The sequence below is a fragment of the Astatotilapia calliptera genome, chromosome 3 (assembly GCF_900246225.1).
Source record: "Astatotilapia calliptera chromosome 3, fAstCal1.2, whole genome shotgun sequence".
Classification (NCBI taxonomy): Eukaryota; Metazoa; Chordata; class Actinopteri; order Cichliformes; family Cichlidae; genus Astatotilapia; species Astatotilapia calliptera.
Window position 1 is genome coordinate 24,695,407 of NC_039304.1, and position 61,317 is coordinate 24,756,723.

Here is a 61,317-nt window from a genome sequence, read left to right on the forward strand (position 1 = left end):
TTAATAAAATTAAAAAGGTCATAAAAATTATTAAAGAGTTAAAGCAATATGAGGATAATGTTTCAACTGTTCAGGCTCAGTTAGAGAATTTGTCTGTGTTGCTTAAAGAGGCGACTCATCTGCATGAAACCTTGCTTCCTTTGCTTCCTCAAGCAGAGCAAGAAAAACAAACTGCTTGGTTCATAAGTGTGCGAGCACATAATACTGAGTTTATGGAGGAGATAAAGAAATGGCTTCATGATGCAAAGGGAAACCCTCAGAGCAAAAATCAGGTGTCTGAGCTTGATTTGCCAGATTTAAATCCACCTGGTGTTGATTCCTCTGATCCATTACCTGCTGGAAATGGTTCTGGTGTTTCTAGGCAGACCGGGAATGTTGGTAAAGGTGCTGCGATAGATGATGTTAATCCAAGTGATAGCATCTCTAATGTTGGAAACAAAAGTAGGAAAAGCAGATCATCACTCAGTGGCTCAATGGTTTCATCTGCCTTGTCAGCACGCATAAAGGCAGAGGCTGACATGGCTGCCCTTCTTGTTCGACAGAGGTTGTTGAAAGAAAAGCATGCTTTGGAAGAACAAGAAATACAGCTTAAGAAAAGAAAGGAGCTGCTTGACTTGGAAACTGAAATAGCAGCCTCAGCAGCAAAGGTGAATGTTTTAAAAACTTCTGAAATGTCCCGAGTCTCAAGTGCTGCTAATGTTAAATCCGATGGAATGAATTCGTATTTAGAACGAGAGCAGGGGCGTTTAGCCGTTTTAAATTCTAATGCTCCGACGTTCAAACCTGTGTTACCAGAACAACCATATCAGGGTGTGGATGCTAGTGATCATCAAGCACAGGTATTGGATGTAAGGCCCAAGTTTAAAAATACTTTTCAACCCAAGGTCGTTTCGTTGGAAAGGGCAGAGACTAAGTTGCATCAAGTATTTCCAGGTGCAGTTTCAACTACTCAGATGATTTCACAGTCCCACGCACAATCAAAACCTCTCACACATACAGGGCAAGGTGGTGAGGGTCATGATCATTTAGTCACAGTTTTGAAGAAACAAAATGAAATTACAACTTTATTAGCTGAGCAGCAGTCTCTGTTTTTGTTACCAAGACGTGACATTCAGTTATTTGATGGCGATCCTTTGCAATATCAAACATTTATGAGAGCTTTTGAGCACATGGTGGAGAGTCAAGCTCACAGTGCTAAGGATTGTTTATATTTTCTCGAGCAATACACTAGAGGCCATCCAAGAGAAATGGTCAGAAGCTGTCATTATATGCCTGCTGAGTATGGATATGCTAAAGCTAAATCTTTGCTCCAAGAGAACTTTGGCAATTCGCTGAAAATTGCTGCTGCCTACGTCGAAAGGGTCAGTAAATGGCCGTCTATAAAATCTGATGATGTGAAGGCTTTGCAGGAATATGGGTTTTTGTTAAGGCAATGTTGCAATGCAATGGGGGACGTTGAGTCCTTGCATGAGTTGGATGTCTCTGCTAATATGCAAGCAGTTATAAAAAAGTTGCCTTACAAGCTCAGGGATAAGTGGAGGAATGTTGTCTGCGATCTACAGGAGAGATTTCGGCGTAAAGTGTCTTTTTGCGATGTCGTTGAGTTTGTTGAAAGGCAAGTTAAGATTGCAAGTGATCCATTGTTTGGAGATATACAGGATCCTCCGACAGCCACTAGAAAAGATGCGAGGAATAGTAAGCCTCAGTTTTACCCCAAGGCTAAGCGGAGTAGTTTTGCTACTACAGTGGCCAAGGTGGAAGGGAAGATTGAGCCAGCACTGAGGCGAGAAAATGGTTCAGTTGTGACGAAGGCTTGCTTGTTTTGTGGAGCAGGGCATATGTTGGATTTGTGTCCTTCATTTGAAAGAAAGTTACACTGTGAAAGATTATCTTTTTTGAAAGAGAATGGTGTGTGTTATGGTTGTCTGCGCATTGGGCACAGAAGCAGAGACTGTAGGAAACGTCTCTTGTGTAAAGTTTGTAATCAGAAACACCCCACACTCTTACATATTCACTCCAAGCGGAGGGAAAGTGTCGCAGTGCAAACTATAGGAGGGAGAGAACCATCAGATGAAGGTCCTTCTTGTGCTGTGCAAAGCAGTGGTGTTACTGGGGCCGGTGAGCAAAATAGTGCTCTGTCCGTAATACCAGTTAGAGTGAAGTCTAAGAAAGGTACTCAGTCATTGGTAACCTATGCTTTTCTGGATCCTGGGAGTTCAGCTTCATTTTGTACGGAAGCACTCATGAATAGGCTAAATCTTTCAGGAAGGAAAACTGGCATTCTTTTGCGGACAATGGGTCAGGAGAAAATGGTCAGTAGCTATGTGGTTTCAGATTTGGAAGTAGCTGGTTTGGGTTTAGATAATTACTGTGATTTGCCTGACTTATTTACTCAAAAAAGCATGCCTGTTCATCAACGTAATATTCCCCGACAGGAAGATCTCGAAAGATGGCCACATTTGCGCCATATTAACATACTGGAGATAAATTCCGGGGTAGACCTGTTGATCGGGACCAATGTGCCCAAGGCTTTGGAGCCATGGGATGTTATTAGAAGTCAAGATGGAGGTCCCTATGCAGTAAAAACTATGCTGGGTTGGACGGTGAATGGTCCTCTCAGAGAGGATTGTAATACTGACATTTTTGATGTGAGTGTTAATAGGATTTCCGTAGCAAGATTGGATGAACTGTGGGAACGTCAAATGAAGACTGACTTTCCAGAATGTATTCAAGATGAGCAGTTGGCTTTGTCTAGAGAAGACCAGCAGTTTATGGAGTCAGTGATGGATTCTGCTAAGTTGGTTGATGGTCATTACACCATTGGTTTGCCTTTTAGATGCAATCAGGTAAACATGCCAAATAATAGGAAGGCTGTAGAACAGCGAGCTCTGAGCCTTAAACGAAAGTTTATTAGGAATGGTTCATTTCATGACGAATACACCAGTTTTATGACTGAAGTCATTTCTAAAGGGTATGCAGAGAAGGTGCCTGTTGAAGAGCTCGATCGCTGTGATGGAGGATTATGGTATATTCCACATCATGGGGTGTATCACCCACAGAAGAAGAAGTTACGAGTTGTCTTTGATTGTGGTGCTTCGTTTCAGGGAGTGTCTCTGAATGGACAACTTCTGGAAGGCCCAGTTCTCACTAGCTTGCTAGTCGGGGTCATAACCAGATTCCGAAAAGAACATGTGGTGCTCATGGCAGATATTGAATCCATGTTTTATCAGGTCAGAGTACAAAGAGATGACTTAGATCTGTTAAGGTTTCTGTGGTGGCCGGACGGAGATCATAGTCAGGATCTGGTGGAATATAGAATGAAAGTACACCTCTTCGGAGCTACTTCATCCCCAAGTTGTGCGAATTTTGCCTTGAGGAAATGTGCAGAGGACAACAGAGATCATTTCAGACTAGAGGTTGTCAACAATGTTTTACATAGCTTCTATGTGGATGATTGCCTTATCTCTGTTGGTTCTGAAGAGGAGGCAGTGAGGCTCTATCAGGAACTTGTTGCTCTTTGTGCTAAAGGAGGCTTTAAGCTCACAAAGTGGGTTAGCAACAGAAGAGCAGTGCTTGCTGCTATACCTCAACAGGAGCGATCCAAGGAGATGAAGGATCTGGATTTGGATAGTGATGTGTTACCGGTAGAGAGAGTACTGGGTGTACAGTGGTGTATCCAATCGGATACATTCAAGTTTAAGATCACACTGAAAAACAAACCTCCAACAAGGAGAGGGATATTGTCCCTTGTGAGCTCAATCTACGATCCATTAGGGTTTTTGGCACCTGTGGTGCTGCCTGCTAAGTTGATCCTTCAGAAACTATGCAGAAGTCATTGGGGTTGGGATGATGTGTTGCCAGTTACTGTTGAACAAGAATGGACAGTTTGGCTAAATGATCTTTGCCTTCTTGCAGATTTTAAGGTCGACCGGTGCCTTAAACCTTCTGATTTTGGAGACGTTGCTTCTGCTCAGTTACATCACTTTGCAGATGCAAGCGAGGAGGGTTATGGCACAGTCACTTATCTGCTGTTGCGCAGTACCCAGAATCAAGTGCATTGTGCGTTTATAATGGGTAAAGCAAGAGTGGCTCCATTAAAACAAACTTCCATTCCTCGCATGGAATTGACAGCTGCCTTAGTTGCGAGTAGAATGGATAAGATGTGGAAAAAAGAGCTGCAAATGCATTTGCAGGAGTCGGTATTCTGGACTGATAGTACCTCGGTGTTAAGGTATATCAGCAATGAAACCTCAAGGTTTAAAGTGTTTGTAGCAAACCGGGTGACCGAGATACTTAAAGTGTCCAAACCTTCCCAGTGGAAATATGTTAATACATCATGTAATCCTGCTGATCTAGCCTCCAGGGGGGTTAAGGTGCAAACCTTTTTGAGGGATGATTCTTGGTTGTCAGGGCCAAACTTCCTTGTTGAACCAGAAAATAATTGGCCAGTGAATCTTGATTTTGGAAAGAGCTCCATAAATGATCCAGAGATTAAAACGACTGTTGTAGTCAATGCTGTTGGTACAAACGAATGCAAAGATGGGGTGATGAAGTTCATTACTTATTTTTCTTCGTGGACTCGTCTAAAAAGGATGGTTGCATGGGTTCTTAGATTCAAAGATTTGTTGCAGGAACTTAGTAAAAAGAGGAAACAGCTGGAAGAAAGCTTTGCATCAAGCGTGACTCAAGAAAATCTTGAGGAAAGGCTTAAAAGAGTTGCAAACTGTCAAGGACCATGCTGCTAAAGGATTTCTCTCGGTAGAAGAGCTTAACAAGGCAGAGAATGCAGTTCTTTGCTTTTGTCAAAGAAGGAGATATTCAGATGAAATCAGTAGGTTGCAGAGGGGTGACAGGGTGAAGAAGAGTAGTGAGCTCTATAGGCTTAATCCTAAATTTGAGAATGGTGTGTTGAGAGTTGGAGGTAGGCTTAGTAGGGCAGCTATGCCTGAAGATGCAAGGCATCCAACAATTATAGCCAGGGATCTGCATATTACTAACCTAATACTTCAACATGTACATCAGAAAATAGGGCATGGTGGACGTAACCACATGCTGTCCGAATTGCGGCAAAGGTATTGGGTTCCAGGTGCAAGCATTGCCATAAGGAGGATTTTGGCTAAATGCATAGTGTGTCGCAGACTTCATGCAGCATCAGGATATCAGATGATGGCAGACCTTCCACAAGATCGCATCTCACCCGATGAACCTCCATTTTCTCGGGTTGGAGTGGATTGTTTCGGACCTTTTCAAGTTAAGCGTGGAAGGTGTGAAGTAAAGAGATATGGAATTATCTTTACATGCCTGGCTGTGAGAGCTGTGCATTTGGAGGTATTGTCATCTTTAAGCACAGATTCTTTTATTAATGCGCTTCGTCGATTTATATCAAGGCGAGGTCAGGTATTGGAGATACGATCGGATAATGGTACCAACTTTGTGGGTGGTGAACGCGAGTTGAGAGAGGCAGTGGAAGGATGGAATCAGGCACAGATTCAGGAGATGCTGCTGCAAAAGGGCATTAAATGGATTTTTAATCCTCCTGCTGGTTCCCATCATGGCGGTGTTTGGGAACGTCTCATAAGGTCTGTTAGGAAGGTGTTAAATTCCATTTTGAAAGTGCAGAATTTGGACGAAGAAGGCCTTTGTACAGTTCTTTGTGAGGCAGAGGCTATTGTGAACAGTAGACCAATAACTAAAGCCTCTACTGATCCTAATGATTTGGAGGCCTTGACTCCTAACCATCTGTTGTTGCTTAAGACCAAGCCATTGATACCACCAGGAGTGTTTCAGAAGGGGGACGTGTATGGACGACGTCGATGGAGGCAAGTACAGTACATGTCTGACCTGTTCTGGAAGCGCTGGGTCAAGGAGTACCTGCCCCAGCTTCAAGAGCGTCAGAAGTGGCAGAGAATCGGACGGAACTTCATTCCTGGGGATGTGGTTATCGTTGTCGATGATTCTGCGCCTCGTAACTCTTGGGTGACTGGAAGGATTGTGGAAGCGATTTCTGACAGTAAAGGACTTGTACGTCGGGTTCGTGTTAAGACAAAGACTGGTTGTTTGGACAGGCCGATCACTAAAGTGTGTCTTCTACAGGAAGCAGAAGAGTCATGAAAATTGACATTTTTTAAATATCTATTTGCATTAAGGTATATTTATTTATTTGGAATTGAAATTGTATTTTTGAATGTTTGATAAAAGATTGATTATGTTTATTAGTGTCTCCTACGTGGTAAGTATGCTGTAATTATTGCTCTAAAATAATTAGGGGCCGGTATGTAGGAGCCATATGAGTTGTTTCCGTCTGACTAAATGGGTTGGTTTAAGTGGACTCACTGTATTGGTGCATGGGTGTGGGGCGTGTCTCATGGGTGTGGTATAAGGTGAAGGTGGTTGCACTCACTTGTACACAGCACCTGATGTGATGAGCAGAAGGTAGGGTGAGCACGAGGCAAAACTTTCTGTTGACCGCAACATACCGCAACATACCGCAACATACCGCAACATAACGCAACATACCGCAACAGAGCACAACTTGAGCGTAACTTGAATGATTTTGTTGTATTTTAACTGGAACTTGATGGTGTTTGTATATCGGAGTACTAATTAATGCCATAAACCAGGTTGTAATTGGACATAATGGTTAGTACAGTTATCGACGAGTTGTAGTTATTTGTTTGTGCAATCTGTGCGTTTGTTTGATAGTTAATCCTATGTGCCGATGTGTATATATTGGACGGTTGCATGTGTAAATAAAGAAGCAAATGTTACAGAAGTGTTTTGTGCGTTAATTGTTGCGCGTCATCAGGTGTCCTCATGTTTAGCCTGCCGCGGCCATTGGTTGGAGTAGCCGCAACATATACAACAGGGACGATACATGAATGTTGTATCGAAGGCTAATTTGAGCACCTTGTTGCATTTAATGACTCCACAACAACAACAACAACAATAACAATTCACAAAGCTAACAGGTGAGGAAGCATGAAGCACTCCGGGTAAGTATCCTGAGTGTTTGAAACCAGTGAGCCCCACCCGACCAGCTGGTTTAAAAATAAAAATTCCAATATGCGCTCATCAACCAGGATCTATTACAGCAGTGCGACTACATATATTTATTTACAAAAATTTACAGTCAAACCTGGAACATTTGCGACGATTATAAACATCCTTATTTTTTATCACTGATCGACCTATCGGTCTTTTTCTGTATGGTATCGACGCATACGCTATTGTGCTAATGCATCACACGAACCTAGGGTCCGGATCTCCCTCCTTTCACAACCAGTTCATTCAATAAACCTTCGCAGTTCAAGTGCATCGTCTGATCGATGTCATCACACCTCAGTTTGAATCAGTGAGCAGATAGCTCAGTCATCCAGAACAGTCAAGCAGAACCTAAGCACAAAGAATAGAGCAGGTTACACAACAAAGGGAAGTGACGCATAAAAGTGGCTCAGGACTTTTCTATTTGATTTATTTATATAACGGGGACGATACATGTCGTCTGCTTATCCCAGCTGACTTAATGATGGACCCTGCAGTACTGACCTATTCAGTGGATGAATAATAGCAACTCTTTTTACGAGGATGAAAGTCGAGGGAGCACTTAACACTTCAGGTGAGTAGATCATCCTAGATGTCTGTTAACCTGTGAGACCCTGCCGACTGGCTGAACTCCTGGTCACATCATTTTTAACACAAGTACAACATTATTTCATTTCTGACAGAGGAAATTTGTTTGGGTGTTCAGGAACAACAAGGCTCAAGCCTGCCATGAACTGGAAGTTTGTGAGTTTTACATCAAGATCGGCATCTTCATGCTCCCCTGAAGTTTTCAGCTGATCACGTGAACGAGCCAAATAGAAAAAATGTGCAGAGACGAGACAAAGACTGAGCTATTTGGCCACAGTGATAACAGGTGTGTTTGGGAGAGTGAAGGTGAGGCTTCAAGACTTCAGAACGCGGTATCAGCTGTCAAGTATGGTGTGTTGCAATAGTAATTTTACAATGTATGTTGAAGGGATATTACTGCCCTCTGTTGGTGTGTCTGTGCATTACAGCAGTAAAAGGTGTTCGTTAAAAATATCAGGTTATGGGCCCAGAGGTCACTAACACGTTTTTTGGGAGTCATAAACAGAGTTATGGGATTCACAATGGAAGATAGACTGTTTAATGACAAGCTGAGTGGACCGGAGAATTGGGCAACGTGGAAATTTCAACTGGAGCACGTGTTGAAGGCAAAAGGACTGTGGGGTATGGTACAGGAGACGGAGCAGCTAATGCCCAAGCACGAGCTGAATTTGAACGTAAGAAAGAAAAGGCATTTTCAGTGCTGGTACTGAATGTAAGTGCACCCCAATTGTACTTGATAACAAACTGTAAGACCCCCAAAGAAGCATGGGAGATGCTAAAAGCACAGTTTGCAAGAGATACTGTTGCTAACAAGCTATTTCAAGGCTAGGTGTATAAGGACAAAGAGGACTCATATGAGGGAACCTTTGTTGTAAATGAGTCATGTAAAAGTGATGCACAACAAGAAGAATAGTTAATTGATTCAGGAGCGTCAAAACACATGACATGGAATAAAAAAGCACTACAAAACTACCAAGAGTTTTCAGAACCACAAACGGTGAAACTCGGTGATGGCAGAGTGGTTGAGGCTTTAGGTCATAACAATGAAAAAGTTCCAGCAAGTATGTGGCATCTGTCTTCCTTCTCTCACCCCAACCGGTCGCAGCAGATGGCCGCCCCTCCCTGAGCCTGGTTCTGCTGGAGGTTTCTTCCTGTTAAAAGGGAGTTTTTCCTTCCCACTGTCGCCAAAGTGCTTGCTCATAGGGGGTCATATGATTGTTGGGTTTTTCTCTGTATCTATGAAGCGCCTTGAGACGACTTTTGTTGTGATTTGGCGCTATATAAATAAAATTGAATTGAATTGAATCAGCATCTAGGTCACACTACAAATCTGAAAAAAGTCAAAAACTTGGTAAAAGGAGTTACCTTTACAAAAGAAGAGGAGGACACTTTTTGTGAAGCTTGTGTTGAGGGCAAATTATCAAGAAAACCTTACAAATCAGTGGGAGAAATACGATCAAAACGCAAGTTGCAATTAGTGTATAGTGACGTTTGTGATCCTTTTCAAACTGAGTCACTAGGAGGAAAAAAGTACTTTGTAACTTTCATTGATGACTACTCCAGATGTACTAAAGTCTATTTTATAAGGGAAAAAACGGAAGTCCTGAGCAAGTTCAAAGAGTTTGAAAGACGGGTGAAAGACAAACAAGTACTGAGGAGGCTGTCGCCAGTGAGGCTGCAAAAGGAGATCAGCGGATCAGAAGACCTCCAAAGAGATGTGGATTTGAGGAGTTTGCTGACATAGTTACAGTTGATCATTATGCAAACATCTGTTGTGTCACAGAACCAAATACACTGAAAGAGGCTATGTCAAGTCCAAATGCAAAGGAGTGGAAAGAAGCAGCTGATTTGGAATTTGAATCACTGCTGGAAAATGGCACATGGGATTTAGTGGATCTACCAAAGGATCGCAAAGCAGTTGGATCAAAATGGGTCTTTAAAGTTAAGCATCACAGTGATGGACAAGCGGAAAGATACAAGTGCAGACTTGTTGCCAAAGGCTATTCACAGATTTATGGTGCAGACTATGATGAAACATTCTCTCCAGTTGTACGATTTGGTTCAATTTGTACATTGTTGTCATTTGCTGTGCAAAACAATCTAAATGTGCATCAAATGGATGTTGTGACTGCATTCTTGAATGGACACCTGGAAGAGGAAATCTACATGGAGCAGCCAGAGGGTTACATCAAACCTGGGCAGGAACATCTAGTGTGCAAACTAAACAAGTCAATATATGGACTGAAGCAGTCTCCACGTTGCTGGAACAAAGCTTTTACAGAGTTCATGAAAAGCATTGGTTTTACACAGAGTATTTCAGATCAGTGTGTGTTTGTTAGAACAGGTCAGGAGTTGGAAATATTGGCTGTGTATGTTGATGATCTGATTTTGATTACAGAATCAGCAGAGAGCATGAAGAACTTAAAGAACACTCTGAAGAAACACTACAAAATGAAGGACATGAGTGAGCTATCCTACATTCTGGGCATCTCAGTGATCCAAGACAAGGACAAAAACCATGTTATGCTTCATCAGAGACAGTATATTGAAAACATACTACAAAAGTATGGAATGGACAGTGCCAATCCAGTAGCACCTCGGGCTGACACAAATGTCAAATTAAGAAAGAGTGATGATGTCAGTCAACCTGTAAACCCAAGCATGCATCAGTCAATGGTTGGACGTTTATTGTATGCTGCCATGGCCACACGACCAGATATTGCACAAGCAGTGAGTGTGGTGTCAAGGTTCAATGCAAACCCAAACACTACACACCTGACAGCTGTGAAAACAATCCTGAGATATTTGAAAGGAACTGTAAACCTGGGACTCAAATATCAAAGGACAGAAACAGGAACCTTGGTTGGGTATTCAGATGCTGATTGGGCAGGTGATCAGGACGATCGACGTTCTACAACTGGAAACATCTTTCTACTTGCAGGAGGTGCAGTCAGTTGGCTTAGCAAGAAACAAGCAACAGTTGCACTTTCAACTGCAGAGGCTGAGTATATTACTTTGAGCCAAGCTGCACAAGAAGGAGTTTGGTTAAGACAACTACTAACTGAGCTTGGAATGGAGACCACAGCAACAGTGATCCTGGAGGACAATGAAGGGGCAATTGCAATCACAAAAAATCCAGTCGATCATGCAAGAACAAAGCACATAGACATTCGTTACCACTACATTCGTGAATGTGTGCAAAATGGACAAATCCAGCTGAAGTGTTGCTGTACAGAAAACATGAAGGCTGACATCTTAACCAAACCACTGCCTAGACAAAAGTTTGAGTATCTCAGAGAGAAAATTGGACTGTGTTCAGTTTAAAAGGGTTATCATATGCTTAACATGCCTATACTATGCTTATATTAAGATGTCGAGCATTTAACTGTAATGAAGAATAATAGTTTTGTCTAAGATGGACACAGTACATTTTTTTTGTGAGTTCAAAACAAAACAAATGTTCTTTTCTAGTAACACTGTGATATATGGGGGGCATATTTTTTTGAAGGAAATAACCAATGGCAGTCAAGTAAGTGAACTCCATGGTAAAATTAAGTGGGAGTGTTGTAATAGTAATTTCACAATGTATGTTCAAGGGATATTACTGCCCTCTGTTGGTGTGTCTGTGCATTACAGCAATAAAATGTGTTCGTTAAAAACATCATAGTGCTGGTAGCATCAGGGTCTGTTTTGCTGGCAGTTCAAAGAAATAATGAAAAGACTAAAATTGTCATGACAGTTATGCCCATGATGAGTGGATGTAAAGTCCTGACTCCACAGCTTCAGGTCAGACGTCTGTCTCGCCCTGGTTGTTGCTCTCCTTTTCATTAAAGATGTTTCTGTCTTTGTATAGGTTTGTTGTCCTGCTGCTCCCTCATGGTGCTGATTTTCTTTGAGCAGTTTGACTGATTTTGACATTAATTTAACAGGAATATTCATGAACCTAAGTGCTGTACTTTATTGAAGATATTTTATTTTACAAGAAGCTTCTTGAAGTTTTTATAAAGAACAAAGTAAACAGAGTAAAGACTAAAAAACAGAGCAGGACAAGTGCTCACTGTAAATGAATATATTTATTGTTCAAACTCTACAAACATGCAGGAAATATCATGTGGGCAATAAACAAATTGTTTAAGGACACTAACGGTTCACTCTGAACTCTAAGAATCAGTTTAAAAGTAGTTATTTGGCTCCAGCTTCACCAGAAACTCTATTGGCTGATTGTCTGAGTTTCAGACTCTTCTATTTCTAAAAGATGCTGAGTTAGCCACACATCAAAATCACACAGATTTACTGCGTGGTAGAATTATTAAAAGTGAACTTGATGCAAAAGAATGTATGTGTAACTTCATTATATGGAAAAAGTAAAGTCACAGTTATTAAATAAAAAACAGAATCCCTTAAAGTTCTAGACATAGAAAGAAGTCCAGCTTGAACCTCTGAGGGTGTTTGAAGTTGAACTGTAGTGTTTTCATCGTGCAAGCAAATTCATCACATTTTGTCACTGTGGCCTGTAAACAACCCTAAAGCAAACAAATGAAGGACCCTTAAACTGTAAATCTTTACTGGCTGGTGGTTTATGGTTTCAGCAGCAGCCCTTCATACACTGCAACCAACTGACCCACAAACCACAGCAGCGCACAGGGTGTCCTCATGAAATAAACCAGTGAACTAAATTAAACTTGTTAGCATTAAATCATAATAAAAACCTTACCCTACAGCCAATAATCTAAAATGAACATTTATATCTACATTCAGTCTCCTGCTCAGTCACACTTGGTGGCACCTGGAACCTTTAAAAGGTCTTTTGGAGGCCTGAAGACTCTTTTGTCCTCAACACAATGATAATAAATTCAACTACTCGACCCAGACTGTTGCATTCATTAACCATAAGTTCCAGCTTCTTACAGATCAATGAAGAAATCATAAAAATTGATTATTAGCTGTTGCTATAACCAAGCTATACCTTCTTTCTCAGGGCAGACCTTCAACTGTACCAAGTGAAGAGCTGCCAAGAAGAAGAAGACACAAATAAATAAGTCAAAAGTCAGAAAGAAATCTCTGTATGTGTGTATTTTATCTTTACACTGTAAGTTAGCAGTGTGCAGATATCTGCTGTTTATTTTGCCATGAAGACTTTCATTACACAGTGAAATAAAGGTTTGGACTTTGGTACTAAAAGTAATGCACTACAAAAAGCTATTTCTATTCATTTTTATAGGCAGTATAACATCAGAAGGCTTGGCAGGGCAATTTTTAGAGATGTGCTTTTCTCCTGATTATAAATGATTGGTCATTTAGTGGACTGTTTCGGACACTGTCTCCTCTGCTCTCTTCATGCATGTACACCCTTGGTCTTCTCTCTCCAGCCCCAAAAGAACTTGAGAGTAAAAACAATCACAGATGTCACAGCTGCTGTTATGATGATTGTGATCCATATCCAGTGGTAGGACTCCTGCAGACGGCAAGAAAACATGAAACTCTGTGTTAGTCAGTGCAGTTTGTTTAAACTTTAAATGCCTTTCAGTTTACAGCAAATCAAAGATCACACAGTTTACAGCAAAACATCAAGATGAAATGTTCATGTGCAATCTGTGATCTGACTAGAAAAAAAGGGGTTAATCCCAGTTTAAGCCACAAAATCACCTGTAGGTGCCTGTTATCTTGTTAAATTCCTGAATGACATAGTTAAAACCTGAACTGTGAGTCTTTGCTGCCAGGACAGAGATCAGTGTTGTTGTAATCGAATCGATGCTGTCACAGCAGAGTCACCCTGACACAATAACATTAGTGGTAAAGTTATTCACACTCAGAAAGTCATCAAGGCATCAAATGCAGATGTTGTATTTAAAGCGTTTCTGCTGTAAATCAATCGGTTTGCAAGACAGAGCAGGGTGTGGTGCACTTACCGGTGGTTTGCGCACTCGCAGGCGGACAGCAGAGCGGTGTTTCTCGGCCTTCTCTATGTCGCAGTAATAAACTCCTCCGTCTTGTTGCTGAGCTCCCTTTATGGTGAGGGACAGGTCTGCCCGTCGGTCCCAGTCAGATGGTATCGATACCCGGCTTCTGTTAAAGTCATCCCCGTATGTGATTTCCCCTGTCCGACCATTCAGCTCCAGCAGTACTTCCCCGTTTCTCCTCCAGCGCGCAGACTTCACCGACTGGCCCGCTGTGACGGAGCGACACGGGAGGATGGCATCCCCACCCTCGGATACAGCAACTTCAGAGGGCACAAATACCTCCAGCTTGTAAGCTTCCAAGTGTTTCCTGTTGCAGGTAAACTCATAATGTCCGTTGTCATTGAAGTTAGCATTTGTTAAGATTAACCAATCGCGTCCTACGACCACGCGGTCAGTGTAATCTCGTCCTGGCTTCCAGTAACCATTTAGAGATGCGATGAGCTGAGTGCTGGCATCATCCAGCCGCTGATACAGTGTGCCCTCTCCCTTCCTGCACTCCTCTGAGAGTGGAAACTCCACATCTGCCCCCACAGTAGTTTGGATCAGTGCTCCCAACCCCTCACAGATAAAAAGAAGAAAGAACACAAACACTGATGAAAGGCTCATCCTGACGATCTGACAGTGAAGTGTTTCCGTTATCAATCTTCTGCGTTATCGCGAAGCTCCGTTAGGTTTAGAAACTGAGAGAAAGGCTTGCTACATGCGCATGAACTGATGTGATGTCAGGGTCCGCCCAACCGGCATACACCAGCATTGTAAATGGCGCTAGCCTAAATAGATTTCTGCCCCGTGTAACTGAAGCTGGCAATAAGACGTAACTACATGTACAAGGTGCTGAAATCCAACAAACATGTTCTGATCATCACTTTCTGTTTGGTGGTGCTGTAGCCACAGAACACTCCAGTGTCCATAACATTATTATATTGTTCATAATATTTTATTATCATTAATTTACGTGGGAAAAATCAAAGTGAGCCAAGTTGTGAAATGTGTTGGGCAGAAGCTACATGACAGGAGGCTGTGTGAGAGTGCTGAGCAGTTTAAACAAGTGCTGTGTGGACCTGAGAGGTTTACTGTGAGGTCAAAGGTCAGCTCAGTTTAATTCTGTTTTTTTATACAGCCTACAGTGATGCAGAGAAAACCTCCAACAATCAGGTTTCCCCCCTATGAGCAGGCTCTTTGGCAGCAATGGGAAGGAAGAACCCCCAGCAAGAACCCCAGGCCCGTGGTGGGGAGGCCATCTGCTGTGTCTGACTGGGGTGAGTCAGGACAAAGGCACACTGTTGAAGAGAGACAGATATTAATAGTAACTAATAATTAAATAGAGAGATTTGTACAAACACAAATAAAGGTAAAAAAAAAAAAAAAAAAAAAGCCCCAAAGGGGACTGAAGAAGAAACACTCAATGCATCATGGGAATTCCCCAACAGCCTTGGCCTATTACAGTGTAACTAAGGGAGGACTCGGGGTCATCTGATCCAGCCCTGATTATATGCTTTGTCAAAAAGAAAAGTTTTAAGCCTAATCTTAAAGGTAGAGATGCCATGGTCCTAATCCACACTCCAGGTCATGGAAGAGTTCCTGCCTTACATGGAGAAGTTTAAGCTCACGAGTGAGAGGAGAAGGGAGCGTGAGATCGACAGATGGATTAGTGCCGCAACCACAGTGATGTGGACGCTGTACCTTCGATTTACCGGTCAATACGTGGAAGAAAATGGATGGATGGAAGACTGTTTACTACTACACAGGACATAAAATTATTAATTAGGTTACAAAGTAATTTGTTTCAGCTATATATGAAATAAATAAAAAAGGAAAGAAAAACATTTTCTGTACTTTTTGTGATTATTGTTTATTTTTTGCTATTAAAGATAACTTTTTGTCATACTTAGTACAACATAATTGGAATATTATTCTTTTTTTTTTTTACATGTAAATGTTGATGTGATTTCATTTTTCGTACTTAACTTTGGACGGAGCCTCTATGATAGAGGCTTCTGCAGCTCTTAATCAGTGTCTCCTCATTAATAGCTGCTAGTCTGTGTGATGTCTGTGTGCAGCTGTTTTATGAAAGCCATTCAAACTTTTAGAAATCTCTAAGAATGATGAAGAAGAAACACTTCCCCACCCAGGGAGGTGGAGGTGGCTGGAGGTGCAAGGTTTTTGGACACCTGCTCAGGGCGGGCTCAAGATGCATCAGTGAAAACGCCTCCATTGTTTTCAATCACGCATTTTGCAGTGATAGTAGTGATTTGTGTTAAGATGTGGCACCCAGAAGATGCATCTCAAAGTTAAAGTTCTGTTTCTCTTTAGCGTAACTGCTGAAGAGGAAGAAAATACCACTCTTCTGTTCCGAGACTGCTGATGCAGATATCTGTGACAGAGCTTTTGCTTGAACGTGGCACAGGATACAAAGAAAGATGGGGGAGATTATTTTTGTTACATACAGAGTGAAACATCTACAGCTGTAAGCTCCATTATAGTTAACCATCATTTTGTTACGGGGCAGAAACGTTTTTCTAATGTTTCCTTACAATATTTATTTTACAATATCAAGCTGTTATCATTTCAGACCACACGGGGGAGCCCTTTATATATTTTTTGGACTATAAACAGTTTAGTCTAGCTGTGAACATGTGGGGAGAGAAAACATAATCCTTTATTTCTGTAGAGGTTTCTAGTCATCCAGGTCATCTTAGTCTATGGAAAGAAAATCTGGACTTCTTTAAGTTTCTTGAAGACGTTTCACCTCACATCTGAGAAGCTTCATCAGTTCTAAGAGGAACTGGTGGAGAGTCCCAGATTTAAGCCCCATGGAAGTGTCCCTAAGAGGGTCATGGACCCCTATTGATCCTCTGCCTAAGCAAAGGTGTAAAAACGGCTGTGAGTCACAATCAGCCAAGGTTTAGGATGAACCCTTTGTAAGACTGGCATCCCCTGGGTATAGACGATGGTATGTAGGGCGGTCAATGACTTTGTCCTTTTCAAGTTTTTGTAGGCAACTTATACGTTATTTGTGCTTGCTTTTGGGGTCTCGTTTTAAGGCTTCATAGGTATTGAAGTCACTGCAGAGTGTAGTAATGTTTGTGTAATAAGCTGCTGTGTTTAGAACAACAGTGCACCTCCTCTTATCGGCTGGACAGCCTTCTTTTCTTGTATTGTGAGGTTGGACAGAGGAACTTTTTGCACTGTAGAGGGTGGCTAAAACTTTCCTCCTTATTTGCTCTGATCCTGTTTGTGTTCATTTATTAATCATTATGGTTGTTTCTGTGTCTGTTTTGAAGTCCACTATGGGTAACTGTTGAGGAGAAATGGCAAAATTGAGTTCTGTCACTAGGACTTCAGTGAGATTCCGGTGTGAAAAGTTCTTCACTCATTTTTCTTGACTGTCTTTGGTTGTGAAGTCCTCCTGTTCTTGTCAATATTGTGTATGTGTTGACTGGGAAGTATAAGTTTTCATTAGCAAAGTAGGGAATTTCTAGAGTTGTCTTTCTTTTCCTTTAGAGTGTTGGGTCCGCTGAGCCACGGCCACAAACTTAAAAAATGAAAACTCTTAAATAGGGTAGGGTAGAAGTTTTTTGAGTTCTAACTAATCTTGTGCATCTATAGTGAAATGGACCTGTCTTATCCTTTCACTTGGAAGTTGATTTTGTGCACGCCATAGAATCGATAAAACTCTGCTCTGAGTTTGTTTCAAACTCTCTGAAACAAGTCTGCTCTGTCTGCATCTTAGATTGAAACTGACATGCTGAAGAGTTGTCCCTGTGGAGCTGTACATCAGAAAACTCCACTTAGTCACATGAATATTCTGGATGAGTTTCAAAAGATTTACTCCTTTTCTCATTTTTAACAGAACCAAAGGTCCAACCACCAATTTTGTTCTGCTTATCCGTGGCTTGATAACAGAGGCAGTAGCCGAGGCAAAGACGCCCAGACCTTTTTCTTTCCACTGAGGCATTCCTAGGCCAGCTCAGAGATGTCATTTCTCCAGCACGTCCTGGAGTCAGGTCTTGGGAGTGCGCAATACAGAGAGCACCTGGTGGGCTGGCCTGTAATGACAAGATACGTGACAGGATATGTTACACTATTTATACGTGATTCAGCAAGGTCTACAGAATATTGCTGGTCACATGTTCCCAGAGACTTAATACTTTAGCCATTAGCTGCACTAGGTTTTAACCAGCAGCATTTCTTTACCTTCCATTTGTCGAATGATGCATTTGGCAAAGTGCACCACTATTTGGAAAGCTCGTCTTTCCTCCTTGGTGCTGTTCCAATACTAGGTGCAGATATTTCCCATCAGGATGCTCTGGATGGTGCATGAGTAGAAGTTCTTGAGCAACTTCTGAGGTAGGTGGAAGTCTGAGTTGTCTGAGGAAGAAGAAACGCTAGCAGGCTTTTTTCACCAGCGTGTTAGTGTGACGTACTAGTTTCTTTCTAACAATTCTCTCCCTTTGTAAAGGTACATCTTGAACAAACAGCATAAACTGATCTGAAGAACTATTCATGATAAGGGACACTAGAAGGATATCTAGCAAACATGCATCAAAACATCTGTATAACTTCCCTTTTCTGTTTACTTTCATAAAACCATTGCTGAAGAGTGAACACTTAATTTCTCTTGTTATACACACACCACCCTATCAGATGCTGTTACACAAGACTGCAATTTATTGCGTACTGGAGATGATCCTCCAGCTATTGGGGAACTAGACCCAGAGGGGGTAAGCTTGCCCTCAAAGATATTCAGCTGCTCAGATGAGCCAAGGCTACTGGAAGTGTTTCTCTCACTACATTTTCTTTAACATCTCTTTTAAATGCATAATTTCTTGTTCAGACATTTAAAAAAACATTTTTAAAAAATTCATATGACGGTCCAACAAAACTCACTTGGATGGAGAGCACACCTTATAATGGACTTGAGGACGTAGAAACACTGCGAACAGTGAAATCTTAAAATGTGTTTAAATATCAGCTTTTATTGCTGATATTGTTAATAATAATAATAATAATAATAATAATAATAATAATAATCTACACCTCTTCATAGTCAGGATTTTTTTTGAACCCCTATATCTGAAAGTATTTCTATTTTTGTTTATGACAAACAAACACACGATGGAGCATAAGAGTTCACTTAATTACATCAGTTGGATTCTAATAGACTAAATCACTGGGATTTTTACTTCCCAGAATAATTAGTTAGACAGTGAAAAAAACCTTTTCATGTATTTTCAAACGGGAATGTGAAAGTGTCTGTCTTTAAACTTTAGCTCTGTCTCTATGCTGGGGGTCTGTGTCTGTCTTGGGCAGTGGCGGTTTTTGATACGAGCGACAAGGGCGTGGTGGGGGGCGACATCACGGGCATCGGCAAAAAAAAAAAAAAAAAAAAAAAAATTGCTCGTACTCATGCTACCCCGACATCAGCCAGCGCATATTGGGAATGGCATGGGCACCGAACGGTTTTCTATCGCCCATTTGCTGGGAGTAAGGGCGCCCTCCGTTTGCGAGGTGCCTGCTGCTTGCGGCACAGGGAGGAGAGGGCGGAGCGGCGGGGGATTCTCTGGGTGGCTTGAGCAGCATCTAATAACCAACTCACAAAATAAAAAACACACCAACAAACACGAAAACACCAGACATCATGATACAGACTTATAATTTGCACCGATGTTTTTTCAAATTCTATAAGCGAAAAGTGAGCGCGAGAGCCCTCGGTGCGCCTGCTCGCTGCTGAAGTCAAAGTAAAACTTTGTCATCTCCGCTACATACAGTCCAGTATAGAGAGACTAGAGGACGAGGCTCCAGTTACAGCAGAGCAAGAAAACAAACAATAAATATAAGAAGAGTAAAATAAATATACACTTTAGGACTCGGGTTAAAGGGATCAATAACAATTTAAAATTTATAATTTACAGTTTGATGATTTAAAGTCTCACACACAACCTGTCGAAAGGGGAGGAAGACCTGCTGCTTCCAAATAGAGCACATTTCATTCATAATGTTGTAAATCCAAGCTCATTGTGTATTCCTGATTTGAATCCTGGGTTGTGCGAAATCCCAGAAACAAAGTGAATCTGTGAACTAAGGTGTAGGTCGGAGGGTATGATGGTGCCAGAGTGTTCGCCCGGGGCGCCAAACAGGCTAGGACCGCCACTGGTCTTGGGACATGTAGTGGTGTGAGATACTGCAAGTTTTGGTATCGATTGGCCATCAAGTAAATACAGGGCCAGTATTACGAATACCAGTATTGATGCACTTAATCTATAAAGGCAGCTTATATACGAGAGTGGAGTCTTATGGTGAATGTGATGGATTATCATCAATTTGCCAAATAAAAATACATTTTAATCAGACTGAGATCAGATCACTGAGATTTTCAAGTATTTTGAAAGAGTGTTTTTGTTTGTTGTAAAATGTAAAAGTGCATATTTTTAAAGCATATTTGGTCAACATCTGTTTAAATGTCCTAAATAAATAAAATAGACAATCCAAAAAACTAACTATATTATATTCAATAAGTGTCATTGGCAATGGTCAATAACACTTTAAGTTATGCTTAAGAACTGGGATGAGTCATGACTAAAACATGACTTTCTCCACTAAATTGGCCAACTAAATGAGCTGGGACAAAACTCTGCTGTGTTCCCACACAAATCAGTGTAGTCAGTGATTTCATTTACTCACTGTGGCTGCTCTGTGCCACTGAGTCACTAAGTAAACTAAATATAGCAGAGCAGAGTGAAGTGTGCCTCCATGGGAGGAGCGGTGTTTGCACAATCACATCTACTTTCTGACGACTTCGAGCAAGGGAGTGAACTTAGAAGAGAAAACAACAAAGTACAGTGCAGATCTGTTTTCACTAATTAAAATAAATAGTGGTTTGAGCAAAACAATTCCATAAAAATGTGACACCAAAGCTGTTACACCCCAGCCCAGGGAAAACTGGCGTGCAACATAAGAAAAATAAAAAGGAGAAATGCCCCCACACACAAGGAAGACGAACCAACAAAAAACAGCTACCATGGATTTCACAACAGCCGGTCAATTTATCAAGTCCCAAAAGGTAGCAGGCATCAGGGTGAGCATGGCCAAAACAACAAACAAAAACTCGAGAAATGAAATGCAGCTGGCTTACCTTCACAGAAAACCCCAAACGAAAATTATAGGCATCTTACCTGCCTCCCTAACCAAAAACTGGAGAAAAGGTTCCCAAAGAAAAATGGCTTCTCACCCCTACAGCTACCGAGTAAGGAAAAAGTATCGACAACTATTTCCATCTATATACAACAAACCATTTACAACACAGGGGGAGAGCACGACCATGACAAACTGAAACACAGGGCTTAAATACGTAGAGGGAGCAATCAGGGAATGGACAACAGGAGGGAAACACAGCTGGGGCAAATCAGAACTGACGAGACAAGGAAGCGTAAATCGAACACACTGAGATAAGACAGACCTTCAAAGTAAAACAGGAAACACATAACAGTCACGCCTAAAACAAAACACTGACAACATCGAATCATAACATTTCCCCCCCACCCAAAAATCAAACATTTAACCCCAAATGAAATGTTTGATTCATGACCTACAGAGGACATCAGCCATGATGTTCTCTAAGCCCTTTTTGTACCGGCTGTCAATGTTGAAGTCCTGGAGGAGTAAGGACCAGCGCATAAGGTAAAACAGGAAACACATAACAGTCACGCCTAAAACAAAACACTAACAACATCGAATCGTAACAAAGCCTTTTCATCTTAGTTAGCTGGCAGAGAGTTCAATGGTATGCAACAGATGTACTACTGACTTGCTCTCACAGTCTTTGAACTTTGTTGTGAGAAACTGTGTTTCTTGGCTTCCTGATTCAGGTTTATGCAGCACAGATGCTTCGTGTGATTTTGCTGAATGAACACTTTAGTCATGGTTTGTAGTGTTTGGCTTTCCATCTCCAATGTGACTCATTACGGTGTGATATTTTTGGTTGCCAAGCTGTGTATGGAGGTGATTTTATAGCTTTGAAATTAGATGGGAATGTATTGTGTTTTCTTAAGAGCAGAAAACCAAGGGGAAAGTTTAAAATGTGGTGAAGCAGTTAGGCAGGGAGGTTTCTAGTCAGGGTCAAGGTCCCAATGTACCCTCTGCAGTGGTTGCATCACTCAATTTCATGCTATCATCAAGCACATGCAGTCATTTATACCCACCATTAAGGCACAAGAAGCCGCTACAGTAATTTCCTAAATGACAGCTGTCACCACTCAGACAATGTTACATCAGACATGCTGATACGGAGGAGAAGTCAAAATCACAAATCAAGACTTGTCAAGACAAGTTGCAAAAATCAAGAGGTGCATGACTGGCTCACATGACACAAGTGACGTGGCTAGCATAGTGAAGGGCCTGGGACAGGACCTTTCTGTGAGGAGTGTCACGGTTCTCTCCATTTCTCCCCTTTTCTGCATTGGTACTGTCTGGCTTCTCCAGCTTCCTCCCAAACTCTAAAGACATGCAGTTAGTGGGGTTAAGTTAACTGGTGGTTGTAAATTGCCCATAGGTGTGAATGGTGGTCTGAGGTACCCTAAAGATGATCCAAAAGTCACACAGACGCGATGGGAGTTTAGCAACAATTATATTTACTCGAGACGTTCGTGAGTGTGTTCTGCTCTATTTATATAAATAAATTGCAGCTTAGATGTGTTTTTTCAAAGGTGATCTAAGCCTGAGAGCTGTTTCCACACCATGTGCCCGGAGAGGGAAGAAGGCCTGAAGTTTAGGAGCCATATGGGAATTGATACTTTTCTCTGTCTTACTTACTCCTGTCTATTTCCACATGTATGCGGACCTGGGCCGCTGGCTGATCTTACTCTTGGTCAGTCTGAGGGGTTTTTTTCTTCTTTTGACTTTCTAGAGTAAAAAGGCTGTGAAGGTTAACTGTTTCAGGCAAAAGTGTTGGTGAGGAAATGGCTTCATTCAATAGGAGCATGCTGTCAGTAACTCAGTATTTCAGGCTTGTTGTTATGTATCAAGTCTAAGAAAAGGTGCTGAGGGTGTCATTTGGGGTGTTGTGGAATTTTCTAAATAAAGTCTGCAACACAAAAAAGGCTGTGGTCAAGCTACTTCTTACTACGTGCAGGACAACACACATACACATCAAAACATAACAGGTTCACAGCAATGAGCGTTCTAACCATGGGGCGTCGCAGCGCCCCTTTCATACCATCGCACAAACTCTGTGTATCTTTTAGATGCAACAGTCTTTTGTCCAACCCGGGCTATTGCTGAACAAAGAAGACTCCCATTATCTTTTCCCAGGCCAGCACCTGGCACTGACCCTGAGCTTCATCTGTCTGAGCAAAACAGTTAGCAGATAGCATAGTGAACATCATTAGGCAGCTAAGCAGTTTTCACAAGGTCATGCTGACACATACTTACTTCATCTTACGCATGCAAAGGTTATACAGAAATCATACAGTGAAATTCTAACCGCCTAAATCTAAATGTGAGGGTTAACTTTAATTTTCCCATTACAGGGTGTTGAGATTTTAAATGGACTAACAATGAGGTGGAGTTGTTTCTGCGAGTAACACAAAAGTACAAAGTTGCAAAAGCGAGTGAGAGTTAAAGAATTTGAGGAAAGTTATCTGGAGCCTGTACAGACTGATGTTAATAGAGCTTTCAAAATTCAGAGGAAACTGCTGTATAATGCCCTTTTATCTTTAGTTAATTGGTCACATGACTAGGGAGTGTCTGCCTCCATGCACGCTGTGCTCACTCTACCAGTTCTACCTCTCTCTCTCTCTCTCTCTCTCTCTCTATCCTGTGTGTGTGTTAGTGTGACCTACTGACCTATGACCTACTTAAATGAATAAAAAGTATAATGCTTTGCTAACGCTTATGCGGCGAAATCCCTAAGGTTATAATAATGTATTCCCACAATGGGCATTTACAGGAGATTGTGGTGGAGCAGGATTCCAGCACAGACGAAGGAAACAAGTCTGCTGATGGTGGACTCTCTGTATCACCTGACCAAGCCTTTTGCTTAAACATAACACGGGCTGAGAAGCAAGATGGACGAGATTGTTTTTGTTACATCCAGCATTTGTGAGGCTAAAGATCAACAAGACAAGGTCTAGTTCATCCACTCCACTGCCTGTGTCGGTAAGCATCCCTCCCTTTTGCATATGGCATTGAAATGTGAACACTACCCACCGTTCACCACAGCGAACATTTGTCGTAATTCCCCATACACTTGGCACACACACCAGCACAGCATTTCAGGAGCGAACTCACTCTGATATGCGCGTGATATGATTGTTTATATGTAAGGGGAGCATTTACAGTTAAACATGTTCTGGAAATCCAATTCAGGTTCAACACTTAGGTCACATAGAAACATCTCATTGTATCTTTATGTTGAGCTTTGAACTGTATCATCTTTGGATTTCTGTTCAAAAAAATGCAGGACTGTAACTGAAACTTCCACTCACTAACATGTCTGATTTCCATTTGCTTTCCCTCTGCAGCCATCAGAGTCCTCTCACTAGACATGGATCACAGTTAGGGATGGGTATTGATAAGATTTTTCACGATTCCAATTCCATTTTCGGTTCTGTTTAACAATTCGATTCTTTATCGATTCTCTTATCGATTCTTTTTAAAAAGGAGAACACTAAGGTCGATTAGCTTAGAAACTTTGTTTTAGATCTTCTCTTTGAACAAGATAGAAATTTAGGAGTAACATGGCCTTACAAACCCAACAGTGAGATCTTAGAGATCACAAGGGCCTACGGGCTCTTCAATGGGGTGCACAGGGTATCCCGAAAAAAAATCTAAAATGTTTAAAATTAATAAATAAATTGTTTCTTCTAGTAGCAATAACAAAGTATAACATAAATTATTCTGTTAGCAATTACACAAGAATATCCAGTATGTCCACTGCACAATTAAACACACATTCACTTACCAGAAAATCGCGAGTGGCATCTATTGTGGCAAATAGGTGCAAGGCAAAGCTGGTGTTTGTTGAGCAAATGCTTTTACATATTTCGTAGCTGTTATCCTCCCTTAAATGACAATATCTACTTTGCAAGTTATTGACAAATCTGTCCTGTTGTCATCCTTCTTCGATAAAGTATAACCAACTATTGAGCCGTTTGAGCCACCATATGTTTCCTGCTCAAGTAAATGGACGCTCCGCAACGGTTGGTGACGTCATTCGGGGCGGACTGAAAATCGATATGGGAATCGTTTGATTCTCTGACCACCTACATGTGAGTTCCTGCATTTCGTGTTATGTCTCTGCTCTGTCTTTCCCTGCCTGTTCACATAAATGCATAAAAGGATGAGGACATCAGAGTAGCCATGCAAACAAATAAATAAATGCCCCCAAATAAAAATAACTTTCCTTTAATTAAAGAAGTCGCAGTTGAACTACCACTGCTGTATGCCTCTGTTGTCCACATTAAAGCCTGCACATTACTGCATCTTTTTACCATAATTTCAGTGTTAATTCCCTGAATTTCATAGCAAATCCAGGTTCTACTTCACTTGAGTGACCCCATATTTTGGGATTTGCTCTGATTAACAAGGTTATTTTAATGAACGAAAGCTGCTTTGAGCTGTTTCTTTATCAGTGAGGGCCGGTGATGGGAAACATCGGCGTTACTAATGGCGTTACTTTTTTCAGTAACGAGTAATCTAACTAATTACTATTCCTATCGTTACAACGCCGTTACCGTTACTAACAGGAAAATGCGGTCCGTTACTATTTTTCAACAAACAGACGGTTGAAACTGTGTTCAGCTTATCGCATCTTATATCAGTTGCACGGAAGTAACAGGCTACGTAAGTAATCTGGACGCAACAGCTTTAAGCAGCTGCGCGCTCCCGCGGACGATAATCACGATCACTGTCTAGCACAACACCTGGAGCTCGGGGCAAAACAATCGCATGAGTGCTGCTGTTTGACTGAGGAAGAATAAAGTAGTCGTGGTAAGCCAATCACATGACCACTTAAAGACAAAGCAACAAGGTGATAGATACCAGTTTTTAAATTGTGTCGGCAGGCCAAACAAGGCAAAGTAAATATTTTTTAAAGGTGAAATGTGGGGAAAATCCAAAGTAGTTAAAAATGGCCAATTATACCCTGGACCCCAGAGGGTTAAATGTTTTTTAGTAGTAACGCAATAGTTACTTTTCAAGTAATTAATTACTTTTAGAATATTGTAACTCAGTTACTAACTCAGTTACCTTTTTGAAGAAGTAACTAGTAACTATAACACTGGTGAGGGCACAGTTCCATTTTCTTTTGTGTGTGTAAAATTTGGAAAACTCCAACTGTAAGATATAAGCATTTTAGTTACAATAGCATTCATCTTTATTTGAACCCAACAAAAATGCTTTGGGGGCAATTATGAGACAATTTGCTATTGTGTCAGCAATTTGACATTTAAATTACTTACTTACAAATAACTATTTAAATATTTTAGACAGTATCAAGGTTCTTATTTATAACGGTACGAAAATGCTGCTTCTCCTTGACTCATTTGATGTTTAACTTATAAATTTCTGGACTCTTCAACAAAACAAAAGCTCTGATGCCATCACAGTGGGCTTTGAAAACTGCTTTTCGAAGCTGCTGATAGCCAGCATTTTTTCCTTGTGTCCTCTCACCAGCAACTTGTGGGTTCTTGTGTTATTGCTGTGTCTGAATGCCAGAAGGTGGGTCCTGTTTACATGATTTTGTGTAAGTCAAATGCTTTTGCGTGTATTTGTTCCCTCGTGACTATGCTAATGCTATCTTACGCTAACACGCTATGTAAGCTACTAAGCTAGTTAATGCTAATTATAAACCTTGTGTAATTGTTAAAGTTGTTATACACGTGAGTGTTGAATACAGTTTCCATCTGGAATCTCTGTGCTAGAATTATGTTTGGACGTGTTGAATGTTTGACGCACACAGTACTGATAGTTGCTTCATGTGCCATTACTACAGACCACAGCTGAATATATCTGCTAAACTTGGAAGCTCCGTGTTCTCCAACCATACCTTGCCACGCTAAAGCAGCTAAACTTCTGGAGACAACATTCTATCCATTTTATAAATTGTCTAATTAATTAGCAAATAATTAGAAGTAGTTAAAAACAAAGGCATACTAGGTGTGAATGTGTGAATGAAAGTGAGTGCGAATGGTTGTCTGTCCCTGTGTGTTAGCCCTGCGACAGACTGGCGACCTGTCCAGGGTGTACCCCGCCTCTCGCCCTATGACAGCTGGGATAGGCTCCAGCGCCCCCCGCGACCCTGAAAAGGATAAGCGGAAGCGAATGGATGGATGGATGGATGGATGGATGGATGGATGGCACAAAATGACTTACCGGAGGAGCAACAGCGCTTGACAATAAAGTATACGAGTGCACAGGTGATTGTGACTAAAAGGATCGTCACTGCAACGCTGATTACGATGTTTAGAGTGCAGGATCTCAGGTATTCATCTGAAATGATTAAAAAAAGAGATTTAATGAGAAAATCAAGATCATTTTACACAAAGAGACACTGGCATTATTTATTTTTTGAAGGTGCTTTTTGATGCACTTTTATTCTGCAAAATGTAACATTTAGAATAATTACAAAAGAATAATGAAATCTAAGTTTTATGCAGTCCAGCTGATTCAGGTGTTAAGCTTACCCGGTATGTAAAACTCTGAGTCCCTAATCTGGTTTATCTCAGGCTGCTGGACTCTGCAGATGACCCTGTGATTAAAAAGACACACCTTTAGGTTTCATTCACAGTTTTGTCCTGGAAAAAGAAAACTGATGTGCACTTTTTGTCATAGCTTATGCATGACTGCACTAATGCAGTGACTTGATATCACATTCCCATTTGGATGAAGTAAATGACACAGATAAAATGAGATCTGAGGTCTTGAACTTTAGGCATTAAAATGATATTAAACCTGTTGGTAGCAGTATGCAAAGTCACTCTTCTTGTAACTGTCAGACACCCTGGGGAGTTTCCATCTCTCTTTGGGTCTTCAGCACTGATCTCATTTCCCTGATTGTCAAGAAATGTAATCCTAGGCTCAGGGAACCAGCACTTGGCCTCACACTGCAGAGTCAGTCCTCCTCCAACACCAGGAACAACATAGAGTTTCGGCTCAGAAACGGCACCTGTAAAAACAAGAATTATTCAGGGTGTGGCCTTTGAACCTTCCAGCAAACATTATTACAAAAATTTTCACTGTGGAAAATACTTTAATGTCAAATATTATCTGAGGTTTGTGGATCAAAGAAATCATTAAAGAATCTGCATGTTCTCCTAAGAACATTTGGCAAAGACGATTGGGAAAAATCTGCAGATAATTGGTTACCTTTGCTTAGAATAAAGAATAGAAAGGAGAAAACCTCAGACTATTTCATTAAATAATAAATCATTTAATCTGACATTCACAGTAAAATCTGTGCACTCCTCACACCCTCCTCGGAGTCTTTAGGGAAACCTAAACCAAAATGTGAGGCTTGTGCTGACCTCCAAAGTGGAGGAAAGGATAAATACAGTACTGCACTTTGAGTTAACATACCTACAAACAGCTCCAGCCTTGTGATGACTTTCTTTTTCCTGTTCCTCCGAATTGCACACTGGTAGTTTCCACTGTCATTTAGCTGCACATTGGATATCACCATTGACAGGTTTCCGTCGTGAAGTTTGTGCATGATGAGGTTTGTTCTGTACTGAAAGACTGGATTCTTCATCTCGAAGGTCTCACATCCATCCCGGTACAGGAAGGCAGTGTTTGGAAACAGACCCTCTTTAGTCCACTCCACTGTTGGCACCTCACTGTTGATGGTGGTGATGCAGGGCAGGAGGATAGTTTCACCGACAAAGGCAACGATCTTTGGTCCAGTATCCACTAACATTATTCCTGTGAATAAAAAAAAAAAAACAGAATATGTGTGGCAACTAATTACTGTGTTTTTCCTACAGTCAAAGAACTGGATCTACTAATATAGTTTACACGTGCAGCAACAGTATTTCTCAATGCTATAGAACTCAAAACACCCAAGTTAACAACATTAAAACAAGTTAAAACATTTGTGTACAGCTTGATAGACAAACCAGCTTTAGCCTCTGTAGATGGTACATCTCTACATGACAACAGCAGGAGTGATTTTTTTTTTTTAAATGTATTTATTATTATCACTCATTGAAATTTTGTTGAGGTTTAACTTTTGCAGTTGAGCCTACTTCGATGGGTCTGCCAACACTGGCAGCTATTTCCAATAGGCTAGGACTCAGTTGAAGTAATTGTATAAAGAAGATCTCTTGGCTTCTTTTAGGGCATTTATCCCTCAAATACCTATTGTGTAATACAGTTTATTGATGCAGTTTGCTAAACAGAATGCTAGCATTTAGCATTTATTTAGCAATCAAATTTGGTCAAATCTGGCTCCAAAAATACAACATTGTTTACAGGCGTAAACATTAAAGCTTTGAAAGCCCAAAAGCAAACAGTGGGATGATTTTTCTCCCAGAATAATGGATGCCATTATTATATCAAAACATGAAACTGCTTGGTACCTGTACACTTCTCCTCCATTCCTCAGTCAAACTGTCTAAAATAATCTGGTCTTCTGTACCTGCACAGGTATATCAGCTCGAATAACCACCTTTCATTCTTCATATTCTCCCCCCCCTCTTCTTTTAACTAAGATGTTGGACTCTTACAGTGAAAACATAATAGGCCTATATAGATAGGATGAAATGTGTGTGTGCACAACATTTTCCTGTGCACTCACACTTGTTAGAAAGTAATGTGTGGCATCTTTAAGTGGGCAGAAGAGATGCACCGTGTTGTAAAATGCATCAGTTGCTGTTTTTGTGTTATTTTGACCTGCAGAGGTTAAAGGTGTTGAAGAAAGTCAGAAAAAAGTCTTGGCATGTGTTCAGTACAGACAGATTTAAAAGTCATGCTTGTAAAGTTAAAATGTCATCTACTTCCACTTTTTTTGTCATAGCTTATGCAATAAAGGAAATCCTGTGTAGTCATGTGAGACTGAGATCTTAAACTTGGTGCAGAGCATGACTCTAATGCATGCAAACACAAACGCTTGTTCAACAGAACCCAATGACAGTTAACACATCTATACAAAAAAACAACCACAGCCACAATCTATTTTTAATGCTCACAAAAAGGGATACAAAAGAATGATTACCTCACAGCTTGTGCTTTTAAAACCACCTTCCTGTAAATCTTTAGTGCAATTTGTACAGTAAATATACCAAAACTCTTAGTAAACATACAAAAAGAAGCATGAAACATGTGCTTAGTTACTGTGCATTGCATGAAGTCACAGTAAGTTATTTCTGAAGCCGTAGTTGTTTCCTGTAACACCTAAATTTGACAGCTGATATCAATCACTGTCTTACAAGATAATGTCTAAAGAAATGTTGCACAAAAAAGTAAAGCAACATATTTTTGGTACCTTTATAAGATAATTTGATTGTTGGTTTGTGTTCTTATAATAAATGAACTAATGTAGAAGGACTTCCTTTCAGTTTTTATGGCTCCGTGCAAGACAAATGTAATAAATAAACAGCCAGCACAGTGCATCACATGGTTCAGTCACATGGACGTACAATATGTGAATCAACCACAGACAGCATATTAAAGATAATATGGCCTTCCTGGCCTGAAAAGTGACGGTGTTATGGGACTGCCATTCTTCTTATGGAGGGCAAAAAGAAGTTCGGTTGCATAGGTGTGTGGGAAAACAATGCATGGTGCCCCATGTCCTCAGATTTACAACCTTTTTTTCTCCTTTTTGTTTCTTAAAAATGAAAGTCAAGCATTAACTGTAAAAACCTGCTAGGCATATCACTTTTACACAAATATTACCAGAAACCATGAAACAGTGTGGATGTGTTTTCAGTTCTGCCTGATTGAAACCACCTCAAACACACAGTCAATAGAAGTTGAAACAAGTAGTGAGAGCAGTAATGACTACAGTCATATCTAAGAGGTGCAGCAGCAGAACAGCTGAGATAATCCATCCACAATATAAGTTTAGTCATTGATATACTGCTGCATGAGCTGGGCTGTAGTCACATCGTAAGGATGTAAAAACTGAGCTTTAAAATGAACAGTGGTAATAAAAACATAGGGTGACAGTGATCACTGACTTTTTCAGATTAAATAAAACAAGATACAAAGAATTAACCATTAACCGTGTAGTCCACTGTATATGGGCATATAAATGGACAACGGGCAGAGGCAGCTACTACACTGATATTCTCTCCATTTCAGCTGATTTTATAACAAATATATTCTCGTGTGATCTGCACAGTAATTCGTGGGAAAGTCACGCGACACAAAACACTCCCACGGGACTGTAGAAATCCTACCTCTACAAGAAGATAGGACCACGGCGAGAAGGAACGCAAGGACGTGCGTGGCCGAAGCACAGAAAAACGACCTGCCGGATCCACGGGTGTGAAATAAGGACTGAAAAAGGACCCAAACTCTGTTAACCTGCTCCATGCTTCCTCTCTAGAGGGCAGCCTGAGGCATAATGATGTGCAACAGTTCCAACTGTATTTCATTCACAAAACGGGAAGTGGGTGGGTTCATGACGGTGTGAATGTCATCATGCACTCTTGTTTTGTTTTTTAATGTATTTGTAGTTTAGGAGATCATAGTCATTGTGCTCTCTTAAACTACACCCAGATAAGATTCAAATGCAGTACAAGATAAATCTGGCTAAATGAAAACAAACTCAAAAAAGACAATAAGGTCTGCTGCTTCAAGTCAAACAGTGAGTGAGTGAACTGAAAGTGCTTCCTTTCATCATGCCAAACAATACAAACAGCTACAAAAGTAGTTTTGTAATGCTGAATGTGCTGAAACTGACAACTTGTTATCATAGATTGTAATTTTCTAATTCACATCACATTTCATATGAAACCCTTTGGGAAATCGTCCAGTGTCTCAAAAAAAAAAAAAAAAAAAGCTAAAAGGAATATCTTAAAGACACAAACCCCCAAATTTAAGACACAAAAAGGTCGCCCAGCAGATGATGTAGACAGGATTAACACAGTCACACAAATCTTTGCTCTTTGTTGCTCTTTGTCATGCTGAATAGTGGTACTGACACGTACTAGTCCTCGGCTTCCTTCCTTCCCCTTAGCATAAAGTCTGCAAACAAATATAACTCAAAGCAACAACAAAAGGATGTACAGCACAGCCACAAACCACATCCACATTGTAAGTAGTCATCTAATGTCTTTGATATTAGACAAAGACATTAGATGACTTTGAGGTCTGGTCTCTTATATAAAATTAACAGGGCACATGTCCCTCAAAGAAACTATTAACCAGAACAACTAGAACCAATTATTGAGCTGCTGATTAAAAAGTATAATATTTGTAGATGTAACCAGAAAACCTTAAAAAATCTCAAGATTAAATCAGGAGGCCGATGAGAACATAACGCTATCATATTATTTATCACAACATTAACAGCACTTAAGGAAATCCTGTGTGGTCATGTGAGGCAGATTTCTCATACTCGTCACACAGCATGAGTCACATGCATGCAGAACACAAACACATCTTGCAAACCTTTTTAAGTTTTTCAAGAGGACTGAGTGACAGTTATGGGAACATCAGTTAAAAAAAGGAGAAGAAGAAACACAACCACAATTTATTTTTAGTACAAAAAAGGGATACAAAGGAATCATCACCTGATAGCTTGTGCTTTTAAAATAACCTTACTGTTAATCTTTACCACAATTTTTACAGTAAATGCCATGAAACTTTTGGTAAACCTACAAAAAAACAAAAGCCAAGAAACATGCTTTGTTACTGTGCATTGCATGAAGTCATGCTAAGTACTGTAATTTTGAAGCTCTGGTCATTTCCTGTTTACACTCAAACAACAGCAGTACAGTCATTTGACAGCTCATATCAGTCAGTGCATTTCAAGATGAAGTCTACAGAAAATTTGTGTGTGAGAAGTAACTCATGTAGTAGCACTTTATGTTATTTGCTGACATATAGCCCGTGTGATTATGTTCACATCTGAATCTGTTAATAAAAAATATGACTGAATACAACAACTTTAACATTCATATTGTTGTATTTTATGCTATCGATACAAACAAATGATTCATCCAGATAAGATACCAGTGATCTCAATAAAATGTGGCTACTGATTCTATTAAAGTGAAAGTGCTCATTACACGGACACACTTCTTTACGTCTCTAGGGATGGGTATTGATAAGATTTTCACGATTCCGATTCCATTTTTGATTCTGTTTAATGATTCGATTCTTTATCGATTCTTTTTAAAAAAGGAGAACACTAAGGTCGATTAGCTTAGAACTTGTTTATATCTTCTCTTTGAACAAGATAGAAATTTAGGAGTAACATGGCCTTACAAACCAACAGTGAGATCTTAAGAGATCCACAGCCTACGGCTCTTCCATGGGTGTCACAGGGTCCCCAGGAAAAAAAATTGTAAATGTAAAATAATAAAATAAATATTCTTCTGTAGCAATAACAAAGTATAACATAAATTATTCTGTAGCAATTACACAAGAATATCCAGTAATGTCCTGCCTACAATTAAACACGTTCACTTTAAATCGGGGCATCTGCTGTGGCAAATGGCTTCAAGCCTTTTACCACAAACTTAGTCACAGCTCGGTGACGTTCGTCTATCCTGGCCTGAAAGGAGACGCTACCGGTAGACTGCAGTGAGAGCTGCCAGCATCTGAGCCAGACTCTGTCTGTCCTCTCTCATCACGGTCACCCTAAATGCACAGTAATGGCAGGTTTTGTAATAAGGCAGATCGCCGCTAACATAATATGCACTGTTAGTTGATTATTTACCTGCCGCTTTAACGGGAGAGGACGTGCCAAACTTTACCGCTGCTGCTGGGTTGAGATTCACGAGTCCGGAGCGGAATTAAAAACACGCACATTCATTTAAGGTCATCAACGTGTTTTTTGCATATTCGTAGTGTTTCCTCCCTTAAATGAAATATCTACTTGCAAGTATTGCAAGTTGTCCTGTTGTCATCCGTTCTCGTAAAGTAAAACCAAACTTTTGAGTGTTTGAGCCGCTTAGGTACCATGTTTCCTGCCGGGTAAATGACGCTCCGCAATGTGGTGACGTCATTCGGGGCGACTGGAATCGATAAGGGAATGTTTGCAAAAAATGTCCAAACAATTCCAAGTGAACTGAAACAGTGGGAATCGGTTCTCAACAAGAACCGGGTTTCGATACCCATCCCTAGTCTCTAGCCTGTTATACCTTTGCCTGTGCATTTTCATTTTTCATTATTTTCCTTTGCAATGCTGATTATGGTAAAAGTGGCAACTTTATGTGTTAACAGAGACTGTGTTTTGTTTTGTTTTTTAGAGCACATTATAAGAAGAGACTCCTGTGTCTTCTCAACTATACAAAAGGTCACAAAAGGTCCACCCAACAGATGATGTAGACAGCATTAACACAGTCACATAAAAAATGTCAAAGCAACAACAACAGACCTTTGCTTTTGTTGTTTCATTCTGGACTGTGGTGCTGACACTCACCAGCCCTCGGCCTCCTTCCTTCTGCTTAGCGTACACCCTCAGGGCGCTGGAATTTGGGTGAAACCCTCCATGCACGGTCAGGAGTTTTCTTGTCTTGATGTTTCTGGCATTTATCTCCTCATTTGGCCAACTTATTATCCCGGTGAGGTATCTGATCACTGTCATGGCGTAGGTGTTGATTGCCCAGATTTTGTTCTTCCCGTTTTAGCTTACTCCTCAGACTTGCTTTACTCTCTGAACATACTTGGTGGGTTGCAGCTTTCCTAGAGGCCTATTCATGGTTTCAGTTTACCTGTAGGATTCTCAGGTACTTGTAGTTGTCCTTGATGTCTGCAATGTTGCCTTATGGTGGTGCAGTCCTCCCCAATTCTGACTACCGTCTTCATTACCATCTGACTACACTTCTCAAGTTCAAATGACAGTGTCTCTTTCACTCCTGCATACAGCTTCCTGTCATCCATGTAGAGGAGGTGGGTGGAGATTGCTCCATTCTGGAGTCGGTATCTGTAGCCAGTCTTACGACCAGTCTGGTCTTGCAACTCCAAGCAACAGCTGTATCAAGAGCTGGTGTTTTGCCCCTTTGGTGTTCCTTCCAATTTCTTTCTGTGTTGAACATATTGAGTTATGTACCTGTTCTTAAAGCCCTGTATCACACACACATACATGTATATCCATCCATCCTTTTCTTAATTATCCAACTCAGGGTCACATCTGCCACACGTGCACTGCATGTAGTTTCTAATGTTTCACTTTGGGGATCTGGTCTTATATAGAGCGTAGTATCATGGAAGTCCTTTGAAGAGGAAGAAAAAAACCGAAAAAAGGAAGAAAATAAACAATTACCAGAACAAGCAGAATAAATTTTTGATCTGCTGAAAAATGTAGGATATTTAGATATAAAGCCGAATTTTAAAAAGCTGAATATTAAATCAAGAGGTCGATAATAAAATGCAGTTATTCATATCCTACCACACGGTTGCGCTGTTTTTGAGTAAATAAGCCAACCTTTAATTTCACGGAGCTTGAAATCTTAACAGTAATGCGTTATTAGTGCTAACTTTTTATTATTTCAATTATAGTCACATCTACAGTGCTTATTAAAACTTAAACAAACATAAACCATTGTGCAGCTTCACGACCAAAAGGCCATAGACCTGCTGTAGATGCAGTGATGAGTGAGTTAACCTCTGTCAGTCATTCAAAGCGTGCTGTCGATGGTTTCGAGAAAATACGATGGCTGTTTCCTGTTAATCGCACACAGTGAATCATTTTCAGCATGAAAAGTTACTCATAGGTTGGAACAAAACAGAGGGACACTGGATGAGGTAAAACATCAGTTTTACTGTAATAAGTGTTGTATGTTTAAAACAGCCTAATATCGTTTCAAAATAAAAATTTAAACATGAAACCATAATAATTTTCTCCTAAATCCTCTTCCTCTGATGCAAATGTGAAACTGTTTAAAAATCCTATTAATCAGCGGTGCCACCTTTGTCGTTCGCTGGTTTCTGAGTTTGTTACTTCACTCTGTCTCTCTCCCAATAACAATAAAATAATTTTTTTCTAATGGATGTGAAAATATTATGCAGTTTTTTTTACAGTTCATGAACTCCGAGTAATCTGGCTGTCTGCGAAGTTACTCGTCTGTCTGACGCAATCAAATGCTGACATAAGTCTCTGCAAAACTTACTGTCACCTAACATTACAGTTCCTCTCCTTTGTCAGTGGACTGAAGTGTATGCCTACATTTATATCTTTATAAGCATTGGCAGGCACTGACCCCATTTTTCAAAGACAAGGCTCGTCTTTTTGAATAGAGTCCAGAGCAGAGAAGAAATTTCTCCCTCTTATATGTTTTGTCTATGCCTATGGAAGCTTGTGATAAGAAATGTCATCTATGAAACAAAATTTCCTTTTTTTGCTGTTGTTGTTTTTGATCAGTGGTGGAAACAAGCTTGTTATGTTGGTTCTGCGTCCTATGAAACATGTACAGTCTTGTAAGTTGAGCCCATTGACATTAAACTAGCAGTTACCACTAGTCTGGCATCGTCGCTGAACAGGGATTAAAAACTGGGACATGAGTCAAAGATAAAATGTTTGCTCGTTTAAATATGCTGGAAAAAAACAGTTTCAACAGGATTTATTCATTTATTAACAGCTTTGTCTTTTCATGACCAGTTAAGTCTCCAAGAAATTATAGACATAGACAGAAAGTCCAGCAGTAGAGATATTATAAGAAGACAAACATGGACCAAAAACAAGCCTTAATAGAAAAGTTGACCTGTATAGGAGAACACAGCAGCAGCAAAGGTGGAAGTATAATGTGCTTTCTTTATTTCACATGATGTTAATGTGATGGATCGGTGTTCTTATTTGCATATGCTTAGATCGACAGATGCTTAAATATTTCCACAAAACTTCATTTCAAAACCTCTGGGTTACAGATGAATGAAATCAATTTAGCACTGAAGCTTCCTTCAAACCACCATGGCTCCTGTAAGGAGGAAAGGAATGGTTTCATTTTGTCTCTTTTCCATTTATTTGTGCAACCCCTGGAAAATTCTGGGGTAGATAAGGGCTGTGACTCTGTAATGGGATTTTTAAATTAAGTTTGGAAGAAAAAAAAAGTTGATTCATTTTTTTATACAAATGGAAAAGTCAACATACACTCAGTTTAAAGTGTCTGAAGGATAGGACATACAATATGCATACAACTAAAAGAAGCTTAAAATGAAAGGTGTTTTGTCTTTCATATTTTTGTATTATTCCAATATCAGAATAATCAAAAGCAATAAAAATATTGAGACACAACTTCAAGTATGTTACTTTACACATTATACACATACAAATGAAAGATAAAATTATTTGTAAAAGTGTAAGGTTTCCCATGAAACTGACTGATGTAGTATCCAAAAGAGAATGAAATTAAAAAAGAAACCTTTTCATGTGGGGAAAAAGCGCATTTTCATCTTTAGCTGCTCTTCCCAAGTTTTTTTTTAGTAATCTGTCATTTTGCATGAGATTTGTTATGACTGGGAAACTCTTGAAATAATTTGACAAGCAAAAAAAAAACCAAACAAAAAAATCATAAGATGAATCCATAAAGAAAATAAAGCATGTCACAGACCTGTTTCTTGCACTGAATCATTTCACATCTTGGGATTATAATTTTTCTCAGAAGTATTTTTATGTAGTGGCATTAATAATTTTATTAACTTTTGATACTATCATTATTATAACTACTACTGCTACTAAATTCTAATACTATTATATTGATGTGTTATTGATGTCCCCGGACATCAGATGAATCTATCAGGGTACTGTAGTGCAGTTTAGACCTGTCAGCGAAGGTGTTGCTGCGCTGAGGCGCATGTGCACCACCTGCACCAGACCAGGACACACGCATGCTTTTTGAACAGGAAGATGTTTTCTTTCTTTTGAATCTGAAGGACTTCTGAATGACACAGCACGATTCTTTGCTGAAAAAGCAGAAGTGTCACAGCTGTTTCTTTTTATCTGCGTGCCAGATGTTGGATTTTGTCCTGAAACGGCAGGTGTGGAATACCTGGTCTGTGTTAAGCTGATTGGATGGTTTCTGTTGGTTTGAAGCCTCCGGTTTCAGGTGGCTGATGGTGTGGGGAGACTTTGCTGGGGGTGGGATAACAGGGTTTGGGGTGCTTTGTGATGATCCCGAGGGCTGGCTAGACTGTTGAACACAACTCATCTTATCTTTCTCAAGGCCTGATTTTTGTCTTCTCACTGTATGAACACAAAAAGTGAATAAAAAATCACTTGTTTGGCAATTTTTTCTTAAATCTTGACCATTCTATCGATCAGTGCAGACATACACACACACACAAATATAATTTAAATTAATATATTTAGACTGAGCATTAGATTAGGCAGGCCACAAATTCAGGCCAAATTAACTCAAAATCCAGGACCATCACCTGCTGTCACTGCCAGGCTACAACAAATGATCACTTATCTAATCAAATTGGTCAATCTTGTTTACAGCACATTTTTAAGCTCTTTTACCCGGCCTGCTTCTTCTGCAAGCCACTTTGCAACACACCACATCCCATTTCCTTATTCTAATACCTAAATTAATGTCAAATATGTTTGTGATAGTCCTGGCTAAACTACCACTACTGCTCTTAGTGTATGAATTATATATTTTCTCTGTTGTCTGCACTTTGCTGCATTTGTTTATTGTAAAGATTTTTAGTGTGAAGAGGTTTTGATTGAGAACTTACTGTAGCTATACAGTCCTTGTAAAAATAAGAAAGTTAAATGTAAAAAGAGGTTTGATTTTGTGTCAAATTAGTCAGTACAAACTGCCTCACAACGATCTGGTGTATCCTGAGATGTCCACATTATTGCTACATTTAACATTCTTATAGAGTGAAAACACAAACCCAGTCCAGCAAATAACTAAAAGAATCTCTGCAAACCTCCACCAGGTCAGCTCACAATGTCAGCAGTATTCACTTTAAGGTTGTAAGAAGGGCAGACATTATGTAGTAGTAGATGTTTGACAATATGTACTGATGTGTAACTAACCCGAGCTCATTATATAATATTACATGTCAGTATATTTGTCACTTAATGGGCAGTTCATTGTCTTTCTCTTGACAATATGTTCTTTAAAGATATAACATATATCTTTGTGTCCTTACAGTTTGAACGAAAAGCTGATGTGAAATGTAAAAGTGAGGTCAGAGGTCAATGTGATGTTTTCAATATCCTAATATCATTTCGTACATGTTGCCAATGCAAACTAAGGCAGTAGAAATTCAGGCAAATCAATTTCATGAAAGTTTAAGTTTTTTGACCTATATCAGTCTTTATATGTCCAAGGAATATTATTTTAAATCGCTTTCTGTACATTGGTAATAGACACCACACTCGTAAGAATTGTGGTTTCTAAATCACGCAGCTTTTTTGACCAATAAATCATTAAGTTGACCTTGAACACTTGGTGGATGTTAGCTGAATTTGAATAGATTGTTAACATGACGCCTGCAAAGCTTAATCAGAATTCATTAGAAACTTTTCAAGCTACTATGTTTACAGACAGAAAGAAAAGCACACAAACATTACCAGAAACACAACCTCCTTGACGGAGATAATTGCAACAGATCTGTTTTGTTTTTTGTTTTTTTAATATTTACATTCTGATGGCCAAATAATCAGTTAAATAATTAATTTTAAAACACATTATTAAAAAAACAGACTTACCATAACGCTGACATTTCTTGACTAAAAAGGCAATGACTGCTGTTACAAAGATCCTCACGACAACAGCGAAGGATGTCAGTGCAGGATCTCAGGCTTTCACCTGAAACTCAACATTTGAAGATTAGGATAATAAAATTTTGCAAAAATGACACAAACAGGTGACGTAACTTCCATGTTGTAAAAGTTTACATTTAAAACAGAAGTGACATTAAAGAACACAGTAATTAGCAAATCTTAGATTAAAATTAATTACATTTTAAACAGTTTTCATATACATGTACAGTTTGCAGTGTTTTTTTAGAAAAGCTAGATGGATGTAAACAATAGACAAAAATATGTGTTTTATGTAGTTCAGCTGATCCAGGTGTGTTAAAGTGCTGGTGTACCTGGTATGTACATTTCTGAGTTCCTGGTCTGGGTTATCTCCGGATGGTGGACTCTGCAGGTGACTCTGTGATCGAAAGAAGCACCTTTTAGTTTTATTCACATAGTTTTGTCCTGGAAAATTAAAGCTCTCTGTACACTGATGATAATTTAACAACACAATCCCACCCAACTGAGGTAAATGAACCACATAAAACCAGAACTAAGATCTGAAACTTTAAATATTAAAATAATATGAAACCTTTTTGTAGCAGTCTGCAGAGTCACTCTTCTTGTGATTGTGAGACACCCTGGAGATTCCTCACTTCTCCTTGGGTCTTCAGCACTAATTTCACTTCCTTGATTGTCAAGAAATGTAATCAGAGGCTCAGGGAACCAACACTTACAGTGGGGCAAAAAAGTATTTAGTCAGCCACCGATTGTGCAAGTTCCCCCACTTAAAATGATGACAGAGGTCAGTAATTTGCACCAGAGGTACACTTCAACTGTGAGAGACAGAATGTGAAAAAAAAATCCATGAATTCACAAGGTAGGATTTGTAAAGAATTTATTCGTAAATCAGGGTGGAAAATAAGTATTTGGTCACCTCAAACAAGGAAAATCTCTGGCTCTCACAGACCTGTAACGTCTTCTGTAAGAAGCTTTTCTGTCCCCCACTCGTTACCTGTATGAATGGCACCTGTTTGAACTCATCATCTGTATAAAAGACACCTGTCCACAGCCTCAAACAGTCAGACTCCAAACTCCGCCATGGCCAAGACCAAAGAGCTTTCGAAGGACACCAGGAAAAGTATTGTAGACCTGCACCAGACTGGGAAGAGTGAATCTACAATAGGCAAGCAGCTTGGTGTGAAAAAATCAACTGTGGGAGCAATCATCAGAAAATGGAAGACATACAAGACCACTGATAATCTCCCACGATCTGGGGCTCCACGCAAGATCTCATCCCGTGGGGTCAAAATGATCATGAGAACGGTGAGCAAAGATCCCAGAACCACACGGGGGGACCTGGTGAATGACCTGCAGAGAGCTGGGACCAAAGTAACAAAGGTCACCATCAGTAACACACTACAACGGCAGGGAATCAAATCCCGCAGTGCCAGACGTGTTCCGCTGCTGAAGCCAGTGCATGTCCAGGCCCGTCTGAAGTTTGCCAGAGAGCACATGGATGATACAGCAGAGGATTGGGAGAATGTCATGTGGTCAGATGAAACCAAAGTAGAACTTTTTGGTATAAACTCAACTCGTCGTGTTTGGAGGAAGAAGAATACTGAGTTGCATCCCAAGAACACCATACCTACTGTGAAGCATGGGGGTGGAAACATCATGCTATGGGGCTGTTTTTCTGCCAAGGGGACAGGACGACTGATCCGTGTTAAGGACAGAATGAATGGGGCCATGTATCGTGAGATTTTGAGCCAAAACCTCCTTCCATCAGTGAGAACTTTGAAGATGAAACGAGGCTGGGTCTTCCAACATGACAATGATCCAAAACACACCGCCTGGGCAACAAAGGAGTGGCTCCGTAAGAAGCATTTGAAAGTCCTGGAGTGGCCTAGCCAGTCTCCAGACCTCAACCCCATAGAAAATCTGTGGCGGGAGTTGAAAGTCCGTGTTGCTCGGCGACAGCCCCAAAACATCACTGCTCTCGAGAAGATCTGCATGGAGGAATGGGCCAAAATACCAGCTACTGTGTGTGCAAACCTGGTAAAGACCTATAGTAAACATTTGACCTCTGTTATTGCCAACAAAGGTTATGTTACAAAGTATTGAGTTGTATTTTTGTTATTGACCAAATACTTATTTTCCACCCTGATTTACGAATAAATTCTTTACAAATCCTACCATGTGGATTCATGGATTTTTTTTCCACATTCTGTCTCTCACAGTTGAAGTGTACCTCTGGTGCAAATTACTGACCTCTGTTATCATTTTAAGTGGGGGAACTTGCACAATCGGTGGCTGACTAAATACTTTTTTGCCCCACTGTAGCCTCACACTGCAGAGTCAGTCCTCCTCCCACATCTGGAACAACTGAGAGTTTTGGCTCAGAAACAGCACCTGCAAAAGTAAGAATTTTTCAGGCTGTTGTCTGTGACCAACATCTCAGTTCAAATGTTCATAGAAAACTGTGGGAAACGATTAGGAAACCTCATCTGAGCTTTACGAGAGAGATACATAACTATTAATTATTCACGTTGTGGTCTTTGAACTTTTCAACCAACATTTCAGGTCAAATGTTTATACAAAACATTACATTACACACGCTTTACGAATGATGTGGGTGAAAATGTCCACAAAGAAACAGTTTAGCATTTGTCTACAGACAGCTGGCTTTACTTATAACATTTACTTATTTATTTACTTATAACTTATAGGGACAGAAATCTGTTGCTTCATTTTTCTGTTCTGATTTTTTGTTACATTCTTACTGGTTGTGCAGTTGGAGGACCACTGATGATGGTTCATACTCTCTCATAACTTCTTTAATTATAAACTATTCAATTTGAGCACAAAGGTTACCAAAAGACTGGATTCTTCATCTCAATGGTCTCACATCTGAATCAGTCAGAAAAGCTCATTTTTGATCAGTGACAGCGATAGTGAGGTGAACTGTCTGTATTGTTGCTTTTTGGCCCACACAGGATGATCTGCTCACCTGTGATTAACAGCATAAACAAATGTTAGTAGGGGTTAAACTAGATGTGGCAAATTTTGTCATGTTGGGCTTGTTCAATTCAATTCAATTTTATTTATATAGCGCCAAATCACAACAAAAGTCGCCTCAAGGCGCTTCATAGATACAGAGAAAAACCCAACAATCATATGACCCCCTATGAGCAAGCAGGCAAGCAAGCAAGGAAACTCCCTTTTAACAGGAAGAAACTTCCAGCAGAACCAGGCTCAGGGAGGGGCGGGGCCATCTGCTGCGACCGGTTGGGGTGAGAGAAGGAAGACAGGATAAAGACATGCTGTGGAAGAGAGACAGAGGTTAATAACAGATATGATTCCATACAGAGAGGTCTGTTAATACATAGTGAGTGAGAAAGCTGACTGGAAAGGAAAAATTCAATGCATCATGGGAATCCCCCGGCAGCCTACGTCTATTGCAGCATAACTAAGGGAGGATTCAGGATCACCTGGTCCAGCCCTAACTATATGCTTTAGCAAAAAGGAAAGTTTTAAGCCTAATCTTAAAAGTAGAGATAGTGTCTGTCTCCCGAATCCAAACTGGAAGCTGGTTCCACAGAAGAGGGGCCTGAAAACTGAAGGATCTCCCTCCCATTCTACTTTTAAATACTCTAGGAACAACAAGTAGGCCTGCAGTTAACTGCTAAAATTTAGATAATACAGACTCAAAGCAGCAAACATGACAGCACATTAATGTTTTATTAGGTGTGACTCAGTAGGAACAAAAGACATGTATTTAATATATTTTAATTTAAGTGTTTAGAAAACAAACAAATCTATGCTGGTTCAAAGTGAACGGTTTTTTTAAGCTGCATTATTGTTACATTACGTTATTTACATTATTGTTACTTATTTCTGTGCTTTCAAAATGTATTGAAATGAAAATAACTGCAAATCACTGTACCCCTTATTCTAACCTAAGACAACACAAAATGTCAGATTAATAATCTCTGTGATCCAAAAGTCTGCTGTAAACACTCAGTTCTCTTTGTATGACGTCAAAGAAAAGGGATCTTCCTAACATGGTCAGGCACACAGCTGTGGCTGTGAGGAAAAGCCCCACCAGCCTGCCAATCAGAAGAAAATTGGCTAAAATTGATCAAGAAAAGCTAAAAATGAAGGAATATTTTTGAAGTGGGCATCATGCAAAACTACTGTAGGAGACTCCAAGAATCGAAACATGGAGGCTGAAATGAGTATAGTAGGTCTGTTTTAATGTTTTAACTAAAAAATAAAGGATGAAATTCAGCAAAGGGCCCATATTTAAGAAACCACTCTGCTATGGACACACTGCTGTGGAATTAATATCTTTCAAAAGTTTTAATTGCACTGCTTTGTAAAGTATAATAGTTAAAAAAAAATAACTGTAAGTAGTTCAAGTGGTGTAGAAAGTCGTGCAGAAATGCTGTAAAATACTTCCATACACGTACTAAGTAGATTTACTTCTATTTCATTACCATGAACTTGTGCAATTTTGTAAATCCTTTTTGTCCTTGTGAAACAAATTTCCTGAACTCTGTGCACAGCACGCGTCACAAGCTGAGCAGAAAAAAACATTTACAGTTAATTTTAAACTGTTTCAGCAGAAATGAGAGACGATTATGGGAAGACATCTGGAAAAAACAAAAAGCAGTTGCATTCGCTTTCCTTAAATTCTCACATCACCTGACACTTCCTATAAAACCCACAAATTTAACCTTTCACAGTAAATACCACAAAATCCTCAGTAGACTACAGAAAAAAATGTACCATGTAAAAAATTAAAAGATATAAAAATGATACCTTGTTTCTTTAAAAACTCACGTTAAACCTTTGCCATGGTTTTTAACAGAAACTTTTTTCAGTAACTCACCATCACACTTTGCTACTCTGTGTGCTTTGCATATGATGTCAAAGCTACTTAAATTTTTTATCATTGTTTACTATTAACAAACAGCAATTGTACTTTAATTTAACATCAGCATCAACAACAACATCAACATTTAACATCAGCCTTACAACAGGCTTTCTAAAGGAGTTTTCCATACACAGAGGAAAAGCAGCAGCTTCTTCCAGAATTGCACGATTATCTCTGTAATCCAGTCACATTTAAGCCCAGATGATAGACCACTCCAAAACCTTCATTTGTTTTACTTACTTTTACTCTGCTGCAATGTGAGGAATATTTAGCCCATTTCTTTCTGAGGTTTTGGAAAAAGAAGAAAACTGAACTGGCTACAAATAGTTCATTTTTACCTTGAATCGTTTGATATGAATTCAAATATGACTGCATTAAGTGAATACTGAAGAAAACTTGCTTTAACCAGAATTAATCGACAGCTGTAGATTCACAAGAACAACTTTTATTGTTCTTAACATTACAGTTTGTTTTATAGGTGTGTGTGTTTATATCAGAATGTCACAAACAGTTACATGATACATGACGTGGTTTTCACTGTCACTGCTGTCCGTGTCGGAGTTTTACTTTGGCTGGAGCTCAGCCAGCTTCATACTCACATGCACAGCAATCCAGGTGAAAATAATGCAAATCGTGTGGTTGCAGCTGTTCCAAGAACAGTAACCAGCAAGTTAAAACAGCACTATTACATAATACAATAATTACAAAACTCAAAAAAGATTACAGCAAAGCTCTAATAAATACATATCCCAATATATTACACAAAATGAATGTGGATAAAGTTTGAATTGAGGTGCCTCTCTTATAAAACCGTATTACTACCTACGATGATAATCAAGAAAAGCAGATATTGGGTCAGCACATTAAAATGACAACTTTGACTGTATTTCAAAACAAAAACTATCAAATACGTATTTAAAACGTTGGTATGTTTATAAAATGCAATGCTGTTCTATGAAACTCACTTGGATGGCGTCCTGAAATAAATGACAAATCAGTTTATACTTAGAGGTCAACTCCCACCTAACTGACAGTTTCATTTGTCTGATTATGAAACGTTCCTCATTTAGTTTCAGGACCGATCTCCATCAGCGGCTCTGAGTCTTCAGAGATGATGTTTCTGTGCTGAACACGTATACTGCCTCTAACAGACCGACGAGTGGACGAACGGCGAAGACGCTCATGCGGAATGGACAACACTGGAAGTGAACTGCTGTTATCACTGTTTCTTTTCATCTCGCCGCTGGTGTCCAGATGTGATGAATCTTCTTCTGTGGTCTGTGAGGAGCTGACAGATGTTGTCAAGGCCTCTGGTCTGGGGTTGTCGTTGTTGTGATGAGACTTTGGAGAGGGCGGGATCGTGGGATTTGAGATGCTTGATGAGGATTTGGAGTCATTTGTACAGTCCCTTGTCTGGATGACCGGACTCTGCCTTTCATCATTCGTACCATGATTATCGAGACTCCGTTTTTGTCTTCTCACTGTATGAACACAAAAAAACAAAAATAATTAGCATCTGTTTCATTCCTGACATTTCATTGTTCTTATTACACACACAAACTGTTATGACAAAGCCAACCTAAATTCAGGCTAAAATCCAGGTGCTTCTTACCATATGTATATTTTTTCCTTTTATTTTTTATTATTTGTTTTGCTTTTCCTTCACTTGTTTGATGATTCATTGAACTGAATTAGCAGTTTTAAAAATAACGCCTAGAAACTGACTTACCAGGGCAGCTGTGTTTCTTCACTAAATGCACAATACATGAACAGATGACAGTGGCTGTTAAGGTGGTTAAAACTGTAATTACAATGGTTACAATGAAGGATCCCTGGTATCCATCTGTAATGACAAAAAAAGAGATTGAACCTGAAAAAGCATTTCGATAAAAGAGGAGGAACCTGCATAATTTCATAGCTGCTTTATCAGCACATTTTACTCAATAAATGTTGTGTGTCTGAATAGCTAATGGATAGTGAAGCATAGACACAGCTAATCCAGGTGTTTGATTAAAGCTACCTGGCAGGTAAATCTCTGAGTCCCTCGTCTGATGTATCTCCAGCTGGTGGACCCTGCAGGTGACCCTGGGACCAAAACACACACATTTACATCTTATTCAAAATGTGCACCAGTGGGGTTAGCGTGAGAAGGCATCTGTTGAAAGATGCAATTACACACTAATCAATGTATATTTACAAGTACAACTTTTTTTGAAATAAACAAACTAAATGATCAAGATAAAAATTCTCCAACACATCATTCAGAATATAAACTTGTGGTAAGTTTTAATTTGATATTAAACCTGTTGGTAGCAGTCTGCAGGGACACTCTTCCTTTGACCGTGAAGCATCGTGAAGACTCTTCATCTCTCTTTGGGTCTTCGGCACTGATCTCATTTCCCTGATTGTCAAGAAATGTAATCTTAGGCTCAGGGAACCAGCACTTAGCTTCACATTGCAGAGTCAGTCCACCTCCAACACCAGGAACAACTGAGAGTTTCGGCTCAGAAACGGCACCTGCAAAAATATTAAATATTCACATTGTAGCCTTTGCACTTTCCAACCAGATAGATAGATAGATAGATAGATAGATAGATAGATAGATAGATAGATAGATAGATAGATAGATAGATAGATAGATAGATAGATAGATAGATAGATAGATAGATAGATAGATAGATAGATAGATAGATAGATAGATAGATAGATAGATAGATAGATAGATAGATAGATAGATAGATAGATAGATAGATAGATAGATAGATAGATAGATATCATTAAAGAGATTAAATGCAGCTCTGATCTTTGAGTGGACGTACCTACAAACAGCTCCAGTGTTGTGATTACTTTTTTCTTCTTCCTGATAATCGCACAGTGGTATTTTCCACTGTCGCTTATCTGCAGGTTGGATATCACCATTGACAGGTTTCCGTTGTGAAGTTCGTGCCTGATGAGGTTTGTTCGGTACCGAAACACTGGATTCTTCATCTCAAAGGTTTCACACCCATCTCGGTACAGGAAGGCAATATCTGGAAGTGAACTCTCCTTAGTCCATTCCACTGTTGGGACGTCTCCACTTGGGGTGATGTTGCAGGGCAGGAGGACAGTTTCACCTGCAAAGGCCACGATCTTTGGTACGACAATCGCTGAGGGTTTTCCTGTGGATAATAGAAATAACAAAACACGGAGGAACTAATTACTGTGTTTATTCAAAGAACTGAGTCTACTAAAAAAAATGTTTGTGTGTGTGCAGCAGCAACCTCATTATTGCTTTATGCTTTAAAACTTGCTCAGAAAGCATTCATACAAATATCAGGTCTCATCACAAGTGTTTATTCTCACGATACAATATAGTCCAACAAATCTGAAGTTTTCTTCTGTTTGTGGAAACTGAGACTCTAAAATACGCACAGACTGTGTTGTAGGTCAGTGATGAGCCTTATGTGTAATTTCATTTATATATTTGTAATAGCTAACCTCTTCACCACAGATTACCCAAGCAGGAGTCTCTGTGGCTGAAAAACGAGGCCAGCGCAGAAATGCAGCCTACTGTCGCTATTGTGGCAAATTAATGCTGGTTACAAAAGTGTGTCAGTCCCCACAGACTGCACATTTACATGCCCAACTTTACCATATAAGAAAAACATGTTTTCAGCCTGTATATAGCGAGAAATTACAACAGCTAAAGGTGCTTTAGAGTGGAAGAAACTGGGAGCTGGTTCCACAGAAGGGCGGTCTGAAAGCTGAACGCGCTGCCTCCTCATTCTGCTTTAAATATCTGACGAACCACATGTCTGAGAGCGATGTTAATCTGTTAGTGTGATGTGGTGTCTTTAAGATAAGGTGTCTGTTTTGTCTGAAATAAGAAGGAGACAGTTGCAGTCTCTGTGGATAGTTTATCCCTGCATAACGTCAAACGAAAAATCTGACAAAATGTCAAAATAATTTTTCCAGCAGGAGACTCACAGTTCCAGGCAGGTAAAACGTCATGCACAAATACACTGAAACATTTCTGTGTACGTGCAAGTAGTAAATTTACTTCAATTTTTGTTTTGTTGCCTTTTTTATAGCATGCGCAACAAAGGAAATCCTGTCATGTGAGGCAGATTCTTAAACTTCCTGCATAACGTGAGTCAAATAAATGCAGAACAAACATTTGTAGGAAACTTTGCAATAAAACTGAGGGACAGTTATAAAGAAAACACATTAAAAACACATTTTTTAGCACAAAACCACACTGTTAATCTCTGCTGCAACCGTGACAGCAAAATCACCGATAAACGTACACAAAAAGTACTCTGAATTTTTTTTACTGTACGGGTGTCACACATTGCGCACATTGATGTCACAGTAAATCGCTTTATTTTGGAAACTGTGGTCATTTGCTGTTTGCACACAAACATCAGCAGCAGTGTGATTTCCCTGCTGACTGCAGTCGGTGCTCTACAACAGAAATGATCCAAAAATAACCTTTGGAAGTGAGTGAACTTCAACTTGAAATAAGAATTGAGGAACTGGGTGTCAATTTAGTCGAGTCATGTCGGTCAAAATGAACTTCCCCTAAACGTAGAAATGAACTGCAACATTCAGATTGTGAGAAACATTTGATAATATCGCTCAGCGTTTCAAGTTTAAACACAGAGAAGCTCTTTAAATGACTGACACACAGATTTTGAGCTTGTTTCCTCAAAATGTAAACAAATAGTCTCCACGTGCCGAACATCCTGCTTTTATCGTCAGAACTTCGATAGAGAATAATACAGAAACTTTAGCAAAGGCATTAAAGGTAGACAGATACGCACTTTTACAGCGACTCTGTGTTAACATTTGTAAAGTGACTCGCTGAAAACACAAATCCATAAATCTCACCTGTACAACAAGATGAGGACAGGACAGCGGCGAGCAGGAGCAGGCGGACAAACCACAGCAACCTGTTCAAACAGGCATCAAAACAAACTTTGATGACTTCGTCCATGGTTCCTCTTCAGAGAGCAGGTCGACACAGACGAAGTGGAACAGTTTCGACTGTTGTAGTTCAAGTCGTAAAAAGAGAAGAAGGCGGGATCAGAGCCATAATTTCATCATGCTGTCTGATAATTTTACACATTTATAGCGCTTAGTAGACAACAATCAAAGTACTTCTTCTTATACAGGTAGGTTTCCTTACATCATCTATTATAAGCTCATTAATAATCATTAATTTGAAAGTAGCTTAGTAATGCCGGATGGTATAGCGCTTTTCTACTATACCTGACCACTCGGAGGCTTTATATAGAACAATATGACTCATTCATCCATTCACACAGTCATACACGCAACTTTTTTAACACCTAAGTGCTTTCGGTATTTCTGTCTGCTTTCTGTTTAAACGCTGGTTCATCTCTTGATTTTGGAGCCTTATAACACTTGAATGATTTATAGGTCAGTGTTAAGGTCAGAGTTTCTTATAGTTTGCACATCTTTTGTCGACCAGTGTGCTGCGACTGCAGGAGATGTCCACATTTTAACTGGCTTATGAACATGATACATTTTCTATTATTCCAGAAAACAATTATTGAGTCAATCTCATTAACGTTATACCAGTGCAGCTGTTCTGCTATCAGCAGCTTGAACTTATAGTGTGAGGCTTTAATTGAACTCACGGGCAAAGCCCTGTGCAAACCATGAGTCTGACTCTGAGGTAAATCACTGCTATAAAACAATACAGGGAAACTGAGCGAGTGAAACTGAAATAAGAAACTGCAAAGTACAGCACACACAACCAAAGCTGTCAACATATTTCAGGCTTATGGAGCAAATTTCATCATTTACAAGGCTCAAAAACAAGTCAAAGGATTTTAACAAAAAAAGGTAGTGTTAGTGGGGAAAGTGGGACATTAAGTTGTGTTTTTATGTGATTTTTTCATCCCAAAGGAGGTAAGGAAGACTCTTTTATGTGTTTCATAAATCAACATAAATTAATTAAGATTCATGTGTTTGATTATATCGGCAGGTAACAGGTAAATTTATATTAAAATTATTTAAACAGCAGGAAAGTATTGTGAAAATATTGCAACTTTGTAATTATAAAGTGTTTATTTTTAGCTCCTCTCAGCAGTCAGGCATGAGCATATAAATATGCTTTATAGATTAAAAACAACTGTCAGCTTCATGGAGGATTCAAACCCAGCACCTGCTAATAAAAGTCAACTTGGAGAAATGTGACACCACTTTTCTCTCTCACACATTTCTCTGTCAGCTAATTAAACAGATGCAGTTAATGTTGATTTCTTAAAATTATTGTATTCATGGTTAAGGTTGTGTTGTGTAAAACAACTAAAACAATGTTAGTTTGCACACACAGAGAATGGCCAGGTTTAAATAATATAAGCAGTTAATTCACAACACAAAGGGTTAATATTTCAACCAAATAACAATGTGTATCATGTTAGTGTGTAGAGTATGTTTGAATGTGAGTGTGTGTCTTTCTTGCCCTCAGTGTCAGCCTGACATCTACTGACAATAGCTGCTTAGTGTCCAAAATGCCACTGAGGTCCAGCTTTAATGTCCACTGAGGACTTTTTGATGTAGGGTCATAGAAAGAGAGATGTTATTGTTACCTTATTACTACTGCCTTTAGTAAGGTGCCGTAAATTCATTTTCTGACATGATGCTAATATCAATTTAAAAAGTGTCCTTTTGATTTTTTGAACAGTGTAAAAATAAATGTTTACAAATAAAACAAAAAAGCATCCTTATTTGATAACACTAAATGTGGCAAAACCTCAATTCTTACTGGATCAAAGATGATCAAGTGTTTGTTCCTATAAATATAATAAAACTTCAAACTTTTCAATCTGCAGCTTGCAAAGTTTTCAATAATATACTGCTCAAAGACAGGAAGCACTCTGGTTTTATTTAGTCTCATTTAATGCACAAAGACTGCAGCATGATCAATTTTTTAACAAATGTAACTTTTATACCATGAAACTGTACAAAACCCCACCAGTCGAATCTCTGTAATGGAACACAAATGCAAAATGACATCATTTATAAACATCACATTAAAGAGAAAAGTGCGAAACAACAAGAATTTAATTCCCGGCAACAAAGTCCCAAGAGTTAAAAGTAAACACTTAAAGCATCTGTGCTTTCCACCAGAGTGATGGAAAAGCAGTAAGGCTGAAGTAACAGAGGCTCTGAATAGAATTCACACTTTCATATTATTGTAGGATCTTTACAATATAAAGCACCTTAAAGCAATCTGTTGCTGTGATTTTGTACTACATAAATATAAAAATGAATTGCATTGAACTGAGACATTCACTGTGGCTCAAGTAAAAGAAAAATAGTAGTAGTGGTAAAATAGTATTAATTTTAAATGTTGGCAGTGCTTGCCTTTATTTGTTCATAAAGTATGAACAAACTATATGGGAATGGGGATAAAACACACAACAGATTTGTGTCTATATGCTGTTAATAAACTAGTAAATGAGGGTCAATCTGACCCAAATACTGTGACTGAATGTCAGCATCTTGCAGGAATAGTAGTGGTCAACAACTTATTGCAAGTTTCTATTTTATAAATAGATTACACTAAAACCTTTCTTATAGGCAGCCTTGTGTAACAGCTATTACAATATGGATCACTCTCAAGCTGCAAAGATTTAGGGTAATCTGCTACGGAGATCTTAGCTGCTCGAAGCTGATGATTCAGCCGGCTTTAGAGGCTCAGTGGGAAGAATTTTGTACACATACGTTACTTTTCCTTTTTTTTTTCCAAACCACCCAAACTTCCATCTAACTGACAGCTTTTACTAAGATTCAGTCACTAACCTGAGATGTTTCATTTAGTGTATGAATTTGAGAGTGAATGGATAGTGGTATTGTAAAGCGCTTTGGGTGCCTTGAAAAGCGCTATATAAATCCAATCCATTATTATTATTATTATTATTATTATTATTATTATTTCATACAATTTTTAAACCTGCCTGATCACATTTAGTTATCACTCTTTATCCAATCAGATTTTCATCTTCGGATAAATCTGCCAGGACACCGTATGGGTTGTTAGAAATGCCTGAGAGAGTATTCCTGCGTGGAGACCTTGGAATGACTCCATGAGTCCGTTTCACAGACAGACTAGTTGAACGGGGAAAAGGCTTTTCTTTTGAATCTAGAGGAGTGAATGACACAGCATCATTAGTTATTGAGACAGCAGAACTGCCGCCATAACTGCTTCTTCTCATCTGTGGGCTGCGTGCTGGATTTTGTCTTAACGCAACAGGTTTTGAGTCCTTAGTCTGGGGTAAGGTGCCAGATTTTGGATGGCTGCCGTTGGCTAAGGATGCTGGCTTAAGGGGCTTGCTTTGGTAGGGAGACTTTGGTGGGGGTGGGATGCCACATTCAGAGGTGCCTGGTGAGGATCTAGGGTTATTTGAGGACTGGCTGGACTGTTGTGCTGGACTCTGCCTGGATTTGAGGTCGTTCAGCTCTTTAGTTAATCGCTTGATCTCGTCTTTCTCCAAGCTCGATTTTTGTCGTCCCACTGTATGAACACAAAAAAAATATACAGTTAGCACTTCTTTCACTCCTGACGGTCACTGATCTTACAACAAAGACAAAAGTTAGTGAATGAAAAAATACTTAGTAACAGTTAAACATAGAGCCAAAAAAAACTGACTTACCAGACAAGTAACCTCTCTGGACTAAAAAGAGCAAAGTAAAAACACAGATTACTGTGTGCACCATGATGGTCGTCACCACAGCAGTTGCGATGATTCGAGTGGAGGATTTCATGCATTCATCTGAAATGATTTTAAAAAAAAAAAAAATAAGATCAAGCACAAACAATGGGATAAAATAAAACTCATTACACGAGAAGATTATCTCCATAGTTTGTTTTCTAAGCTGCTTTTAACTGAAATGTTACCACTAAGGTTTACATATCAACGCATAGTAATATAAATATAAAAATATGATCTGGGCCATACAGTTTGAAAATAATTTAATTACAAAACGTGTCTTTATTTATTTAACAAAAATAAGACAAAATGCAAAAGCAGTCTGTGGGAAACCAAAGTACACCCTTAATGCCTTCATAGGAATTAAGAGGGTAAGCAGCCAGCTGCAGCTGATCAAACGCACTTGATTAATTGATCACGAGCAATAAAAGTCTGCAGGTCTGGAGCATTCAAGTGTGTGCTAACACAATGCAACAACTCTGCCTCGAGCAGACATCCCAGCAAATTCACCCCAAGGTCAGATCAATGCGCAAAAAAAAAAAGGACTCCAGCAATGAGCTTATAGAGGCAACTGTTGTTGATCATTAATCTGGCATAGGTTACAAGGCCATTTGCAAATAGCCTGAAGTCCATAGTTCGACAGTGCAAAAGATTATTGACAAATGGAAAAAGTTCAGGACAGCTGCCAGTCTAACAGGAGTAAATGTCCCTGCAAATTCACCCCAAGGTTCAGTTGGTATAATTTGGGTCATACAACGGGATAATGGTCCCCAACACAGCAGCAGATCTACAACAGAATGGCTGAAAAAGACGTTGTAATGGTCCAGTCAAAGTCCACAAACCAAACTGACTCAAATGCTGTGGTGAGTAGGGATGGGTATCGAAACCCGGTTCTTGTTGAGAACCGGTTCCCACTGTTTCAATTCCTTGGAATTGTTTGACATTTTTGCAAATGATTCCCTTATCGATTCCAGTCGCCCCGAATGATGTCACCACGTTGCGGAGCGTCATTTACCTGGCAGGAAACATGGCGGCTCAAACGCTCAAAACTTTGGTTTTACTTTACGAGAACGGATGACAACAGGGCAACTTGCAATACTTGCAAAGTAGATATTTCATTTAAGGGAGGAAACACTACGAATATGTAAAAGCATTTGCTCACAAAACACGCGATGACCTTAAATGAATGTCGTGTTTTTAATTCCGCTCCGGACTCGTGAATCTCAACCCAGCAGCAGCGGTAACGTTTGCACGTCCTCTCCCGTTAATGCAGCAGGTAAATAATCAACTAACAGTGCATATTATGTTAGCGCGATCTGCCTTATTACAAAACCTGCCATTACTGTGCATTTAGGTGACCATGATGAGACAGACAGAGTCTGGATCAGATGCTGGCAGTTCTCGCTGCAGTCTACCGGTAGCGTCTCCTTTCAGGCCAGGATAGACGAATGTCACCGAGCTGTGACTAAGTTTGTGGTCAAAGGCTTGCACCCATTTGCCACAGCAGATGCCCTGATTTAAAGTGAATGTGTTTAATTGTAGGCAGAGACATTACTGGATATTCTTGTGTAATTGCTATAGAATAATTTATGTTATACTTTGTTATTGCTACAGAAGAATATTTAATTTATTATTTTACATTTACAATGTTTTTTCTCCCTTTGACACCCCATTGAAGAGCCGTAGGCTGGATCTCTTAAGATCTCACTGTTGGGTTTGTAAGGCCGTGTTACTCCTAAATTTCTATCTTGTTCAAAGAGAAGATATAAAACAAAGTTCTAAGCTAATCGACCTTAGTGTTCTCTTTTTTAAAAAAGAATCGATAAAGAATCGAATCGTTAAACAGAATTGAAAATGGAATCGGAATCGTGAAAATCTTATCAATACCCATCCCTAGTGGTGAGACAGGAGCAACTGACACAATGTAGTGAAGAAGAGTGGACCAAAACTCCCCCAAAACATTGTGAGACACTGATAAAGTTACGCAAAAAGCAATTACACCAAGTTATCACTCCCAAGGTGTTTTCAAAACTACTGATTCATGGGCTGTATGTGGTTTCACGTTGCTTATGCATCTTCTGTTAAATAAATAATCACAAAATGTAACATGTCATGCTGTTGTTCATCTCCGGTTGTATTTAAATAACTTTAGAAATATTAAAATAAATATGTAGAATGATTGCTTATCTGTAGCCCATATACATTGAACTGCAGGAGTAATGCGATGTTAGAAGATATACTAACAACACGTTTGTTTTTTAACATCCAAAATATTGTTAAATTTGATTGTTATTTACTGAGAAGTTACTGTTTTTAATCTAAGTCTAAATCTAATTTAAATAACAATTATTTATTCATCCAGATGTTTGTTAAAGTTCTGGTGTACCTGATATGTAAATCTCTGAGTCCCTGGTCTGGTTTACCTCAGGCTGGTGAACTCTGCAGGTGACCCTGTGATCAAAAGACACATATTTAGGATTTATTCCTTTGCTATTCTAGAAAAAGAAGAAAGTGTGCACACAGAAAATATTCTGAAAACATATCCCACTTAGTTTAACTAAATGACCCAGATTGAGCCACTTTAAGTTTGAGTATTAATACTGTAATGAAACCTGTTGGTAGCAGTCTGCAGAGTGACTCTTCTTTTGACGGTGAAGCATCCCAAAGACTCTTTATCTCTCTTTGGGTCTTCAGCGCTGATTTCATTTCCCTGAGCATCAAGAAATCTAATCGTAGGCTCAGGAAACCAACACCTGGCCTCACACTGCAGAGTCAGTCCACCTCCCACATCTGGAACAACCGAGAGTTTCGGCTCAGAAACAGCACCTGCAAAAATATTCATTATTCAGGCTGTTGTCTATGACTAACATTTCAGTTCAAATGTCCATAGAAAACTGTGAGAAACAATTAGGAAATCTCATCCGAGCTTTAAGATAGAGATACATGACTAAAGAATCTGCATTTGAACCCAAGAGAACCTTTGTCACAAATGATGTGGGTGAAAATGCCCTCTGTCTGCAGAAACGGTCCCTGCAGACAGTTACTGCTGCTTGGAATAAAGAACGAAATCTGTGAAATGCACTCCTCAGGTTATTTAAAGAAACATAAACCAAAACGTGAGGTGCGTGCAGACTTACAAAGTGAAGAAAATTACTTTAGGGGGATAAAATGCAGCTCTAATCTTTGAGTGGACGTACCTACAAACAGCTCCACTCTTGCGATGACTGTTTTCGGGTTCCTAACAATCGCACACTGGTATTTTCCACTGTCATTTCGCTGCACGTTGGACATCACCATTGACAGGTTTCCATGGTGAAGTTCATCCCTGATGAGGTTTGTTCTGTACCGAAAGACTGGATTCTTCATCTCGAAGGTCTCACATCCATCTCGGTACAGGAAGGCAATATCTGGAGGTAAACCCTCCCTACTCCACTCTACTGCTGGTACATCGTCGCTAGCAGTGGTGCTGCAGGGCAGGAGGACAGTTTCACCTGCAGAGGCTACGATCTTTGGTACATTGTTTGCTGAGGTCGCTGTTCCTGTGAAGAGAAAAAGGCATAAAACAGTGAGTAGGTCATGACTGTGTTTTGAAAAGAGTTCTAACACATTTTATCTGTGTAGCAACAATATAGTTACTCATCACACAAAGTAAGCACATTTATAGGGTGCAGCTTCTTGTTAGAAACCCAGAGGACAACAGATTACTCATACATATAGGGCATGTGCATGCATGAGTAATGCCTGTGGCTTCAGATGCTGCTAAACACTCGGTTTTAGGCAGTTTTTCAGCTTGGCTCTGTTTGATGTTGAAGAAAACTGACTATAATAGATAAAGATGCTTCAAATAAGGGATATTTTGTGTGGAAAGGTGCTAAAAGACTTCAATAACCAAACCATGAAGATAAAGCTCAGAATAGTAAACCCTTTTTAACATTTTTAACAAAAAGAGGGACTACAAATCTGCTAGTAGGGTCCCTACAGATAAGAAATCACCAATCTGCTCTAAACACATATCTGTATTAGAAAGAAAGGATATGGAAATGATCTTTCAAGGGTTGTTTTTTTTCTGGCTTGTACATTGTTAAAGCAACATAAAAGGTCATGCACATGTGCAATGAGAATACTTCTGAAAGTAAATTTATGTCTGTTTGATGTCGACTACTTCTGCACTTTTGTCCTTGTGAAACTGCTGAATTCTCTGGGGTTATACAAGTCTGTCTGCACAGCACGATCACAAGCTGAGCAGAGACAAACATTTCCAGCTACCTTCAACTTCTTCAACAGAATTGAAAGACGATTACGGGATGCAACATGAATAATATGATGGGCCACATTTAATAGGAAGGGGGAGGTGTGTTTACCAAACATGCCACTGATATACTCTAAACATCCTGTGAACTTGTCCCTGAAATCTAAAGGATAAAACTCGGGCAGTGAGAATCTGTCACTGAAGCTGCTTTTGGAAGTTTCAGCAACAAACATATGTTGAGCTTTGGTAGATCACGACTTTAACTGTTAGTCAACATTCAGAGCAAACACAGTCTAACTGTTCTGCACACGCCCACACAAACCAGAGCAGTCACATACCTACAGTACAAGACAGTACAATGTTTTTCTATATTGTTTCCATGGTGTCATTGTCCTAAGATTATGCTAATCTATATTCAATCACATATTTAAGTTTATGTTCTTATTATATTTGTCCAATCTCTGTGACTAATAAAGATTTACTATCTTATCTTTTCTTTTCTTTTCTTATCTTAATAGGTTTCACACTTGGCAGCCAGAACTGCAAAAAAGCGTTTATGATGACCTTAAACAGCTGTCCATGCTGGGAAACCCTCCAGTCTGACGGGATTAAAGCAAGACGCCAAAGGTGAGTGGGCCACAATTTCCCCACGGCGACGTGAAACACTCACTGCCACTCATCGAAGCAAAACCCACTTCCTGTTTTTACCTTTTAATTCTTTCGACAAATGCAAACATCTGCTCACTGAAGTCGACGCCTTTAGCACATAATAGATGACCGAAGATCACACTCATGTTAGCAGCATTAACACAGAACCAGCAGGGACACACTTTTAAAGCCTTGAAGCCCGACTTCACAGTCGTCGCTTTTAAACGCATTAAGATCGTTATCTCTGTTTCTCAGATATACCGACTTCCCTTTTCGAAACATAGCGCTGTAGTCTCGCAATTATGGGATGTTTTATGTTCTTATAAATTGTCTTTTTTTTCTTTTTTCTCACAGACAAATCAGGAGATTATTTTTTTGTCCTTACCCCCCCCCCCCCCCCCCCCTCTTTTTTTTTTTTTACACTCCTTTTTCTTGCGCTTCTGTAAAGTTACTTTGTCACGCCTCAATAAAAGCCTACGCTTTCCGTGAATCAACTGAAGTACGAAGAAACCTTTAAAACCTGACTATTCAGACAACCTCTGCTTCCTGAACGGGCTCGTTTTGACCGAGCAGCTGCTGCACGGAGATCGTCCCCGGCAGCTTTTATAACAAATATATTAATGCCTGGTTTGGAAACTGGAGCGTGGAAAAGCCATCTACACCCGAAACACTCTTGTACGGTCGCCTTTATCCAAATCCTACCTGTGCAAGAAGAGTGTGCGGCGACGAGCAGCAGGAGCACAGAGATACTCATGGATGAAACACAGAAAAAGTGACCCACTGGATCCACGGGGTTTTAAAAAGGAAAAAAGGTCCCAAACTTTCTTAAACTCTTTCGTACATCCTCTCCGGGGAAGAGCCTGAAACAAAATGACGAACTACAGTTTGGCAAAAAAGGAAACTGGTGTCAAGCCAGCCTCCAATTCGAGACTTGCAGTCAAGCCAGCCTCCAGTTTGTTTTACGTTCCCTGTGTATTCAAAGTATTACGGGAATGGATGTGGAAACCGGATTTCAAAAGAAAAGCCAACTTCGAGTGAATTAACAGATATGTTAAGAACATAATAACATATCATTTAGGCTTCTTTTTTTTTTTCTTTTTTTTTTACAAACTCTAATGTTAGATCTATATGACACAGCCTTGTACCCTAATTGTGCCCTGTCACTATCAAGGCCATCTTATTTTGGATTTCAAAGTAAAAGCCCTGTGAATCTTCATTTTTGAACTACTCTTTCAATGACTTCATAATGCTCTTAAAAGCAAAAGTCGTATTTCCAAATACTATTTGAACTTTATATTAACACTTTCCAACCACAGTCTTTTTCACAGTAATACCATATCAATATCAAGTCAGTCTGATTTTGCCTTTCATAGTAATGGCCCTTTGAAATTGTCGATATTTGACTTAATCTTCTAACGATTCAAAATGCTCTAAAATGAAAAACTCTTGTTTCCACAGGGTAATTCCACTTTAGATCAACAGTATACAGCCCCACAGTGATACCATATCAGTATCAAGTCATTCTGTTATTATGCCTTCCAAAATAAAATACTTTTCAAATTGTCCATAATTGACCTACCTTTCAGTGATTTCAAAATGCTCTAAAATGGAAAATTCCTGTTTCCACAGGGTAATTCCACTTTAGATCAACAGTATACAACCCCACAGTGATACCATATCAGTATCAAGTCATTCTGTTATTATGCCTTCCAAAATAAAATACTTTTCAAATTGTCCATAATTGACCTACCTTTCAGTGATTTCAAAATGCTCTAAAATGGAAAATTCCTGTTTCCACAGGGTAATTCCACTTTAGATCAACAGTATACAGCCCCACAGTGATACCATATCAATATCAAGTCATTCTGATTTTGCCTTCCAAAGTAAAAGCCTTTTCAAATTGTCCACAATTGACCTAAATTTCAGTGATTTCAAAATGCTCTAAAATGGAAAATTCCTGTTTCCACAGGATAATTCCACTCTGTATTTACAGTATAAAGCCCCACAGTGATACCATGTCGATATCAAGTCAGTCTGATTTCACTTTCCAAAGTAATGGCCCATTGAAATTGCCCATATATGACTTACTTTTGTAACGATTTTGAAATGCTCTAAATAGAAAAAAATCCTGTCTCCACAGGATAATTTCACTTTAGATCAACAGTATACAGCCCCACAGTGATACAATATCAATATCAAGTCATTCTGATTTTGCCTTCCAAAATAAAAGTCTTTTAAAATTGCCCATATCTGACTTACTCTTGGAACGATTTCAAAATGCTCTTAAATAGAATATTGCTGTTTCCACAGGCTAATTCCACTTTAGATCAACAGTATACAACCCCACAGTGATACCATATCAATATCAAATCAGTCAGATTTTGCCTTCCAAAATAAAAGACTTTTCAAATTGCCAAGATACGACCTACTCTTTTAAAGATTTCACAATGCTCTAAAAATGAAAATTGCTGTTTCCACAGGATAATTTCACTTTAGATCAACAGTATACAACCTCACAATGTTACCATGTCAATTTCAAGTAATTCTGATTTTGCCTTCCAAAAATAATGGCCTGTTGAAAATGCCCATAATTCACTTAACTTTCAGTGATTTCAGAATGCTCTAAAATGGAAAATTCCTGTTTCCACAGGATAATTCTACTTTAGATCAACAGTATACAACCTCACGATGTTACCATGTCAATTTCCAGTCATTATGATTTTGCTTTCCAAAATAAAAGCCTTTTCACCTACTCTTTTAACAATTTCAAAATGCTCTTAAATTGAAAGATGCTGTTTCCACAGGATAATTCCACTTTAGATCAACAGTATCCAACCCGACAGTAAAACCATGTAAATTTCATGTTGGTCTGATTTTGCCTTTCAAATTAATGGCCCATCAAATTTGTCCATATGTGATATACTCTTTCAATTATTTCAGAATGTTTTAAAAATGAAAATTGCTGTTTCCACGGGATAATTTCACTCAAGATCGACAGTGCACACTATCACGGTGATATCAAGTCAATTTGCCTTTCAAAGTAATGGTCCATTGAAATTGTCCATGTATGACCCACTCTTTCACTGACTTCAGAATGCCATTAAAAGCAAAGTTGCTGTTTCCACAAGATCATTTCACTCTGCATTGACAGTATACAACCCCACAGTTTTATCACGTCAGTATCGGAATTATAATTGTTCATTTGGTACTTTTAATAATTAAACACGGAAAAAGGCCCGACAGCGTCTCTACCACCTCAGACGCTTGAGAGACTTCCAACTGCCCTCCAAGGTGCTCAGGAACTT

The 61,317-nt window shown here is 39.5% G+C and overlaps 4 protein-coding genes across 7 annotated transcripts; all 4 read right to left on the minus strand.

Annotated features, from left to right (window-relative positions):
* Positions 1-12,688: 12,688 nt before the first annotated feature.
* Positions 12,689-20,896, minus strand: LOC113019051 (uncharacterized). 4 transcript variants are annotated; one of them, XM_026162534.1, is made up of 5 exons: positions 20,765-20,896; positions 17,787-17,960; positions 17,526-17,638; positions 13,539-14,869; positions 12,689-13,084 (listed from the first exon to the last, which is right to left on the minus strand). In XM_026162534.1, exons 4-5 carry the CDS (start codon positions 14,193-14,195, stop codon positions 12,965-12,967), a joined length of 777 nt encoding a protein of 258 aa, XP_026018319.1. In that variant the 5' UTR covers positions 14,196-14,869; positions 17,526-17,638; positions 17,787-17,960; positions 20,765-20,896; the 3' UTR covers positions 12,689-12,964. The 4 variants fall into 4 exon arrangements, with proteins under 4 accessions (XP_026018319.1, XP_026018321.1, XP_026018322.1 ...); XM_026162536.1 differs by lacking the exons at positions 17,526-17,638; positions 17,787-17,960; XM_026162537.1 differs by lacking the exons at positions 17,526-17,638; positions 17,787-17,960; positions 20,765-20,896 and adding an exon at positions 16,344-16,370.
* Positions 20,897-21,947: 1,051 nt separating this feature from the next.
* On the minus strand, positions 21,948-28,500 carry LOC113013833 (putative butyrophilin subfamily 2 member A3). The gene is made up of 5 exons (XM_026155033.1): positions 28,164-28,500; positions 27,588-27,753; positions 27,272-27,336; positions 26,961-27,077; positions 21,948-22,084 (listed from the first exon to the last, which is right to left on the minus strand). The coding sequence occupies exons 1-5, from the start codon at positions 28,498-28,500 to the stop codon at positions 21,948-21,950; spliced, it is 822 nt and encodes a 273-aa protein (XP_026010818.1).
* Positions 28,501-44,817: 16,317 nt separating this feature from the next.
* Positions 44,818-49,385, minus strand: LOC113012747 (butyrophilin subfamily 2 member A1-like). The gene is made up of 6 exons (XM_026153068.1): positions 49,262-49,385; positions 47,212-47,550; positions 46,696-46,909; positions 46,413-46,477; positions 46,122-46,235; positions 44,818-45,873 (listed from the first exon to the last, which is right to left on the minus strand). The coding sequence occupies exons 1-6, from the start codon at positions 49,365-49,367 to the stop codon at positions 45,455-45,457; spliced, it is 1,257 nt and encodes a 418-aa protein (XP_026008853.1). The 5' UTR covers positions 49,368-49,385; the 3' UTR covers positions 44,818-45,454.
* A 2,919-nt stretch (positions 49,386-52,304) lies between these two features.
* Positions 52,305-58,959, minus strand: LOC113019052 (butyrophilin subfamily 2 member A1-like). The gene is made up of 6 exons (XM_026162538.1): positions 58,715-58,959; positions 56,313-56,654; positions 55,728-55,941; positions 55,502-55,566; positions 53,059-53,178; positions 52,305-52,919 (listed from the first exon to the last, which is right to left on the minus strand). The coding sequence occupies exons 1-6, from the start codon at positions 58,764-58,766 to the stop codon at positions 52,387-52,389; spliced, it is 1,326 nt and encodes a 441-aa protein (XP_026018323.1). The 5' UTR covers positions 58,767-58,959; the 3' UTR covers positions 52,305-52,386.
* Positions 58,960-61,317: the final 2,358 nt, after the last annotated feature.

Coding starts and splice junctions, on each gene's coding strand:
- LOC113019051 (XM_026162536.1), bottom strand. CDS start 14,195: ATGAGCCTTTCATCAGTGTTTGTGTTCTTTCTTCTTTTTATCTGTGAG. Junction 13,085..13,538: donor TGCGAGTGCGCAAACCACCG/GTAAGTGCACCA, acceptor TGCCGTCTGCAG/GAGTCCTACCACTGGATATG.
- LOC113013833 (XM_026155033.1), bottom strand. CDS start 28,500: ATGTTAGTGGATACTGGACCAAAGATCGTTGCCTTTGTCGGTGAAACT. Junction 27,337..27,587: donor AGAGATGGAAACTCCCCAGG/GTGTCTGACAGT, acceptor TTTTAATCACAG/GGTCATCTGCAGAGTCCAGC. Junction 27,078..27,271: donor CTCAGAGTTTTACATACCGG/GTAAGCTTAACA, acceptor TAATCATTTCAG/ATGAATACCTGAGATCCTGC.
- LOC113012747 (XM_026153068.1), bottom strand. CDS start 49,367: ATGGACGAAGTCATCAAAGTTTGTTTTGATGCCTGTTTGAACAGGTTG. Junction 46,478..46,695: donor CTGCAGACTGCTACCAACAG/GTTTAATATCAA, acceptor TTTTGGTCCCAG/GGTCACCTGCAGGGTCCACC. Junction 45,874..46,121: donor GAAGAAACACAGCTGCCCTG/GTAAGTCAGTTT, acceptor GTGTTCATACAG/TGAGAAGACAAAAACGGAGT.
- LOC113019052 (XM_026162538.1), bottom strand. CDS start 58,766: ATGAGTATCTCTGTGCTCCTGCTGCTCGTCGCCGCACACTCTTCTTGC. Junction 55,942..56,312: donor AAGAGTGGAGCTGTTTGTAG/GTACGTCCACTC, acceptor ATATTTTTGCAG/GTGCTGTTTCTGAGCCGAAA. Junction 53,179..55,501: donor CTCAGAGATTTACATATCAG/GTACACCAGAAC, acceptor AAATCATTTCAG/ATGAATGCATGAAATCCTCC.